The sequence below is a fragment of the Ostrea edulis genome, chromosome 4, assembly GCF_947568905.1.
Source record: "Ostrea edulis chromosome 4, xbOstEdul1.1, whole genome shotgun sequence".
Lineage (NCBI taxonomy): Eukaryota > Metazoa > Mollusca > Bivalvia > Ostreida > Ostreidae > Ostrea > Ostrea edulis.
The window spans coordinates 78,302,565-78,374,653 of record NC_079167.1 but is presented as its reverse complement, the minus strand read 5'-3'; the positions used below and the strand labels follow the sequence as shown (position 1 = coordinate 78,374,653).

The window sequence follows — 72,089 nt, the reverse complement described above, 5'->3', positions numbered from 1 at the left end:
TTGAAGTTATAATAACTACAACTTGCATTGATATCTGGACATCGTGCCAATTGAACGATTTATACATTCACGATACGATTTTATCTTGATATTTGATCACGTGATACACAGCTGATGTAGAGAATGTCAGTCGGGTGAAAAATGTATGGGAGGTCTATGTGTACTTAATGACATATAAATATTGTTTTCGTATCAACGAGTTGTGTTTACAGAATTTGTCAAAAATTGATCTGTTTATTAATGCTTTTTTTCCTGACATATTTCGATGGCCCTACTTAACACAACTGCGGAGTCTTTATTGTGCAAAAGCCTGTCGCGATATGGGATCTCCGTTTTTAAGGTCATATCCGGAAGATTATGATTCTAACTTCTAAATGTCGAGTGTTTAGTAAAAGAGCAACCATCACCTACATGTGTGGTTACATTGTAGGTTTGAGGTGATCATGGCATGAGAGGGAATCGAACTCATGACCTCCCGTATACAAGGCGAATACTCCATCACTGAGCTACCGCAACCTCGGAAGTGGTGTGGAAACCATATCTAGAGTAATGTGTGCGGCATAAATGACCACAGACAATGCATCTCCTTGTGATTAGACAACTCATTCTCCAGAAATGTTGACGATTCACATACATATTGCATCTGGCTCTCTGACCTTATCCTTCTGTCACATATAAAAAAGAATCCAAACAATGGCATTTTTGTGTACACTGTGCGATAATATCGCTATTTAGAGCATACTTGGTTGAAAGGAAATGTAAACAGGGTGTTTTAATTAATTTCATATTGTTTTACGTTCCATTCGAGAATTTTTCACTCAAATAGATACGCCACCATTGTTGGCGAAGGGGTGCAAAATATAGGCCTATGCTAAAGAGTTTATGTACGATAGCCGGTTAGGTTCATTTTCAAAAGGTGAAAAAAGCCCATCTAAATCGATTTAGTATATCGTTATAACGAGTTAATTATCTCGTTATAAGGAGTTAGTATCTTGTTATAACGAGTTAGTATCTCGTTATAATGAATTAATTATTTCGTTATAATCAGTTAGTATCTCGTTATAATGAGTTAGTTATCTCGTTATAACAAATTCATTATCTCGTATATTACATAAATATTGCATGTAGTTGAGGGTAACATTGAAAATTTTCACCCCGAGAAAACCATTATCAACCGAGGCGTAGCCGAGGTTGACAATGGTTTCTCTAGGGGTGAAAATTTCAATGTTACCGTCAACTACATGCAATATTTGTTTTCTTATACTGAATGTTATGTAAACTGGAAAGCAGAAAAACTTACGTCTGTTGACATTTGATCAATCACTGTCATGCGATATTTCGTATTTCGATGCGGGTACTGGCGTTTATTACAAACGCTCAAACGACGTCGTCTAGCAATCTACGGCGAACCGTACGCGCATAAATTTGACGCATGTGATAATTTTTTATAATATCACCCGTTGTCAAGTACTGTTACCCGTTGCTAGATACTATCACCCTGGGGCGCGTGTTTTTTGTTCTCAGAGGGTTGTTTTTTCAAATGCTTCTCGACCAATCAGGTTCGAGTATTTTACATGAAAGTATAATAAAACGAGTTAGTATATCGTTATAACGAGTTAATATATCGTTATAACGAGTTAGTTATCTCGTTATCACGAATTAGCTATTTCGTTATAACGAGATAATTGTCTCCTTATTCTGAATGGTATGGTGTTTTTGAATGAAGGGATTTGTCAAACCTCTCAATATTTTTTTCTTTAAAAATAGGTTTTATGAAAAGTATCGGCTTCATGGCATTATGAAATATGACATGCTATGTACAGTTTATGAGCTGTGTTATGGAAGTTTATTTTGATTTTATTCAAAGTACATGTTATTCATCAAGTATTATCAAAGAAAACTAGATATGGTATCCATGGAAATATTTCCCTTGTGCTATTTTTGCCAGGATGCATTGAAAAACGATTTTGCTCCGGTTTTTATTTGCACAATACTGATTATTGGTAGTCTAAAGTAATACGTAAATTCACGTAACATTGGATTGACCCTTTTAGGGTATTAGCGAAAATAAATCAGTTGCGAAATATACCTACCTAACGTAGTCAATTTCAATGTTTTGAGATAAATTATCTTAGCGATCATCACCATAATGTTTAGGCTTTATTTTGTACCTATTTATCTTAAATTCAGAATCTTTTTTAAGTTTATTTGCATTATTTTACTAATATCTGTCAGTATGTATGTTCTATGCTGGCCCATATTGAAAACTAGTGTTATCGCTAAATATATAATCCTGGATAAATAAAGGCCTTATTATTATTATTATTAATATTATCAGCATTGTCTATTTCTCTTCTTTTAGTTTGCAATGCTACGTTTTATGGAGAAAATTGTTCTGTGCGATGTAATGAGAACTGTGTCAACCAGTCATGTGACCATATCACAGGCAGCTGTACATACGGATGTAAACCGGGATGGAGGACTCCCAACTGCACACAGAGTAATTCTTAATACGGTGTTTCTTGTTAATATTCTTTGCATCATATAGTTTTAAAAATATCCCCCAAAAAATCCTTTTCAGCCTTGGTATTTCATATGATAGCCAATTAGTACAAAAAATGATCAATAAAGTGCAAACATATATTTCCAAAAAGCTTTTGTATGATACTGTCAACTTTTAGAATACAAATATATGTGCGCTTTAACTATATATGACATACATGTATATTGAATGCTGTCTGACATATTTCATACCAACTGCTAGGCCGTTCTTTATATAATAACAATGTTAACGGATCGTGTGCGTGTTCCTCTGGGTGGTCAGGGTCCCCTAACTGTAGTGAAAGTAAGTGTCTAACTTATATGTTGCCAACAAATATTCTATTTTTGAAAATGTTCTATCTCTGAGCTTTTCTGATCCCCGTTGTCCGTCGTCTGTTCGTCCGTCTGTCTATCACAAAATCTTGTGAACGCTTCTCCTCCTATATCGCGCTTATCGGATAGACTTCAAACTTTGTACAATGCTTAATTACCATTTGTAGATGTGCACATTGGTGGGACAGGAGGATCCAATTATTTTTCTAAAAGTTATAGTGGATCTAAGAGGGGTGGAGGATGCATAATGGCTTGTGAACAATTCTCCTATATGGGTTATCTGATATATTTCAAAATTTGTACAAAGCTTCATTGCTATTTGTAAATATGCATATTGTCGGGACAGGAGGATCCAATTATTTTTCTAAAAGTTATAGCAGATCTAAGAGGGGTGGATAATGTTAAAATAGGTTGTGATCACTTCTCCTATATTGCTTATCCGATTAACTTCAAATTTTGTACAATTATCGGAACAGGAGGATCCAATTGTTATCCTTGAAGGTATAGTGGATCTGAGGGGTGGAGGTGTAAACTAGTTTGTGAACACTTCTCCTATGTGGCTTATTGGAGTTCATAATGTTTATGTTCCTGCTCATGCTTACTCCTCCATACCATGCAGTACATTAAGGGGATGAGGTTTCGTTTGGAGCACTTTCAATTTAGGGAGCTGGGGAGAAATTTGTTTTTCATAAAAACTATCTCTAGTTAAATATTATGTTTGTAAGTCATGGTCCCAAAGTAAGTCATTCCTTGGTTTCATGAGCTGCAACGCATGAGAGCTACGACTTACTGGGTCAAGCCTCAAGATCTTTATCATCACACGTTCTACATTACATTTCAAATATGTCCCATGTCTTAGATTTTCTCCTCACGTACTAAGAATCACAATGTGGCTATCGATCGAAGTAGAATCGTCTTATATATCTACATAAGTTATATATTTACAATCACTTCGTCAAGTTACATGTTCCACTTGAATTTGTAGACGTAAGATAGTGTGTACAATTACTTCATGCAATCGGTTTTTACCAAATTTTCAAGATTGTATTCATTAAAGTATATCAAACTTGATAGTTCCATAAGGTAATTAAATCATTCCAAATTCTGTGAAAGGTGAAGATAACGAACAGTGATCAATCTCATAACTCCTATATGTAATACAAAATAGATAGTTGGGCAAACACGGACCCCTGGATATACCAGAGGTGGGATCTTGTGTCTAGGAGGAGTAAGCATCCCCTGTCGACCGACCATACCTGCCATAAGTCCTATATCTTGATCAAGTAAACTGAGTTATCTGTAGTCAAAATCAGTGAGCTAAGAACGGTTCTCAATCGAATTCAAAATTGTATCGTGTAATGTGCATTAATGAATAAATTATGATAAATGTTAGCATTAACTTTAAAATTGCTAGATTTGATTTGTCATGGAAAGTCCAAAAATATATAAGATTTGATATTAGTACATCAGACGAAATATCCTCATATTCGATTCAAATTCGTTTCTGTGTTATAGATTTTGTAGAACTTGGATTGTAAATCACTAGTTATGCTAAATATACCAAGTATATACAAAAAAAAAACGTACGATAATATTTTGTAATTGTCCATATGCAAAAATTTATATTTTTTCACCGCTGAACGTTTGAAAAGGGGAAGAAACTCCGTTTGGAGTTATCTTACATTATCCTTCTTTAATATACCTAATGTTAAGCCCGGGCTCCGTTCTCGGTCCCAGCGTGTCGTCAAACCATAGACATTTTCATAGATAGTGCGTGATCCTTCGCCAAGAGTCATAACACTACCTGCTGTGCCCGTGAGCACCATGCATAACTCAAAATATTAACACTTCATCTAAAGTTGTATACGTCTCGACAGGAGTGAAAAATGAACAAATCGGACGAGTATTTGGACCCGTCCAGGTTAAGGATGAAATTCAAATAAATCCACCATGCCAGATTATAGTAATGGGTCAATAGTTCAACACCTATCAAAGGAATGTATTCTATACCAAACAGTATATTTTTCGATGTGTTTTGTTTGTAAGGCCGTGAACGCCGAAAATATGTCTAAGTTTGAAGCCCTTCATCGGTATTGGTGACGACTCCATATGTGTGAAAATTCTCGAAAGGGACGTTAAAACAAGATACAATCAATCTATAGTCAAAGTCAGAGTCTGAATAACGGCCTAAGAATTGATACGAAACACGTTAGACAGGATTAAACCTCATGACAGACTGTATTAGCAAACTAGATTGTTATAACTACCATAACATTTGCGAAATGCCGACTTTAAACAAGACTGTTGAAACACTTAGAACATAAACTTGTTTGTTATTAGCCTACCTCGTGTTAAAACTATCCATAAGCAGAACAAGCTCACGTGTACCAAATCAATTGAAAGACATAAACAACATACGCAGGTGATAATGAAGTATTGCTACATAGATATTGGAAGATAAGATGAAATCATCCCGTTTGTCATTAAGATGAGTTGTTGGTTTGCCGTTTACATCCATATTCAATGAAGTATTCAAGTACGAAGCAAATATGGAAGATTCTCTGTGATATCTTTTATTTCGAGTTAACTGGATATCGAATCGACATAGGTTGAAAGAAAATGGTGCTTTTTCAAAGTTTTCTCTTGTCTTAAACAGATAGGCAATCAAACAAAAACGTTCTATGTTAATTCTTCTCCGTTATCATACGTTTGAGAGAATATTTTCATTATCAGAATATTTGGGGTCCGGAGTTTCTGCAGCACAGTCCGATACGACAGATTCTGACACATTAACAAAAGTCGTGGGAGGGACGGTGGGAGCCGTGGGTCTTATTGGTATACTCATCACAGGGATACTGTATATACGGTATTTGTACTTCATCTATACGGTATATTTTATTGTTAATCTATTGACAAATGAATCACATAATGTATTTTTAACCATTTTCCTTTGTGAAATTTATACAGAAGAATGAATCAATTTTAAGGGATATGTTAAAATAAAATCGTTAAGACATTAACAATGAAATATAGACAAACCTTCCTCTCAAAACTAAAACTTCTTTCTGTAGATGGAGAAGAAAGAACACATGAAGACACGGAGACGGTAGCGTTTTCTTCTGTCCCAGAAACGTTAACAATAGGTAATTCTGCTGCTGTAAAGGATACCTTATTGTTAATAATATCAAGTACGGCATATCATATCAGCAATATTCATTATTAAGGTAACTATGTTAGAAATTTATATGTTTTAATCACTGATTTAGGGGGGGGGGGGTTGGGTTGAGCACAGGGAAAAGTAATTATTGTCGTGTTGCTTATTTTTCCTGTTGGCTTACATTAGCATTACATGTCGTAATTCAATTTCATGCAACATGTATAATATTTTACAGGTGCTAAAAGACATGAAGATATGGAAATGAGTGGAATCGGAAATCCTGGCTTATAATTAAAAACTAACGGGGAAATGCTAATGACGAATACTATAATAGACATATCTGTCTCAGATTTTGATACAGCAATATTCGTCTTGTCTGAAAATCAGAATGTCAAGTTCAAAGAAGAATACATGATATGCAACTTTTGATTAATAAAATTATGTAACAGATGACTCGTACATATGAATAGTTCAATTGAAATTAAGTGGATATTGTGCATGATTGTCTGTAATTTCTTGATATATGAAAATGATTTAGCAAAACGTTTTAGTATTATTTCTTTGGAGGCTTTAAACTGGTGGGGGTTTTGTTTGTTTGTTTTGAAAATATAACATATCTTAGTTTGTTCATTGTAGAGGTAAGTGTGGAATCAAGTCATCCAAGATACTGTAAACGTATTATATTTGGCGTGTACGATATTTGGCGGAAATCGTTTTTTCAACAAGTTAGCGTAGATTTGATTTAGCGCATTCCTGAATTACTTTAAAAATCTAGATTTACGGATGGCATTTAGCGATGTACTTGATTTAGTGGAAGCTGCGTTCCACCAAAGGCGCTGAATAGAATACACAGCCAAATGTAATATATTTACAGTATCTGAAGAAGACTTGTAATAAAGATTAAGAATCAGTCCTCACTATTCTGTACAGAAATAAGATATTAAATGTATTCTGTTAATGTTGCATATAGACTTTTATTGTATTAACATTATTTCTCTACATACACAATTTTATCGTTTCATTCACTGGTGTGTGTAGACAATTCCTAGAGGAGAACTACACCCATGTAATGAAGGAAAGAAACAGGAAAATGTTGCCACGATTTTCCCGTGTAAGTGTCTCAATGTGACGATCTTTGAACTAGTAATAAGTATTGTGATAAATATCAACAGTGTACATTTTGTTTTGAGTAGATGACCATTCACGTGTTGTTCTGGAAACATCACCAAAAGAGTCAGACTACATTAACGCGAATTATATTGAGGTCAGTGATTTGAATCCATTTTTATAGTGGTTAATGTTAATGAAGTACACAAATAAAACTCTGTATCGCCAAAGAAATAAAATCTACATATATAATGCAAATGAGTAGCCATCATTTAGTTTTTATACAAGAAATGCAGATTGAAATTGTTGAAAAATCAATGAGTTTATTCATAATATTAATCTTCAATTTCGTCATGGACACAGGATGTGCAAGGAAAGAAATTGTATATTCCTTCAGGATGTAGAAAATACATTAATATGAAATGTGAAAATAATGAACAGTGATCAATCTCATAACTCCTATAAGCAATACAAAATAGATAGTTGGCCAAACAAGAACCCCTGGTCGCACCAGAGGTGGGATCAGGTGATTAGGAGGAGTAAGCATCCCCTGTCTACCAGTGACACCCTCCGTGAGTCCTATATCTTGATCAGGTAAACGGAGTTAACCGTAGTCAAAATAAGTGTGTCAAGAACTGTCTAACAATCCGTATGAATCAGGTCAGACATCATTTGACCCAATGATAGGTTGTAATGACAAACTAAATCGTTATAACGACAATAGAATTTGCGAAATTCGGACTTTAAACGAGAATGTTGAAACTCCTGTACCATCAACCTGTTCAGTAATACATTTATATCCTATAATCACTGTACGTTGTCTTCACTTTCACACAGACACACACACACACACACACATACGTGTAACGCGTGTCAAATGAACACCTTAACTTCCCACCTGCAACTGAACACTTCTACAGTTATTGGTATTTTAGTACGAAAATTTACTATTTGGTACTAAAAACAACATAGAAGACATTGCTGCGGTCGAAATTTGTGAAATATCGTTTTATTCACTCCTTGAATTTTTGCTTATCAAGTGAACACTTTCCTTTACACACGGTCAATTGAACACTTTCCTTTACACACAGGCAATTGAACACTTTCCTTTACACACGGGCAATTGAACACTTTCCTTTACACACGGGCAATTGAACACTTTCCTTTACACACGGGCAATTGAACACTTTCCTTTACACACAGGCAATTGAACACATTCCTTTACACACGGTCAATTGAACACTTTCCTTTACACACAGGCAATTGAACACTCTAGCACACACGGGCAAATGAACACTCTGACACACACGTGTAATTGAACACTCTGACGCACATGGCCAATTAAATACTCTGATACACTCAGCCAGCTAAACACTCTGATACACACGGGCAATCAAACACTCTGAAACATCCAAACAATAATTCTCACCACGCTAAATAAATAAGGCCAAATCTCTAAAGCTTACAAAAAAGCGTGAAACGATGACATAAATCGAAATTGGGATGGGATAGACAGGGAATCCACACATTTCGTTGAAATTATCGCCGCAAGAAAATAGAAACTAAAGGGGGGGGGGTAGTATTGATTGGATGATTGATTATATATTTTACGTCCCGTCGAGAATATCTTATTCATATTGAGACGTAACCAGCTTTAAGCGGAGTACCACGAATTTAGACCTATCCAATGTATCCATAGGGTTCAGGGTCGTAGCAGTGAGGGTTCTTTGAAATATCGTGCCAACACCTACTACATGTACGACAAGGGATATACGTTTATAAGGTCACATCCAAAAGATCCGTGATTCTCACTTCTAAATGTCGAGCGTTTGGCGAAGGAGCAATTAACACTACCAATTTTAACGTCTTAGGTTTGACGCATGAACGATGCTTGAACTCACGACCTCCCGGTTACGAAGCGAACGCTCTACTATTGAGCTACCGCGACCGGTCGGGGGGAGGGGTAGTAGTGTCCATAATGATGACTTTTAATGTAATAATAACTTATGATAATCATCATTATTATATATATATATATATATACTTCTATGATTATAGACTCCCTCGTTTGCCAATGCATGCTGTACGGGCCAGACTCTGTAGTAATTCGACCAAAAAGTATGATAAATAAAATCAAAATTCTGTAATACAGTGCCTAAAGGATCTAAAACAAGTATTCATAATTATATAAATTTTTTTGTATCACTTTAAGTTTTTTGTTGACTTTTGACATGAATAAAAATTAGATATCTTTGTAAAGAAATGTTACGCGATATCTTAATTCCACTCTAAAAGGGAAAAATTTCATGAACATTCTGTTTATATATGTAACTACATAGATGTGACCTTACAGAAAACTTTAATCAAACGTTGCAAAAACCGTAAATTCTTTGAAAATCCGGTTTATAACACCAGTTTATATAACATAACTTCAGAATCAGGATTTGTTCCCGGTTCCTTTATATACTGTTACAAAAATATCTACATGTTTATGATATGTACATGCACATTATGTCAATTTTGACTATCATCTCACCTTGAAATATGAGGACAAAATTGTAATAGAGAACCCCCAAAAATCACGATTTTGCTTCATCTTAGATATTTTTGTTTAGAGATTTCGTGCCTTTGGCACTCAATACGCCCTTCCCTAAACGTGTTACGTGTTGGACACCCCCCCCCCCCCTCATTAACCACGTCTGAAACACACCGACAATTGAACCTGGTACACTGCGCATAAATTGAACTATTATAACGAAAGGTAAAATTCAAGTTACATATTTGTAAGTTTTATTGATGAACTTAGTTCAGTCTCGAAGGGCAAGTAGAGATTTAAAACATTCCCTGAACATTGGCAATTCGCGCCTTCGAATGAGAAATAATCTCCCTCATAAAAGTGATTTGGACCCCCACTCCTTTCCCTACCGATCTGAGGACAGAGATGACCAATTGCAAATTCAAGGGAATATATTACCTTTTGTTTTTGTTCAAAAACTGGACGTGTCCTCTCATGACCTTTATAATACAAATTCACCAGGTTGATTTTTAAAATCTTATTAATGTTTTACATAAGCTCAAATTGAAGTCCAATAATATACGCGCATCAAATCAATTATCGTTCTCATTAATTCAATTGATGCGCACATCCATGTGGTGGAAATATTGCTCGCAAAAATTAATTTAGAGCTCTGTATGAATGATTTGATTATCTCTTTTAATTCAATGGAAGATCTTTTTAATTATATATACAAGGCTATTTCATAAGCATTTAATGCACGCATCATTTTTTTTTTTTAAAGAGCAACAATTCAATTAAAGAAATCATTCAATTGTGGATATCTTGAATTGAAGATTATATCTCAATTAGATAATCTCTCTAAAATAATTATTCCACGCATCAATTTAATTAATGATATCATTAATTCAATAGAAGAGAGCAATAATTAAATTATTGTGCACATTAAGTGATGTTAGCATTAATGAATTATTGCTCTCTTCAATTGAATTGTAGCATGCATTAATTCTATTGTTGGTATCATTAAATTATAATTCATTTGAGGAGAGCAACAATTAAATTATTGCGTGCATCAATTCAGCAGAATAAATAATGATATCAATAATTCAATTCATGCTCGCAATATATATAATGCAGAATTGAAAATATTAATTATTTGAAGAGATCTTTGATTGCGTGCATGAAATGAATTGATAATATCTTCAAATAATTAAAGATATCTTCAAATATTTGAGTTTGTTAATTTGGCGCTCCATAGATCTAAAACTATTCCTAGTGGATTCTGGTGCTTTCTGACTCGAGACATCATAACAGCTCTTGCCACAAATGAATCTCACCATACAAGTGATAAAAACACACTTGAATATGTTTCAGAAAAATAAAGATCAGGTGGGTCGCATATACCTATAGCCACCTCTCTTTTAATTTCTTCATAGGATTCATATACTTAAAGGGATTTTTCTCCTTGAAAAGGTGATATTTAAAAATATGTCACTTTTTAAGGAATTTTATAATCCCCCAATAGTATGTACCGGGGTAATTTCTAAACTGTTTGGTGAAAATGTTGACAATTAAGAATCAGCCACTGGTTATCCATGTGGAATTTAGCTATCTCATATGAATAAACTCTTGATTATTTTACTACAATGTACCATATTAACCAATTTCGGAAATAATTCCTTATTTGTCTTAAATTTTGATTTGATATAAAGAGCAAACTGAAATGATAAACCAAAGTTCACATTGAACACCAGTGAGGCAATTGTATACAAATATCAAATTCATATATTACAGAATTCATTAAGATATTTGAATTATTCTAATCTTTTAATGTTCCATGGTAGCAATGAAAACAGCAGGTCTTTTATTCTCAGTCATATACTTATATTACAGGAGATGTTATATGTACAATTAGTGTATATATATATATACATTATATATGTAATTGCATGTGCCAAAAAAATGTATACATACATGAGTAATTCAACCACAGACATATCAATAAATTTGCATTTAATACATTGAATGTAGTCCTTTGATTAAATAATCAACACAGATGGATCCATATGATAATACATGTATTTGTAAAAGGCGACCCAGTGGATTGATCCTATCCAATCCTCTAAACTCTAGGTCTCGTTTTAGGATCTCATCCCATGTCAGCTTTGGTCTACCTGTGAAGTTCTTTTCTGTTGATCATGATGCATAACATTCTGACAAATCTGCAAAAATATTTAGAGAAGTGATTAGTAAAAGGTCTTCGTAAAAGGTAGCAAGAAATGTACAATTAGATAAAAATCATAATTTCTGTTTCTACAAAGTAAGTGTTTATCAAATGATCAGCTATAAATATTAATTCACATATCAATTATCATTTTTAAAGATTCAAAGTGATACAGATATCATAAACATTTTATGACAAATATATCATAACTTCAGATTGTTTTTATGAAAAACAAATGTATCCCCAGCTCCCCAAATTGGAAGTGCTCCAAATGAAACCTCCAACCCCTTAATGTACTGCATGGTATGGAAGATAAAGCATGAGCAGGAACATAGACATTATGAACTCCAATAATTAAGCCACATAGGAGAAGGGTTCACAAACTATTTTACACCCTCCACCCCTACAATCCACTATATTAGGGACAACATTTGGATCTTTGATCTGTCCCTGCAATATGCACATCGCAAATGGCATTGAAGTATTCTACAAAATGTCAAGTCTATCGGATAAGCCGTATAGGAGAAGTATTCACAAGCTATTTTAACATCCTCCACACCTCTCAGATCTACTATTAACTTTTAGAAAAATAATTGGACCCTCCTGTCCCGACAATATGCACATCTACAAATGGCAATGAAGCATTGTACAAAGTTTCAAATCTATCCAATAAGCCATATAGGAGGAGAAGTGTTGACAAGGTATTTTACATCCTCCACCCCTCTTAGATCTACTATTAACTTTTAGGAAAATAATTGGATCCTTCCGTCCCACCAATATACACATCTACAAATGGCAATGAAGCATTGTACAAAGTTTCAAGTCTATCCGATAAGCCATATAGGAGAAGTGTTCACAAGATTTTGTGGCAGACGGACAGAAAGTACAAAAACAACATATCTCCCCTGAAAGAGGGGAGACATAATTACAGTACTGCAGCAATATTTTCACTGTATTTCAGTTGGAGGCTGTCAAAATACAAATTATCAATATACTCTTAAGGTGCAAATCAAAACTTGTATATATATACCTTTTCTCAATACATTTTAATGAGTTTTATTTCATCTCTAGTGGACTCTCTTTAGGACTGGCTCATTTTGCTGGGAATATGGGCATCTAGCTATCCTGGTACCATGCTCTTTTTAATGAATATTGTATTTTCTAGGTTATGTCAAAGCCACTTTTTCTCTTTGATGCAAAATTATGTTTGACTGAAATTAAAGTGAAGGTTATTTAACAAGAAATCTAGTAGACACATTCAAGCAATACCTGTTCCCTACCACTACTAACTATATATTTATTCAACATATGTTCAAATTCAATGGAACCACTGAACTTCATATACTATTTTGTCAAAATGCACAGTATTAATGAAGAGGATGTTACAACTTACATATACCAGACGTATCATCAATGTTCTACCTAATATATTAATATCTGCTCTAGAACCTGATTTTCATGCACCCATGTTATGATGGACTGTATTATGGTATTTATCAAGCTCTTTCATCTGTCTGTTAGCTTTTTTAAAAATTCAAAATCTTAGTTTATCAATCCTTATACCCACTCAGGTGATCTAATCAGTAATTTAAAAAACTGATTAATCTTTTTGAACATCATATCTAGCAAAGATACTTACGTACATATGTAACTTTAAAATGATACTTATGCCAAACAGCGGTTTTAATGCATATTTTGAATTAACATTTTCAAACTTTAATGCGCATCAAATATACTTCGTAGAATAGATATAGGCCCCTGCATAATGACAAATTTGGGTCACATGCATCATACCCCTGGTTAGCTATAGATTTATATTTATGCTAATTTTGATTGAAAAACTAATTTTAAAAAACTTAATTGATCGCTAAAAATAGTGAACATTAAGTCATTAGAAAATGCCAGATGTAGATCTGTGCTCTGCAGAGACATACTGGGTCATATATGCATAAAGAAGAAAAAAAAACTATAAAACAATTCTCTTTGATCCACTGTAAATTGTAGGAAAATATTCGATCCCTGGGTCAGAAGAACGTGAACAACATTAAATGATAATGAAGTATTGTACACAATGGCCTTCATTTTTGCAGTTACTGCCATTACACCGGAAGTAGGGGGCGTGCTTACTGATGGGGTCCCCCCCCAAATGTGGCCCCATCCTACCCCCGGGGGCCATGATTTGAATAAACTTGAATATGCACTATGTCAGAAAGTTTTCATGTAAAAATAAGTTTTTCTGGCTCAGTGGTTCTTGAGAAGAAGATGTTTAAAGCTTTTTCATATATATTTGTATGTAAAACTTTGATCCCCTATTGTGGCCCCATCCAACCCCCGGGGCCCATGATTCGAACAAACTTGAATCTGCATTATGTCAGGAAGCTTTCATGTAAATGTCAGGCCATCATTAAAAATATTTTTGTTTGATGTACTCTGACTTACATTTTTCAAGGTGGGTCGGTAGGCAGGGTTTTTTTTGTTGTTGTTTTTTTTTAACGTCATGGAAATTTGTAATATTTTCTTTTAGAATAAGGAGAATTTTCTATTTTTCAAGGGACCCCCCCCCCCCCCAAAGTTTTAAATTGCTGGAAAAAATGGTCGGGTAGGAGCAAATTTGATTGGTCGGTCGGAGTACATCAAACAAATCAATTTTTATTTTTGGCCTCAGCTTTTCTGGCTTAGTGGTTCTTGAGAAGAAGATTTTTAAAGTTTTCCCCTATATATTTGTATGTAAAACTTTGATCCCCCCTTGTGGCCCCATCCTACCCCCGGGGGCCATGATTTGAACAAACTTGGATCTGCAATATGTCAGGAAGCTTTCAGGTAAATTTCAGCTCTTCTGGCCCAGTGGTTCTTGAGAAGAAGATTTTTAAATGACCCCACCCTATTTTTGTGATTATCTCCCCTTTGAAAGGGACATGACCCTTCATTTGAACAAACTTGAAAGCCCTTCACCCAAGGATGCTTTTGGCCAAGTTTGGTTGAAATTGGCCCAGTGGTTCTGGAGAAGAAGTCGAAAATGTGAAAAGTTTACAGACGGACAGACAGACAGACGGACTGACGACAGACAAAATGTGATCAGAAAAGCTCACTTGAACCTTTGGTTCAGGTGAGCTAAAAATCAATTAAAATATGCAAATTCATTTTTGGGTTGAATGGATTAATTGTTACACAAATTTACTGCATGTATATGTATCTATAGTTTACAAATCATTACATTTTGCTAAATGATATAATTATTCTACATATATCATCTAAGATTTTAATTATACAAAATAAGATCATATAAAATCTGTAAATAAATTATGGATCAACAAAATTATTAAATACTAAGATCTGCTTTCATATTTACTGTACTTAAGGCCACATAGAATTTCATATTTACAGATTATCATCCACGCCCACCCCTCTCAAAATTATCCACCCCATTGTTCTTTATTCTACCTTTTTTTTTTTTTAAAAGAAATTGAGAACAAATATTTGGCTTGTATATCAAACATTTAGAGCATTTCAATGACTGACCCTAACATTTTGGCATGTTGTGGTTATATTTGACATGTTTCTATTATAAGGGTACCCAAAGATGTGGTAGTTGTGAAGGACTGTTGCAGTGTGATATGCATTTGGTCAAGTGACTGCACATGTATGCCTTGTTAAAATTGATTAATAGAGATGCTATTGAATGTGAAAGTATGCGATACCATGCCATTTCCCAAGTCTGTGTTTGGAACTTTTATTATTGAGTGTGCGTGTCTTAGACTAGAAGAAGATGATGGCAAACTGAATTGAATAATGTTAAGCAAAAGAACTACAGTACAGTGACTGTTGCTTTGTGGTACAATGATGGTAATTATGACTCATTAATTAGCGGATACGGCAATGGCATATCATGATCCTGCATAAACTGCATATTCAAACAAGAGGCCCATGGGCCACATCGCTCACCTGATTCACCTTGGCCCATATTTAAAGATTTGTTCTACATATTCGCTTCTAAAACTTTGATCCCCATTTAAGTATTGTGGCCCAACCTACTCACGGGGCCATGATTTCTCCTACCTAAAATCTAACTCCAAAAAACCCCACACAAACATAGCTTGTAAAGGGGATAGGAGGACGTGCCTGGTGTTTAATAATTCAATGTGTACAGGCATTAGAAAAATGTGTATATGCAAAAACATACTTTAAATTGTATGCAAAATGATACCCATGTCTAGTCCTATTATAACATTGGAAGGAAAATTTGATCTGACCACCATTGCTACACGACATTTTAAGTTACGAAAAATAAAAAAATTACATATGAACACCTAGGTTGTGTCAAGCTGAGTGAGCAAGTTTGTGCAGAACGAACAAAAATTACACCAAACACAGCGACACCTTTTCGAAATTTTATTTTTACAAACTTGAATCTGCACTACAGAGCTGTATGTCAGGAAGTTTTCATGTAAATTATGTAAACTGCTCTGGCCTAATGGTTCTTGAGAAGAAGATTTTTATGGCCCCATTCTACCCCAGAGGGTCATGATTTTAACAAACCTGAATCTGCACTATGTCAGGAAGTTTTTATGTAAATTTGTACTTTCCTAGCCCAGTGTTTCTTGAGAAGATGATTTTTAAAGATTTTCCCTTTATATTTGTATGTAAAATATTTGATCCCCTATTGTGGCCCTATCCTACCTATGGGGGTCATGATTTGAACAAACTTCAATCTACACTATGTCAGGAAGCTTTCATGTAAATTTCAGCTCTTCTGGCCCAGTGGTTCCTTAGGAGAAAATTTTTAAATGACCCAACCCTATTTTTGCAATTTTGTAATTATATCTTCCCTTTGAAAGGGTGTGTGGCCCTTTATTTGAAGAAACTTGAAAGCCCTTCACAAAGGAGCTTTTTGTCAAGTTTGGTTGAAATTGGCCCAGTGGTTCTTGAGAAGAAGTCAGAAATGTGAAAGTTTACAGACAGACGGACAACAGGGGATTGGAAAAGCTCATTTAAACTTTCAGCTCAGGTGAGCTAAAATTACTATTATTCAAAAAAGCGCAAAAGAATGTTCAACTTCAGTGTTACATGAAAATGTACTTCAAAATCACTTAAAAACAATTATAATATTGCTGTATGGAAATTTTCTGTCCAAAGAAAACAATGTAAAAAAAATATGAAGTAATCTACACTCTACAGTAACATGCGAGTACAATGAACGGGAAATATATATTCTGAAAAATAAAAAATACACCATCTGCCCCATTTTTTTCCAAGCAAGGATGGAAATCTAAAAAATGATTTTATGACTATGTGGCCTAAAATATTTTGTATACTTACTAATTTCAAAACTCGAAAAGGAAATGTTATCCATGTGAAGCACTCTGTTCATCCTCTGGGGAAGACAATCTTTGATTTGCAGTTTGTGTCATGACTACACCATGATATCTTCTAATCTCGTCATACTATCAGAAAGTAGTTTTGGCAGTTGGCAAGTGTATCAATGGTGTAACTTCTTCATAATCAGATCTTCTATACTGTGTCATATTCAGCATAAAGTAACAAGGGCTATCATCTAGTTCTGAGGTACTGAGGAAGGGCTGTTTTTCTCAACACAGCCTTTCTTCTGGTATTCTTAGGGATACTTTATTCATCTTTTAATTACATTTCCTTCTTGGAGATTAAAAGTTGAAGACCACTGAAAGAAAAAGAAGTGATTTAATGAGTTCCATGTACAACTGTAGTTTATCGAATGTGCTGACCAGAATATTATCTAACTGTAGCCCCCCTCCCCGATCAAGCATGCAATGTCATACATGTATCTGAAATCAATACTTATAAAAATTAATTAAAATTAAAATGTTCAAATCTACAATCTTGTTACACATCTCCTATATTTTTTACTTATCATAACTTTGAATTTTTAATAAGTGTCCTTTTGTCCACAAACTTTAACAACCCCTCATAAACAATTTACAAATATGATATCAGAAATAATAATCTAAAAACATTATCCTGTTGTTCATAGATGCCATCAACACTAAGAGTATAACAAATAACAAAAGCTCTCCTGACATTGTCCCATTCTGAAAGAAATGATGTGCTTATATCCCCAAAGGCAGGGGGTTACCCAGAATTGTGTCTAGAGAGAGAGGAATATTATTTATGGAATTAACCAAAAATTAGTTATAAATTTTAAAAATTTTTAGCTATGAATTCATGTTAAAAAATTGGTAGCTCAGTGGTAACAGAGCATTTGCTTCATGATGAAGAAATCATGGTTTCGAGCCATGCTAATGTACTTTATTTAGGGTGTAAATGTAGGTAGTGAGGTGAATGCTCCATTGTCATATTTAGCATTCAAAAGAGAAAGTTGCTGATCTTTCAGATGAGACCTTTAAACACCACATGCATGCGTCTAAATGTGTCGCACTTCATATTACTGAAATATTCTCTACAGGTATTATACTAAAATCAAACAAACACATATAATCATATACATGTTAAAAATCTTAATTTTAGAAATTTCTTCTTCTGACAAAATGATGCGCAAGCATGTATATGGAAGCTATGCCACTATATGTCATGACACTGTACAGCTTGATCAGTTTATACATCACATAAACAATCACAGATGTAAACAATCAAGAAAAACTCAGTACACAACATCATCCCTTAATTTGGTATTGTAGCTGAAGATCATTCTTCCAAGATCGAAATGCAGCTTGGAAATGATTAGCGAGGGTTGAATTATTCTTAAAAAGTAGATTGAAAGCAAAAGGTAACTGACAAAGTTACCAGGAGACAATAATCCATACATCGTTCGAATTTCCTCCACTGCCACCTAAAGTGCACGTGTAAACCACGCGTGTGACACCACAGCCCGACAGGCTACATTGTAAACAAGTAAAACGCATTCAGAGTAATAGTTTTACATATCATATTCTCTTTGGTTTATAGTCTTAGTAGTTACATACCTATGCGGTACGCCTGTACCATGTACATTTGCATCCTCAGGGATTTCAACCCGGACAAAGTGGAACATGCCAATCCGAATACACATCTTTCTTTTTTATTTTTGCATTTTTATTTATTTATCTATTTATTATTTATGTCATGGCGTTAGAAAAAACTTCAAAGTAGGGAGACAGATGTAAAGGGGTATACGTTCCAATCATCCAAAAAATGTGCCGTGTGGGGGGGGGGGATGGGGTGGGGTAGGGGGGTTGATTCCTAAGGACCTGGCGCAAATCTTTTTGTGAAATTCTATCCAATATCAATATGAATTGTTAGTATACAGAGTACATTAACTGCAAAGATTATATTTCAAAAAGAAAGAAAAAAAACCAAACAGTTCACGCAGATTTATCACTTTTATCATCGAAATTTTCAGTAACTCGGGTACTCTGTCGCTTGCACATAACACGATCGGTATGAAACACCATTTAATCAGTCTATGTAATAAAAAACCCATTGATAATATGCAAAAAAATTCTTTCAACCGTGTTTACTTACCTCAGATGGGCCAACTTCTTTCCCTGGAAAACTCCATTATGATGATATCACAAATGACGTCATTCAAAACAGAGCATGCGCACTTCGAAAGTGTGTTAGCCATGCTCGCAAGGAAAAAAGATGGACGAGTGCTAAATCTTTATACACCTTTACACACATCTCATAAATCCTGTTAAGTAAACACTTCAGGATTTTGATGGTAGATGACCTATTTAATGATTTTATGCTGATTTTTATAAAAATCCAACTGAACACCACCATTTCCGTGTTCCTTTGGCCGACTCCGTGTTGATTTACACGTGTGCCTTCTTATTCACTGGTTCAATTGACAGGGCTTACACACACACACACACACACACACACACACACACACACACACACACACATACACACACACTTTTCCAACCGATGATTCATTTATGGCGACCACTTCCTCGGAATGTTTTAATGGGTACATTTTACGAGTTCCTTGTCCATATTATAGATATGCCTTACTTTTGATACTATTGTACATTATAACTTTTCACAATATAGCTTTAATTATACTACATATCATGAATACGATTTTATTACCATTATATTTAATGATACTGAAAACCACAATTACAAGAAATATACTTTCCTGAAGAACTCATTAAGATCAGATAATGTTTTGTTTAGTTGTATATATGAAACATGATGAAGTTTTGCTACACCAGTTTTATGAAGTGCTATCACCTTTCCCTTCATATACTTTCAAAAACAATCTTTCAAGAATATGAGTTATCGCGTAAGTTTTGAAATAATGGTTATTATTGTCCAATGGTATTTGTTCAGTTTGTAATGATGGCTGGTATGGAAAAAACTGCTCAACACGATGTAATGAGAACTGCGTCAATCAGTCATGTGACCATATCACAGGCAGCTGTACATACGGATGTAAACCGGGATGGAGGACTCCCAACTGCAAACAGGGTAATTTTAAATTTGACGTTTATTGCTTTTCTGTTGTGTATTTGTTTTTATGCTCGGCATCTCTTCAAATCTTAGTTCTTTTAAATAATAGTGTGTGCATAGTGTGAGTTTTTAAATGTGATAAATAAAGAAGTAAAATATATAAATAAATATATATTTCTTAAATCTGGTATAGGTTATTCCAATGCTTATTGAACTACTTCATACATTGCATTAATACAATAAGGATTAATTCTTTACTAATTATTTACAAAATTCGAATTAATCATATGATTGGAATTTTGTATCTTTATAATTTCTGTGAAGAATTGGATACATTTTACCAAGTTACATACATACATTGTACATGTATAGCCAATGGAAGACAATATATAAACATTTTATTTTACTTGCAATTTGTAAACAATTAACAATATAGTGTGGGAAAATACTTTTCCATGAAACTGTCACATTTTTAAAATACAAGTACAGATGTCTTTATCTACGTCTTACCTTAATGTTTATTGTCATGTAGGAAAAGCTGGAGGGAGAAATAATTAATTTGATATTGTTTCACCTTGATGCTATTCTAGAATGCTCCATGGGATCCTACGGCAAAGATTGTGGAAATCACTGCAGCAGTCATTGTAGAAATATGACATGTAATCACATCACCGGATCTTGTCCGGAGGGCTGTACATCCGGTTACTTAGAGAGTTTCTGCAACAAGGGTATGTAGTCGTCTAAGAATAGTAATTTTACACTTATTATGGGCGTCAAGTTATATGCAACTTTTGGAATGTAGCTTCACACATATATAGACTTCGAATTCTATTTCATCCTGCTCACAAGCACTAAGGACCTTCCATCCATAATCGACTGAGTTATGAAACTGGCTAAATACAAAACAATGCATTTTGAAATAGGTCCAAGTAAACGTGATTGTCCTTTACCTGAAAAATTTCAATTCAATTGATTGATTCACCAAACATGTTCGCATACAATCAATCATGCTACACAATGAAAGGTGGAGATAACGAACAGTGATCAATGCAAGGTGAATATAACAAACAGTGATCAATCTCATAACTCCTACAACAATACAAAATAGATAGTTGGGCAAACACGGACCCCTGGACACACCAGAGTTGGGATCAGGTGCCTAGGAGGAGTAAGCATTCCCTGTTGACCGGTCACACCCGCCGTGAGCCCCATATCCTGATCAGGTAAACGGAGTTATCCGCAGTCAAAATCAGTGTGCCAAGAACGGCTTAACAATCGGTATGAAACACGTCAGACAGCATTTGACCCAATGCGAGGTTGTATTGACGAACTAGATCGTTATAACGACCATAGAATTTGCGAAATGCTGACTTCAATTGAGACTGTTGAAATCCCTGTACCATCAACTTGTTTGTCAGTAGCTTACCTCGATTTAAAAACTGACTATACCCAGAACAAGTTCTTGCATATCGAATCAGTTGAGATATATAAACACCTTATGCAGGTGATAATGGAATATTGCTACATAAATGTGGGAAGTTGGAATCTCATAACTCCAATAAGTAATGCAGAATAGCGAGTAGTTGACCAAACACGGACCCCTGGACACACCATAGGTGGAATCAGGTGCCTAGGAGGAGTAAACATCCCATGTCGATCGGTCACATCCGCCGTGAGCCCTATATCTTAATAAGAAAACGGAGATCATAATATGGGATATATAATGCTGATAAACTAAATACTTTCAGTGTGTATATATATATATATATATATATATATATATATATATATATATATATACAGTGTGTGTGTGGGGGGGGGGGGCAGTTAAATCTCCGATATAAACTTCTAGAGTGCTCGACGTGGCCTCACGGAGGTACATAACATAATGACCAGATCAATTTCAACCACATAATATGTATCAATTATTTCTCTACAGGCTGTTTCGTAAGAGGATAACTCCCCCTCACTCGTCAGGAGAAAACTGACATCTACATGACTGAGTACATGTTACACAGAAACATACTGAATAGTTGCTAAGCATGATTACACACAGGATTGAGTAAATAGAAATTTACGGGAATGACGGCAAGTACTGGCAAGTTCTGAATGCTTATTCAATGAAGATTTTTCTGGATGACATATTATAAAGAATTTCTCTAGAATACATAGGTTGCACCTTTTGCAATATTTGAGTATGATGATGTTTTCAATGTCCATATGGACATTGAAAGATAAAAATATTGACTACAAAATAACGTGGGAAATTTTAGGAAAAACATCAATATACGTAGTTCTTCAAGTAGTTGTAAAATATGCTTTCATTAATGTCTATTGATGAAAGATTTAGTTTATTTCGTAATCTTTTTATTTGTCCCTGCCAATTTCCCTGTGTGCCAGTATCATAAAGGCTATCAATTTCCAATTTTGCAGCCATAAGTATTGGATTTCTACTGCTATATTCATCATCATAGATTTTAGTACCACTTATGAGACATAATGATATATATTAGAATACTAATGTCTATGCTCAGAATAGTGCATGGATCCATAATCATATTCATGTATAACAATGTATCATTTACGTTGTTGACTCAGTGGTAAGGATTTTCGCCTTGGGACAGACACATTGTCGGTTCGAGCCCCGCTTCTGCCTTTGTTATGTCAAACGTAGAAATAAGTATTGAATGTCCCTTCGCCAAACATTCGGCATTTAGAAATATAAGCCGTAGGTCTATCCGATGAAAACTTAAACATGGAGGTTCCGTGTTGCAGCAGTCGTCGGCACGTTAAAGAACCCAGCTTGGGACGCCTGACTTTGAGTCAAGAATTCTCGAAGGGACATGATAAAAACAGACAAAACAAATCAAAAAACCGAAATAACGTTCGTAATGCACAGTACGTGTTTTCAATGTTTTCATTTATATATTGTTCAAAAGCACCTACTCTATCAAAGAAAGTTCTAGATCTTAGTTTAAACATTAAAAATATGTATCAAACTGTTTCATACATTGGTGTTTTTTTCCAAAACATGGTGGGCAAATCAGGTACTGCATAAGTTTGAAAACCCAGTGTAGAAATGCTAACATAAGACTATCTGTATTTTATGTATTTAAGCATGTGACCAAGGAACATATGGAATAAACTGCTCCAAGAGTTGTTCTCAGAACTGCTACGGTGAATGTGACAATGTTGACGGATCCTGCACATGGACGTCTGGATGTACGAAGTCCCCTGACTGTAGTAAAAGTAAGTGTCTAACTCATATCTATAAACAATTTTTCCATCTACTTACAGAAAAGTCAAATATTAAGCTTGTTTTAAAGCTCTTGTAAAGCCCTGTTTCGGAGATACAAATATGGTATGTAAAGTTCAGATTTCACTCGACGTGTTTTCTTTGGAAGGTTTGTACACTGTAGTGACGGTTTTACTCGACTATTTAAACTGTTACTTTAGTTTTATACCAAAGTTATCATCGTTTATACTTTTTCAGATCACTGTTCGTTATCTTTACCTTTCATCTTTCGAACCAGTACTGTTTTACAGCTGTGTAACCAGTGAATTTATCTGCTGATCTGTTGAATCTTTAAGAGCTATTGTGGGTCATCATCAGTTAGTTGCCTCATAGTTGTACAAAATATAATATTAAACATTTTCAAATACCAACCCCCATCCACAATCTGAAATTTTAAGAAATTGTAATCTTCCATACGTTCTTGCGATCGGAAGTAATTATGAATTTAAAATTTGAATATTGTTTTCTTTTGTCAGTAATGACGAGTATAGAACTCCGGAAGCATACATCGCAGCCTTGTCTATCTCACTGGTTATCAACTTTAGCCTGCTCGTTGTCATTGTTATATTATTGAGGTAAAATATGTGGGTTACGAATATTCTGCGTGAGTCCATAAAGCCTTTGTAATTTATATCAATTATATTATATTTAGGCTACTCTATAATAGAAAACAAGAGAAGCGTTCCTCGGATTATATAGCTAGTGCTGAAATATCACCGCCATCACAAGTCAACAATAACGATATACACCAGTATCAGGAACTCAACATGTCCAATGATAGTTCATACCAAAATCTGTCATTAAGAGATCGTTTATAAAATGTATATTAAATCAAACTGATTCTTCTCGTTTTCATTATGATGATTTTTATTGATGAAACGTGAATATAACGAACAGTGATCAATTTCACAACTCATATAAGCAATACAAAATAGGTATATGGGCAAACACGAACCTCTGGACACACCAAAGGTGGGATCGGGTGCCTAGGAGGAATAAGAATCCTCTAAAGACCATTCATGAACACTATCTCTTGATCAGGCGAACTGAGTTCTTCGCAGTCAAAATCAATGTGCCAAGAACGGTCTAGAAATTGGTATAAAACAATCCAGACAGCATTTCACCCACTCATAGGTTGTATTGGAAAACTAGATCGTTATAACGATCATAGAATTTGCGAAATGCTGACTTTAAACGAGACTGTTGAGACCCCTGTACCATCAACTTGTTTGTTAGTAGCTTGCCTCGATTTAAAAACTTACTATACGCAGAACAAGCTATTGCGTGTCAAATCAGTTGAGAGATATAAACACCATATGCAGGTGATAATGGAATATTGCTACATAAATATGGGAGGTTAACGATGGAGAAGCTGAAATCATCCCGTTTTTCATACAGTTGAGTTGTCAGTTTGCCGTTAATGTCTACTTTCAATAAAATATATAAGTATTAAGAAGTGGACGACTCTATTTCGAACTCACAGGGCTATATCGAATCGACATATGAATGAAAGTTAGTATTGATAATAGACAAAACATCGTTGATATATCTAAATGTGCAATTGAAGGCCACAGTAAGAGATTTTTTCTTCTCGCGTATAAGTTTTTGAATAAATTCTGCTTCATATGAATATACAAAGAGGTCAGCTAACCAATTTTAGTCCGCTCTTGGCACATTGATTCTGACTACGAATTACTCTGTTTACCTTGTAAAGATATAGGGCTCACGTTGAGTGTGACTGATTGACAGCTGATGCTTTCTCTCCTAGGCACCTGATCCCACCTCTGGTATATTCAGAAACCTGTGTTTGCCCAACTCTCTATTTTGTATTCCTTATATAATTTATGAGATTGATCACTGTTTGTTATCTTCATCTTTTCATTTGGCGTGACAATAATAATCACCAAATGTTACCTCAGTACTAAACTAGGTTTAGGGTTTATTTAAACTTGCTTTGTTTATTCTTTTTATAAAGTTAGCACAATATTAGCTTCTCTGTTTTTGAATATTAGGATGATAAAAGAGTAAAATGGGTATCTCGAAACAACCAGCTAATGACAGGTTGTGTTTGCAAATTATAACATGAGAAGGATGATAAAATTTGCGAAATGTATACTTTAAACGAGACTGTTGAAATCCTGTAACATCAACTAATATCAAGAAATATTGAACCATTATTGATGTATACTCTGTTATAAAATCTGCACAATTGTGCTCGAAACTGAAGATCCATCTTTCTCAAAGTCTATCGCGGGTTCAATTATTTACTCTCTGCTAGGATTTGCATATTCGCGCTATTGTGTCGTAAACCATTTAGTTATAGGATATTGTGCTTTATATTTACTGCACCTGTTATTATACATGTATACTATACTAGCAATAATACATATATGTGTGAGGATTCGTCGGATTTACCTGCAACGTTTTCGGGTTTATAAAAGGAAGAAACTAATTATTCTTCTCAAATAATGAACTGTTAGTTTACTTGTTATTGAAATATATTTTGGAAACCTTGATATAAAAGGACAACTCCTATTAAAAGTATTCTTTATTAACAGGTATGTAGATATCACGTGCTATCTTCACCTCTCATTTAACCATCGAACATGTATCTCTGATGATTAACAATTTGTCCACGAGGATACTTGACGTTCGATACATGTTCTTTCATAAATATAAACAATAACGAGACAATACTGGCTGATGGGTCGCCGGGTATAGAAAAGTGTCACTCTGTGAAGTTTATATTGGATACAGGCTCTAACAGAATTGTAGAGTGTTCCTCGGATTATCCTTCGAAATATGAAAGTTTTGTCGTATATACAGTCATCAGATTGTCAGCTTTGGTACATAAACGAAAATTCATATACCCTAATTAAAGACTGTCATGTTCCTTTAAGAGGTATTTTTGAAGATTCCTTTTCGGATGTCATGTGCTCGATCTTAAAATGTTCTGTAAAAAATTGTAAAACTTATGATATTATGATCACTAGAAATTCAATTAGTAATAATTTCACCAGACATAGTTTGTCTATCAAAATTTTTAACACGTAAATCTTTTAATACTGAGTGTAATATATGTGGCTTAATTAATCTATGTGGAAGAAACTAAAGGTTCACTTAATAAAAGAATATAGGGGCACATATTTCAAATAAATAATGATGGTAACCAACTTCTTTACAAGTATTTTAATTCTCCAAACCACTCCATCTTGTCGATGAAGGTTAGGATTCTATAAAACATTTATTATGATACAAACAATCTAACATTAAGTACCCCTTTTCGTAGATAATGAAAAGATCACTGGACCAGGACTCTGGGTACTGCATTTCCATATGGATGCAATGATTATGTACATGATGTAGGAAATCTGACTAGTCCACAAGGAAATAACATGTATTTGATGGGACTCTTTTCCAATTCGCAAGATGGTAACGCAGTCCTGAATGATATACAAAAGACCAAGCATAATAATGTCACCCTTGATTCACCTTAACCTTACGTCAACAGACAATTAGGTCCACATTGTATCCACACAAAACTTTACTCTGTTCCATTGAGAGTATCACATACTTTAAGTGAAGAACCCATGGCTTGTCTGTACTTGGATTTTTCAACACCTGAATATAAACTGAATTATAAGATCATGGATGTTGCCAATCTCCTTAAACTCAAATTTACAAACAACGTAATAGATGCCGTGAACATAAGCAACATTCTTGGTCATAAACGAGTTCAGTCTTGTATTCCAACACATTTCAAGTTCATGTCTACACTCTATATTTTCTACAAATATACTTCCACTATTGCATCTTAACTTTTTAATTATGAACAAACTTTGCAGTACCTAGATATAGACCATCTGATACGAAATCCACTTACGCGAAATGACTCGTGTGAGTTAAATCGCAAATACTTTGTTGATCAAGTGTTTTTGCATGTGTTTTAGCAATATAAAAATAGAAGGGAGAATGTTTTTTTCTCGAGTGATATTTCTCGCGATATTATGCGATAAGAAATTCCATGCATATATTTAGGAATTTATAGTATGTCAAAAATTTTGCCAGAAAAACTTTATACCTTCTCAGAATTGATTAAAAGCAGGAGAAATATCAAAATCCTGCATTTTGTACAATGCCATACATAGGTAACAATTTGTGATACTTAATTTAAAACTGGTGACGTCTCCACAGATTGAAAAATTCCCTAATGGAACGGAAAACAATGACATTGAACCACATACAATGGGGAATTAGCAGGAATATTATTATATATATATATATTATATTGTCTGACTTGCAACTAGCTAAGAACGGAATATGACAAAATAACAATATGTGATCTTATCTCAGCAGCGCCCATTGTCAGTCATGTGCATTCTCCAGAAGGAAATGTTGGAAACCACTAACTCATAACTAATACCTTTACAATTATAAATATGACAACTCTTGGTCCCCTTATTTTCTTCAGTTTAAAATAACACTTCCTTGTTGTTTTAAGAATTCTAACATGCAGACGCTTGTCTTTTTGATATTATTGAGACTAACTTTGTCCTCTGGATACCGTAAGTAAACAATTTTCATACCATCAATGTCTATCTTACTAGTAACTCTCTCATTTGTGAAGTGAGCTAGTGAATATTAATCACAATATACACTGCGCTAACAATCAATCGAAACAAGGAGCGTTTCTACGAATGCTATCTCTTACTCAGCTTTCTTTATGAATATTAACGAAACTCATTTATGTTTAGTATACCAAAGCATAGTTTCCATCTTGTAAATATCTTGCTGGTCTTTGGGTAACAAAATACATTTCAATTTGTTTTCATTGTGTTCAAAATAGAAATTGATACTAAAATCAGAAATACTCCACATAATTTTACACTTATGCTTCATACTTAGATATTTTATTCAAAGTAGACATTAACGACAAACTGACAACTCAACTGTGCGACAAATGGGATGATTTCAGCTTCTCCATCGTCAACTTCCCATATTTATGTAGCAATATTCCATTATCACCTGTATATTGTGTTTATATATCTCAACTGATTCGATAGAGCAAGAGTTTGTTCTGCGTATAGTCAGTTTTTAAATCGAGGTAAGCTACTGACAAACAAGTTGATGGTACAGGGGTTTCAACAGTGTCGATTGAAGTCAGCATTTCGCAAAATCTATGGTCGTTATAACGATCTAGTTCGTCAATACAACCTATCATTGGGTCAAATGCTGTCTGACATGTTTCATACCGATTGTTAAACCATTCTTGGCACGCTGATTTTGACTACGGATAAGAACTCCGTTTACATGAACAGGATATAGGGCTCACGGCGGCTGTGACCAGTCGACAGGGGATGCTTACTCCTCATAGGCACCTGATCCCACCTCTGGTGTGTCCAGGGGTCCGTACGTGCCCAACTATCTATTTTGTATTGCTTGTAGGAGTTATGAGATTGATCACTGTTCGTTATCTTCACCTTTCACATGTATATTACAGTTTTAATTAATCTAATATTTTCTCCAGCAAAAAACAATGTCAATATTTTGAATAATGAATTAATGATTAATTTCATGACAAATGTCAGTCATGTTCATAAGTCGTACAGAACAGATACTGCCCCATACGGTAATCCAAAGCGAGAAGTTACAAACGAGTCACGGATTACTGTAAATTCCTAAATATACGCGAAGAATTTATTATTGCGTAGATTGGCGAGAAACATCACTCGCGAAATAAAATAACTCGCTTTTAATTTTATATACCCAAAATACATGCAACAACTCTTGATCAACAGAGCACTCGCGAATTTATGTTCTCACGTTTTGACGTCCATGGTTCATTTCGCGATAATAATTAGTACTCCCGTAAAGTAAGGAATGTAAAGTTTATCATGACGAACCATGAATGGCACTGCCTCCACGTGAATTCATTAGCAAGACTGTTCATTACTTTTTGATCAAGTATGCCTACTCTACCGAGAAAGACGAGCTCAAATCCATCCATTATAGCGATCGGGATACGAGGTGGCGGTCATACCTACATGTAACAGACTCCCTGCAATCTGTGGCAAGCTGGTATTGATCCTAAAGTATCCATCCTAAGCCATAAGATGGTATACATAGTGGGCAATCTCATAACTCTTTTAAGGAATACAAAATAGAGAGTTGGGAAAACACGGACCCCTGGATATATCAGAGATGGGATCAGGTGCCTAGGAAGAGTAAGCATCCAGTCATTCTGAAAAGACTGATTGAATATTGTTTAACGTCCCTCTCGAGAATATTTCACTCATATGGAGACGGCACCACTGCCGGTGAAGGGCTGCAAAATTTAGGCCTAAGCTCGGCGCTTATGGCCTTTGAGCAGGGAGAGATCTTTATCGTGCCACACCTGCTGTGATACGGGACCTCCGTTTTTGCGGTCTTATCCGAAGAACCACTCCCATTTTGTCACCTCTTACGACAAGCAAGGGGTACTGAGTGTGGCTGTATTCCATATATCCCATTTACTCACCTTATACGACAAGCTAGGGATACTGAGGACCTATTCTAATCCGAGTATTGATTCAAATAGCATTACTCTAAAACCAGAGTAAAACTAGGATATTTCTTTGAAAGTAGTACAAGAGAGGCCAAAAATAGGATGGGTCATTTAATATTCCCCTCAAGAACCCCTGAACCAAACAAAGTTAACTTTACATGAAAACGTCCTGACATAGTGTAGATTCACTCTCACCCGCTTTTGAGCCTCAAGGTTTTGTATTTTCTACATTTCAATAATTCAACAACTGCAGGGGCATAATTGGTCATATTAATTATGATGCCCAGACGTAGTTTGGTTCCACAGTTTTACTTAGTAATATATGAGGAAATATCCTGAAAACCTTCCACTCCTCACAAGGGTCATGGGTAGTCATCAATGTATAACGATCCTATTATACCTCAGTATGAGAATTCTATGCAACGTGTAATCTGATTGGTCTAGACAGTCACGTGCCAGGTTTAATAAAACTTCATATCTCCCTTTCAAACATCATATCTCCCCATCATATTTCACCCCTTCGGCAGCCTCTTGCATTTCCCATAAATTTTAAATCAAGGCAGTTTATTGTGACGTTATAATAAGTCCAAGTCATTGTACTTTCATAGTTCGTAAGGCACAAATACTGGTTATCATGTCACTGTATTTCGTTGTTTGTACCTTCTAATACGTTGATGGCGTGGTGTTACCGTTAGGGCGATCTCAGTTACATGCAATGAGCGGACTGCAAAATGCATTTTTGTAGTCTTGCTTTGTTTCGGTATAATAAACAATTTATTGCATGAATGTTCGGGAGATATGAAGATTTAATCACCCAAGAAAAATCGTTGCCCTCGAGGAATATACTCTTTCTTGGGTGAATAAATCTTTATATCTCCCTCACTACATTATCATGCAATAAATGTATAATATTTCATATCTGGTAAATGGGACTTTGTAATCATAGTATCATTTTCAAGAGTTTATTGAACAAAAGTATTCGTAGGAAATTCCGAAATTTTGATTACCGCTTGATTCATTTCACCTAAAATTTTACATTTCAGTCTATGGAAAGAGCATGTTTAATTAAAATATCTTTTAAAAAAATATTTATTTCTTGGTAAAAGGTTACATAAACTTTCAATTTATGAAAATATGAAATAAAATTAATCATTTACCGCACAAACTTTAAAAAAAGAATGAGATTTTCATTTTTACCAAGGGCGGAGAACTTTTCCAAGAAAGATCGGGTTCTAATCATTTACCAGTCATGGAAATTTAATCTACATTTCACTTTCATCATTATTAAAATAAATGTTCATTAAAAATTGTTCAATATATTTTGTTATACATTAAATACCTTCAGGTAGTTAAAATGCAAGTTTGCTGAATTCATCAGTCCCAGAGATAAAGTGGGGTCACATCAGGAGATCAAAGTTTTAAATGCGAATATTTACAAAATCCATTAAAACATTTTTTTCAACACTAGAAAGGTCACACTGAATCATATCAAATTTGCAAACATTCTCGAGTTGTGTGGATTCAAGTTTTCTTTTTCATGCCCCCGCAACTATACTCGGTGACATATTGTTTTGTCTGCCCATTTGTCCGAAACTTTAACCTTACTCATAACTTTTGAATGATGAGTGATCTGGTTCTCATATTTCACGTGTGCATTTCTTGTTACAAGAACATTCTGTTGATACCAATTTTTTAACCTTGTTATATTTAACCTGAGCTAAAAACTCGACTGAGCTTTTCTGATCACCTGTTGTCTGTCGTCTATCTGTAAACTTTTTTTTTTTTTTTTTTTTTATAATTTTCGCCTACTGCACCAATTTCAATGAAACTTGGCATACATCATTCCTGTGTTCAGGGGTTTCACGTTTATGCAAATATGGGACCATGCTGTTTTCAGATTGGAGGTAATCAAGAAAGTGTGTCAGAACTCATACTTGAGCGATTTATATACAATGCTAGATAAAAACTGCATGTAGCCAAATTTAATTGTAAAATGTTGCCTAATATCTACTTGAACGACAGCTATTTACTGCATTTCTGACAATATACTGCACTCCCATTAATCAATATTGGACCATAACCACTACATGCAAGGTGAAGATAACGAAGTGATCAATCTCATAACTCCTACAAGCAATACAAAATAGATAGTTGGGCAAACACGGACCCCTGGACACACCAGAGGTGGGATCAGGTGCCTAGGAGGAGTAAGCATCCCCTGTTATTTCCCGTTTTTACAATCGAACTGCGGAAAAATACGAACATTACAACTATAAAATTGCAATGTCATTCATGACTGAATATTCTGTCCAACTTGCTGGAAACTTTAAAGATGGATTCTTCTCATATTAATTGGAGACATTGAGATACTATATTTTGTCTGCAACAACTATAGAATGGATGAAATCTTTTGAGACACGCAAATGTGCGTGTTAAGGTTATTTTTTGTTAACGTGTAATTTCAAAGTAACACTATTTTCGTACGAAAGGATCTTGAAAGTCCATTAGTGTAAATATAAATGATAAATTCTTGTATTTTCCCTTAATCTGCTGCATAACTACTACGTATAAACAAATTATATATGAAGAGCTTTAAACATACTCAATATGATAATTGTAGATTTTGCTCATGAATCCTTATTCCTGTCATACTTCTAGTACTTAATTTATTTTATTTTTATTTTATATTGTTTGACGTCCCACCTGATAATATTTCACTCATATGGAGACGTTACCATTGCCGATGAAGGGGTGAAAAAATTAGGTCTAGATCCTCGTCGCTTACGGTCTTTGCTCAGGGAGGGATCTTTATCGTGCCATACCTGCTGTGACACGGGACCTAGGATTTTGCGGTCTCATCCGAAGAACCGCTCCCATTTAGTCGCCTCTTAAGACAAGCAAGGGATACTGAGTGTCACGGTATTCCATATATTGTGTACTGACATTAAGAACTGCTCCCTTATCTTATTTCATATGCATGTTACAATTACTAATCTCCTGGTTATGTAGTTACGTGTTCAATAAACTAGAAGCTATGCTTGCGTTCCTTTGTTCACATGGAGTCAGTTAAATGGAAGACTTGTACGATATAAAACACTGAAAACCTATACTAACCTGGATCCCCAAGGGATACTGATTTGTTTTTGGAAGTTGTTATATAATAATACTGGGGTGTGATAAGATACACAATGACATTAATAAATCATGTCTGATTATATAAGAAAGAAAATGCTTTTCTCAGTATTTTACTGAAGGAAATATTAGGAGTAGGGCATTTAAAATGTCCTTCTCCCGGAACATCATACAAATGATTTATAAATTTAACAAGATATCATATCAATGCCCTGTTTCTTTTGTCAGTTACGATTAATTACTCTAGTTACGAATGTCTGTTCTTGTTTCGATTTTGTTCAACTGCAGACAAAATTCAGTACTGTTAATTTTGTTCAAATGGAGGAATAAATTGATATTTTTTGAGTAACATTGTTACTGCCCAAAATAACTAACAATGTGTTTAAGGATTCACACCCCGCCACGATGTGAGGTTTATACTGCCATGAAAATTCATCCATCACTTGAAATGACCGACATACGTATAAGGGACATCACTAAATTTCAATATGCTGACCTGATATGAACTACTTTATTACGGTATATTTGGTGATGTCGGTTTGATATCATTTAACTCGCAAATATCGGAATAGTTTGATATCGGCTATTTTACCATTATTTGCTGAGATTCATTTATTGAATATCTGAAACCTTTATGATTGCAAAGAGAGTGCAATTTTGAAACTCCTTAATCTGGATGACAGCTTCCCTTGCTCCTCTGCCTTGGCGTTTCACTCCATCCTCCTTGCAAAATTTCGCTTTGCCCCATCCTCGTCCTAAATGGCCGCTCTCGCATTTTACCATTTTCGTCCTAAAAGTGATAGATTTTGTTCAAACTTCATTATGTATTACAAAACAGAATATGCTACTCATCTCAACAGAATATCACAGTTGTTTAAGAAATGGACCTTGTTGTCCTTAAAATGTCAGCAAATATGCATCCATGTGTATACCAATTAATTTAGAAATCATGATGAAGATATGTCCTGATCATCAATCGGCAGACATATCCAAGATCGCTTGAAATATTACACAACGTCATTCGATACTACATGTATGTCAATATGTATATAATTGTAAGACCCCACATTATTGAAAGACTCTGATTACCAAAAAATCAAACAAATCGCGGGTTATCATGCAACTACACCTACAATTTTGACTCAATTTTTTTTAAAATCATTGTTTCATATTGTCCCTTCACCGCAGAGTAGTAATTTGTACGAACCTCATTGAGTATTTGCTGTTGATCATTATCCAAACCCCCTGTTCAGTCTACGTAAGTATAACTGTATCAAAACAAATCCGCATATCTAAACAATTTTTCGTCTTCCACAAATTTGTATAAATGTATAAAAAGACAATCATTTCCAATCATTTATTTTAATTCTGCAGAGAGCTAATGTTGGAATACTTTAAACTTCATCATGGTCAATAAATGTCTTAAATATTAGAAATATGACAACTGTTGATCGCCTTATATTTTTTTAAAATTCAAAAACAAAGCTTCATTGTTTTAAAATGTTGAATATGCAGATACTTGTCGTTTTGATATCAATGATACTGTTCTATGCATATGGATATATATATATAATTTATATTTATTGTACTATTAACTTTCCCGTTCGTAGTATGGTCTAGTAAAGTGTTGTTACTATATATTAATATTAATACACCGTACTAACAATCAAACCGAAACAAGGTATGACCCCATTTTGTACAGTTCATTGCACCGCTTATTTCAAATTAGTTTTCCTCACACAATGTAATGAAACGAAATCAAGTTTAACTAATATTCATTTGCCATCGTACATTAACATGTACTTTACATTGTATAAATTTGCAACATGATTATTATGTTTTATTCGACTTGGAAATATAAATCCATTTCACGTCGTTTTATTCATGAAACGCAGAAATAACCCTATAAATTGTACATATAGATTTAAATTTTGATTTATTTTGACGATGCGGCTACCAATACAATTATTTGTTCTTTGTAGAGTTTATACATGTATGTGAACTTTATTTGAAAAGGGGCGATTTTTTCATATTAATTTAGCAATAGACTGAGCATTCTTTCATTTAAAGAAACCATCTCTCATAATATGGAGACCGAGCAGGCTAGGAAACGAAAGAACTGTCCAGGAGATGCATCATGTCATTTCTACCAATCCAGTAATGCAGTAGATGGAGATATTAACACGTGTACTAGGCCAAGACCTATTGGAACTAATACTCCAGATAAACGGACATGGTGGTATGTTGACCTTGAGAAAGAACTCAGCATCTACAGCATCATACTACAGTTCAAAGGCTATGGAGAAGATAGTGGTAATGGTTGTTATAGTTTAATTAATTGATGGATTTCATTTGTATACAGTTAACTCAAACAACCTATTCCTTCTTTAATTGTCACAAACAATATCTTAACGAGTCCTCTGATATTCAACAAATATAAATTCCTCGATTCTTAGCGGCTTGCTAAAATCAGTCCAAGATTATACGCAGAAATATTCATCAATTTTTTTCTTTTATTCAAAACATGTAGATTTGTCTCCAATAGTTCATGCTGCATGCAAGGTATCACATTACAGTAACTACTCTACTAAAACGTAGTTACTGTAAGATTACATAAATGAAAAGGTTTCATTATATTTTAAACATTAATGAAGTTGAAGAAATGTATTGCTTGTGTATTTTGTAGATTATTACAGCGAAAGCGTTGATTTAACATGATATTCTATTTTTTTATTTCGTAATCTGAAATTTTCTTTAAGAACGTAAGAATATGGCAATTAAAATTATTAAGAAATTCTGCTTCAATTACATGTAAATGGCAGTAAATGATATGACATAATAATGAAATGATATTGTTTGATAAATCCATTGCTTATGTATGAAAAATGATGATAACGAACATTAATCATTTTCATAAATCCAAGAAAGAATACAAAATTAGCAGTAAGGCAAACATATCTCCTGGACACACAGAGGTGGGATCGGGTGTCTAGGAAGAGTAAGCATCCCTGTTGTTTGATCACACCCGCCGTGAACCCTCTATCCTGATGAATTTAACTTAGTAATTCGTAGTCAAAACCAGTATGCAAAGAAAAGTATTACAAGTCAAACAACATTCGAACTAACGACAGGATGTACTTACAAATACGATCAAATTAACGACTCTTGAAGTTGCGAAATTCTAACTTCAAACAAGACTTTGAAAACCTTCTAACATTAACTTTATGATAGAAAGTTGGCACAAAGTGTCACATCCCATCTCTGCTATATCGAAGAAAGGCGTTTTGCCTTTCGTTTCAACTTGTATATCTCTCTAATGAAAAGTGAAGAGAACGAACAGTGATCAATCTCATAACTCCTATATCTTAAACTGTTTATTTCAGTCATGAGACAAAGGGGACGCTTTGCTGGGTTTTCGCTCTATGTTTCAAATACGACTATAAAGGAGGATGAGTATTTATGTTATAAGAACGGACCAGAGTTACCGACCTTGGATTTCAGTACAACTTGTGTCAAACACGGACGTTACGTTATATTTTACAATGAAAGACTTGATTTAACTACTTACCCTGCCGGATATGAAATTATGTCAGTTTACACTGAATTGTGTGAAGTAACCGTGACAGGTAATATTGTGTTATATCATGCAGTTGCAAATCTGTTCGATTTATGTAAAATGGAGAGCTATATCTTCCTTATATTATACCATTAGGTTGTAAAGAATCCGGTGTGTATGGATATAACTGTGATCTACCCTGCCCAAACAACTGTCAAGAATTGAGATGTGACATTATCAAAGGAACGTGTTTGGATTGTACTGCGGGATGGGTGGGAGAGTTTTGTAACAAATGTAAGATTATGTTTAATATAATTGGCACTCTAATGTATACGAGCTTAAATAATTGAAAAATGAGACATGGAACAGAAAAAAAACGTCAATGTATTTAAATGTTTTGTAGCATGCCCAGCTGGATATTACGGTCTACAGTGTAGATCTACGTGTACTGGACACTGCAGAGACAACCTGTCCTCTAATCACACCACTGGACAATGTGACTATGGATGTGGCAATGGATGGACAGGAACACATTGCAACACAGGTAATTCATGTGTCTTTATCTTAAAAGTTTCGAATAGAAATGTAAAGTATCTACGCTAACTAACCGTTGTGAAATATTTAATGCTTGAATATTTAAGAATACATTTATATCTAGATTGATTGCTACAATGGATATGAAACGAAAATGTGTATCCTTTTTTAAAGTTATAATTTTTTTGATGAAATCATATTTTACCAGAGTGTCCTGTAGAATCATACGGTCCGGATTGTATGTATAACTGTAGTGGACAGTGTCTGAGTTACCTCCCCTGTAACAAAACAACAGGAAGATGTAACGGAGGTTGTAATCCGGGATATACCGGGAAACTCTGCGATAACGGTGAGATGTTGCAAAATTGTGGTTTAGAAGCATTCTTGTACATTCTGATCATTCATGTAAATGTTTTGTTTCTCTACTGGGTTCTTTTCTATTATAACATTAAATAGTTTCCTAATTAGGTATGTAGCTGCTATTGAAATACCTGGAACATCACTTATTTCATAGGCAGGGTAATTCTTTAAAATCGTTATCATTAAATGATTTTGTATTTACATATGACAACACTTTGTAATCTGTGAAGAGCTTTTTTGATATTACGAAATTATAAATAATCACGTTTTACATTGACAGTATGTTCAGTTGGCCGGTACGGATTGAATTGTTCAGTGAACTGCAGTTCCCATTGCCAATCTGAAAGTAATCATTGTAACCATAGAGACGGACATTGTGAACATGGATGTGACGATGGATTCCAAGGAAGTAAATGCAAAGAAAGTAGGTATCTAGCTCTTGATGAACAAAGTAATTTGACAGTCTTTAATGAATTTCATATAAAAAAATTTTTTTTACCCCAAAATAGTATTCATATTCTATTTCAAAGGACAGGAGACATAGTTCTGGTGGGTATCGTATATTTAGAATTTACATTACTTCAAAACTCGAATGGTTAGGTTAATTTCAGTAAATTGTCAAGGTCTAGGAGATGTTGCAAAACGTAGAGATGTTTTTAATTATTTTCCATCTTTGAATTTCAATATTTATTGCTTACAGGACACACATTTTTCAAACGAAATTGAAAATGATATCAGAAATCTATGGGGATTCCAATGCTTCTTCAGTTCTTATGCTTCAAACTCGAGGGGTGTTGCTGTCCTTATGAATAATAATTTTGATTTCAAGGTTCTAACCGAAAAAGGAGATGTAGATGGAAACTACTTGCTACTTAAAATGTTAATAGAGGATCATGAAGTATTGCTATGTAACATATATGGTCCAAACAATGACACCCCTCGGTTTTTTGAAACGGTACAGACACATATTGATGATATGAACTGTAACAATATAATATGGTGTGGAGATTTTAATTTAGTTTTGAACCCAGCTCTAGATTCTTATAATTATAAACATATAAATAATCAATTGGCTAGAAACAAAATATTAGAAATGATAGAGTCGCATGGTTATGTAGACCCCTTTAGAGAGAAACATGGAAATCTTCGTAGATATTCATGGCGGAAAAGATCCCCACTTAAACAAAGTAGATTAGATTTTTTTTACTATCTGGATCTTTACTGTACATGTCAAGCTTAAATACTTGCAATATTGAATCTAGTTACAGATCAGACCACTCTGCAATATCTTTGTCATTAACTTTCAATGAATTCAAAAAAGGAAGGGGGCTATGGAAATTCAACAACTCCCTACTTTATGATGATGTTTATTTAGAAAGCATTAGGAATAAAATTGCACAGGTTAAAAAACAATATGAAGTCCCGGTTTACAACATGGATAATTTACACAGACTTCCAGATAAAGACATTTTCTTCACTATCAATGATCAGTCATTCCTTGAAACCATGCTATTTGAAATAAGAGGTAAAATTATTTCTTATATCAAAAAGAAAAAAAACACAAAGAAGAGCAGGAGTTAATGAAAGAAATAAAAAGTATTGAGGAAAATATTTCTGAAGGCAATATAGATGAGTAATATAATAAAACAGAAGAGCTTGAAAAAATTAGAAAGCATAAATTACAAGGAAATTATATCAGAAGTAGAGCTAAATGGGTAGAAGAAGGGGAAAAACCATCAAGCTATTTTTGTCAACTTGAATCAAGAAATTTTACAAGTAAGATCATTCCGAAGTTGGAAATGGATAATGGTGATATGATCCAAGATCAGTCAAAAATTCTGATTGAAACAAAATCTTTTTATGAAAATTTATATAAAAACAATCTAGATAATACAGATTTAGATAAAAATATTGAGCTAGCATATGACAATATTCCTAAACTTCAGAAGGGGAGTCTAAAAGCCTAGAGGGAGAAATCACTTTACCTGAGGCATCAAAGACACTCTTCAATATGAAATAAAATAAATAGCCAGGATCTGATGATTTTTCTACAGTTTTTCAAAGGTTTTTGGAAATATATCCTCCTAGGCACCTGATCCCACCACTGGTGTGTCCAGGGATCCTTGTTTGCCCAACTATCTATTTTGTATTGCTTATAGGAGTTATGAGATTGATCACTGTTCGTTATCTTCACCTTTATTTACAGCTTTTAGATATTGATAACATAGAATGGAAAATTTTCAATATACTACCTTTTAAAATAACTAAAAACGGCAAACTCCAATGGTTTCAATACAGAATAAATAACAGAATTTTAGCAACAAATTCGTTTCTATTCAAAATTTTAAAAAGTAAATTGTAAAATGTGTACACTTTGTCACAGAAAGGAAGACACAATAGAACATATACTGTGGGAATGAGTTACAACTTTACATAGAAGATAAAACAAATTTTCATATACTATATAATATAGTAGTTTTTACCAAAAACTATTTTATTTTAGGTACTCCTGGTAAAAAGTTTTGTATGCAAAATACTCTTATCCTTTGGTTGAAATACTATATTTATACAGTAAGATGTACTGAGAATTCATTGAACATTCGTTTTACAATATCCTACTTAAAACTTTTATGAAACACAAAAATTCCTATTTTACAAAAATGGTGATAGCGAAACATTTGATACCCAGTGGAACAGATGGAACCTGATCTTTCCTTAACTTTCTCTCTCTCTCTCTCTCTCTCTCTCTCTCTCTCTCTCTTTCTCTCTCTCTCTCTCTCTCTCTCTCTCTCTCTCTCTCTCTCTGTATGTCTCTCACATATAAAAAAAAACTTGTCTGTATTCCTACATGATCCTTGGTATACATGTATTGAACATATATTATGATATATATGCAGATTTTTTACAAAAATAAAATAAAAATAGTATTCATATACATTTGTCTATTTTCTATCTTCGATGGGTTGTTTCATGTACAGTTACAACACATTTTGCAAGCATAACGACGCTAGTCAGTATTCAATTATCAGTTGAATATATACATATGCCTGTTTTGGTGCCCGTACCTTGTATTTTGTGGTATTACAGGTAATATGTACATATCGCTTTCTAAACGTGAAATTGACACGTGCCTATTTGATCTGTGTTTTGTCCGTTCGTCAGCTGTAATTGTTAAATTTCTTGTGAAGCACAATACATCACAACTAGTACATAACTGTTATGTTTACATGTTGTGTTTGTTTGGTCTCTCTGCGTGGCGTCAGTTGAATTTACGTTCCCGCCAGTAGTCATGTATTGTAGGTCTATATCCTGAGTTTGTTTCCTGTTTTGGTCATGAGGTATCGGTGTGGCGCCAAAATGGTCATTCATTAAATTTGTTAACACTTAAACATTTTTAACTTCTTGATAACTACCATTCTAATCCTGTTCATTTATGGTATGAAGCATCTTTGGGACAAGGGACATAAATTGTAAATTTCAGGACTTCTGCATTCCTGGGGCTTTAGGGGTGGGACAAACTTAACCAGTTTTTAAAACATCTTCTCTATAACCACAAATCTGTAAGAAAATAAGTCGGTGGTGAAATACTGTAGAAAGAGTTTCGTCGTTTTGAAATAATTATCATTTAGTCCAATTTAGTGCATTTTTATAGTTTGTGATGATGGCTGGTATGAAGAAAACTGCTCTGCACGATGTAACGAGAACTGTGTCAATCAGTCATGTGACCATATCACGGGTAGCTGTACATACGGATGTAAACCGGGATGGAGGACTCTCAACTGCAAACAGAGTAATTCTAAATGCGGCTTTCCTATTATTGCGTTGTATAATTGAATGTTAGTTTTAATATTCTTAATGTTCTTTGTAGTTTATAGCTTTGAAATATCAAATAATAATACATCTAATAAATGCATAACAAGTTACTTTTAGGCTTATCAGTATAATTCCTATTGATCTCTATTTACAAAATGGAAAGCAATATATGCAATTTGGATTATTACAATACAGATTAACAGAGAAAAACAGACATGCGAGTACACATATGATTTTTGTGCAGCAATTGGTATATTTAACATTTTTCATTCATACATTACATGTATATCAAAAAGTAACTACATAGTACAGAAAGAACAAGCTAGAGCAGAAATACTTTTCCATAAAAACTGTCAAGTTGTAGAACACAAATACATTATTTTGCAGGAATATAGCTATAAATAAATCATTTGATAAAGCTTCCCTCTAATCATCTTCTAGAATGCTCCGTGGGAACGTACGGCAAAGATTGTGGAAATCACTGCAGCGGTCATTGCAGAAACATGACATGTAATCCAATCAATGGATCGTGTCAGGGGGGCTGTACATCGGGATACTTGGGAAGTTTATGCAACAAATGTATGTACTTTTTTAAGAATAGTAACACTAATCTAATTGTTCATTTCCCTTTTCAATTGCGAATAATATGTGCATTGTGTATGTATTTAAGCATGTGACGAAGGAACATATGGACTCAACTGCTCCCAGAATTGTTCTCAGAAATGCCTTGGAAAATGTGATAATGTTGACGGATCCTGCACGTGTTTCTTTGAGTTGAGAGGGTCCCCTGACTGTAGTGAAAGTAAGTGCCTAAATTGTAAATATTTAAACGATTTTTTTATTACAAAAATCAACTGAACCAAATATTATGTTTGTACGTTATGGTTGCACAATCCTTGATTCTTTATCTTCGTGAGATGCAAGTCATAAGAGAATATACTGCTTGGGTCAAGCTTTTCGAATTATAGAGGTCCTCGTCACACGTTCTTCAATTCAAACTTGAGGCATTGTTCTCCTTCATGTATGCAACGATCGATCTATTGAATGGTTGATTGATTGTTTGTTTTACGTCTCGTCAAAAAGCTTTCACATATTAAGACGTTACCAGCTGTAGGTGAAGTACCACAAATGTAGCACTCAGGGCCGTAGCTGTCAAGGTTCATTAACGTGCCAAAGCCTGCCGAGACATGGGACCTCCGTTTTTAAGGTCATACCCAAAAAGACCCGTGATTCTCACATCTAAATACCAAATGTTTGGCGAAGGAGCAATCACTGCCTATATCAACGTCTTAGCTTTGACGCGGCCATGGCACAAGCGACTCTCATGACCTTCCGAAGCGGTTACGAAGCGAACAGTCAGCCACTAAGCTACTGCGACCGTTTGTATCCATCGAAGCAGAATCATTCTATATATGAATTTAGGTTACATGTAAAACTTCATAGTTATTTCGGATTTCAAACATTTCGGTTGAGCATCACTGAAGAGACATTATTTGTCGAAATGCGCATCTGGTGTATCAAAAGTGGTACCGTATAAGTTTTACATTATGACCCCTGGGTCGAGGCCTCTGCTGGTGGACTGTTAGTCCCCGAGGGTCTCTACAGCCCAGTAGCTAAGTACTTCGTTACTAGCTTGAAAATACGGATGCATATTTAATTGCTGTTATAAAATTTAGAAATTCATTTCAAAATTAAGGATTATATCCGTCATGCATAGCTCTTATTCTTAGACGAATTTGGCTCCAATTTTTTGGCACGCTGTTTTTGGCTATATTTAGCTCTAAAACTTCATAGTTATTTCGGATTTCAAACATTTCGGTTGAGCATCACTGAAGAGACATTATTTGTCGAAATGCGCATCTGGTGCATCAAAATTGGTACCGTATAAGTTTTACATGTATATATTTACAATAACTTCGTCTAGTTACGTCTTGAAATCCTAGAAGTAACATATTGTGCTCAATTACTTCCTACACTCAGTTTTCCCAAATTATCAAGATTTACATGTTAAAAACTTTGAATTCAACCCAATAAAACATGTCATTATAGATTTTTTGGCCAGTTTGATATCGAAGAGGTGATTACAAAATCTCTTAATCGAATTATGGACATTATCTCAAACTTTAAAGAACAAGCACAAGAATCGATACCTTTGAATGTGAAATATTTCCATAACTTTAGCTGCAGGTTTCGTACATGTAAGAAGAATCCCCCCTAGATTCATTGGTCTGGAAAAAAAAAGAAATAAAAATAAGGTTTTTGCCTTTAAAAAATTCTCAGCGTCCGTGTTCTCCCTGTTCTCGATGTTATATTATTTATTGAATTTATAAGATCACTGTACTTTATTTTCACTTTTTAAATGTATATGTGCCGTATTAAACCTTGTTTTGTTCGATGTTAAAAAACAGTACAAAATTTTGTCAGTATCATAAACTATAAAAAAAAATAAAACGATTTGACATTTTCGATAAGTTATATACATGTATTAGTGGAGTGCTAGTCTACTCAATCTAAAAAGGTGGTTTTCTAATGCATATTTATGAAGGTATGACGTTTATGGTGGTTGTGCACAAGCGAGCGAAAAAAAAATTAAAAGCACCAGTGCATGCCATGGGAGATGTGGATTTACATTATGTAGTCTTACTGAATGGTGATGGCATGTTAAAACATGTAATTTGACTCCTCTTCATTGCTCAAAGCGGTTCTTTTTATCCTGTTTCCGTCTTACTGTCTTTTATCGCTGAATGTGTCCCGCCAACAGCATGCAGACCGTTCAAGCTTTCATGACTCCATGTATTTGTTGACTTTAGAAATTCCGCGTGCAACGGCACGTGATTATGAATATTTCAAAATGGGGCGTTCACCATCCAACTCAGAGAATACATCATCAAATAGGAAATTACCTTGATTACTTTTTAATCGAATTGAGTCAAATTGTATGATTTGCATAATTTATAACATAAAACACATGTTTTTAATCATACGATAACTTTAAAAAAAAAACTATGGCATATATTGTTCTTAATGTAAATACCTTTTTCAGATATATACATTTTCCAAATTTTCTCTTGAACTACAGATAGGCGATGCAACCAAAGTGTTCTACTGTATTTGTTCTCCCGTTATCATACGTTTGAGAGAATATTTTCATTATCAGAATCTTCGCGATCAGGGGGTTCTGGAGCACAGTCCGATACGACAGACTCTGGCGCAGTAACAGGAGCCGTGGGAGGGGCTGTGGGTGCAGTGGGTCTTATTGCTGTACTCATCACAGGGATACTGTTTATAAGGTATTAGTACTTCATCTATTGACGGATGTTAACAAATTACATAATGTTCGTTTTAACTATTTTCCTTTGTAAACATTAAGCATGTAGTCGAATGATTCCATCTTAATGGATAGGTTAAAATGAATTTGTTAAGACACTAAGACTTAGATATAAACAAAACGTACATTCAAAACTGTATCTTGTATTTATGTAGATGGAGAAGAAAGAAGGAGAGAAAGCATGAAGATACGGAGACGGTAACATTTTCTTCTGTCCCAGAAACGTTACCAATAGGTAATTCTGCTGCTGTAAACGATACCTACATGTTAATGATATCAAGTTAGAACTGGGCGCCACCAGATAACTGAAAAAGTTTTGAGTGTGGCGGAAAACATCAATCAATCAATCAGAGACAAATAATCAATATTAACGTAATTATGTTGTAAATCTTTGTGTTTTGTAAATCCATGATTTTGAGAAGAAATTTTGAGTACAGGCAAAATTAAATCTTGTTGAATAATTTTTTTGTTGACTTATATCACCATCACGTGTCGAAATTCAATTGTTATGATATTTTACAGGTGATAAAAGACATGAAACGAGTGAAATCGGAAACCCAGGCTTAGAATTAGAAACTGAGGGGGGAATGCTAACGACGAATACTAAAATAGACATATCCGTCGCGGATTTTGATAAAGCAATAGTTATTTTGTCTGAAAATCAGAATGCCAAGTTTAAAGAAGAATACATGGTAAGTGTCTGTTAATTGATAAAATTATGTAACGGGTAAACCGTGTATATGAATGATTCAATTGAAATTAAGTGAATATTGCGCTTGGTTGTCTATAATTTCTGACTTTTCAACACTATACACGACCATTCCTCACGATAAATTAAAGACTAGACTTTTTGACATCATAGACAGTTGCTTCTTCAACAAAAACGGAAAACGGAAATATTCATATCTAGTGATCAGTCATTCAAAAACTTACTTTGTTAAACACCACTCTGATTCCACGCACAAGTACTCTGAAGTTGAAATAAAAAATATACTAGAGTTCCTCATTGACAATATCTCCGTGGTCTTTGGTGATCAAGTCTTCCAACAGTCTGTTGGAATTCCCATGGGCACGATTTGTGCTCCTTTGTTAGCTGACCTGTTTTTATATTCATATGAAGTAGAATTTATTCAAAAACTTCTACGTGAGAAGAAAAAATCTCTCGCTGTGACCTTCAATTCGACTTTTAGATATATCGATGACGTTTTGTCTATTAACAATGATAGCTTTCATTCATATGTCGATTTGATATATCCCTGTGAGCTCGAAATAAAGGACACCACAGAGTCGTCCACTTCTGCTTCATACATAGATATTTTATTGAAAGTAGACATTACCGGCAAACTAACAACTCAACTGTATGACAAACGGGATGATTTCAGCTTCTCCATCGTCAACTTCCCACATTTATGTAGCAATATATCATTATCACCTGCATATGATGTTTATATATCTCAACTGATTCGATATGCAAGAGCTTGTTCTGGGTATAGTCAGTTTTTAAATCGAGGTAAGCTACTGACAAACAAGTTGATGGTACAGGGATTTCAACAGTCTCGATTGAAGTCAGCATTTCGCAAATTCTATGGTCGTTATAACGATCTAGTTCGTCAATACAACCTCGCATTGAGTCAAATCTGTCTGACATGTTTCATACCGATTGTTACGCCGTTCTTGACACACTGATTTTGACTGCGGATAACTCCGTTTACTTGATCAGGATATGGGGCTCAAGGCGGGTGTGACCGGTCAACAGGGGATGCTTACTCCTCCTAGGCACCTGATCCCACCTCTGGTGTGTCCAGAGGTCCGTGTTTGCCCAACTATCTATTTTGTATTGCTTGTAGGAGTTAAGACATTGATCACTGTTCGTTATCTTCACCTTGCATCTGAATGTGGTGTAGTAAACATTTTAGAGTTATTTATTTTCAGGCTGTAGATTGGTGGTGAATTTGTTTGTTTTAAAAATATAACTCCTGTCTTGGGTTTGTAAGTGTGGAATCAAGTCTTTCAAAATATCTGACGAGGGCTTATAATAAAAATTAAGAATCAGTTTTCACAATTCTGTGAAATACAATATTAAATATTTTCTGTTAATGTTGCAAATAGACTTTTATTGTATTAACATTATTTCTCTACATATACAATTTTGTCGTTTCATCCACTGGTGTGTGTAGACAATTCCTAGAGGAGAACTACACCCATGTAATGAAGGAAAGAAACAGGAAAATGTTGCCAAAAATCGATACACCACGATATTCCCGTGTAAGTGTTTCAATTTGACGTTCTTTCAACTAGTAATAAGTGTTGTGATAAATAAATACTGTATACTTTGTTTTGAGTAGATGACCATTCACGTGTTGTTCTGAGATCATCACCAAAAGAGTCGGACTACATTAACGCGAATTATATTGAGGTCAGTGATTTGAATCCATATTTATAGCGGTTAGTGTTAATGAAATGGCATGCGTATTGTCCACCAGTGGCGGATTTAGAGGGGGTGCAGCCGGCGCCCCCCCCCCCCCCTAAAATTTTCAAATTTAATGTAAATCGCGGTATCTTGTTTCGGAAAATGTACTAAACGATAAAAAAGTAATAATTTCTTCCACTCCCGGAGAAATAAATGACAAAATCTTTTGATTTCCTTAATTACTTTATTGGGAGAAGTTAATTTTTTCCAAAAAAGACCCTTATAATATGGGTCATTTTATTAATTTCACCGTATTAAAATGATTGAAAATAGTACAAATGACTAAATAGGAGAAATATTTCAAGCTCCATACAATCTGTAAAATCCAGGAGCTTCTGGGGGCTTCGCCCTCTGGACCCCCACCAGGGCTTCGTCCTGGACCCACTGCCTCATCAAGTGGCGCCCCCGTAACCGCAATTCCTGGATCCGCCCCTGTCCACAAGTACACACATAAAACAGCTTGAAATTGTTGAAAAATTAATGAGTAAAGTTATTCCTGATATTAATCTTCAATTTCGTCATGGTCACAGGATGTGCAAGGAAAGAAATCGTATATTGCAACACAAGGTAAATATACAATGTATATCTTCATATATTGATTTTCAAGTGTGCGTTATTATTCCAACATATTTTGTGAATTTGTAAAATTGAAAAAGAAGACTGGACATGTCATGTTTTGATGATTTGTTAACTCTGAATCCTGGGTGTGTTACAATATGCCTGTTTATATTTATCAGGACCAAAATCTAAGACAACTGTTGATTTCTGGAAAATGGTGTGGCAAGAAGACATTAGTGTAATTGTTTGTCTGACGAACCTCAAAGAGGGAAATAAGGTTAGAAAGAGACTTGATATTATGATTCAAAATCAATGATTAATAGCATGTATACAAGGGATACATTTTGTACATATGCAATAAGGTGATGATAAACTGATCACATGGCTCTACATGTACGTAACGTGATCTTACTCGCAGTAAAGTTGTATTATGATAATAACCTTACTTGGACCCTATCTTTATCAGAACAAATGTGCCCAATACTGGCCAAATCCCAGTGACAAGATAAAGGCAACATCAGCATACGAAACCAGAAAGAAAACGTATACGCAGACTACGTCATCAGACACTTCCGCTTGCAAAACAGCGCCGTGAGTCTCGCAAATTTACGTCATTAAATAGTCTACGTCAGCTGAGAAAATGGGTCATGCTATGACCAAAATTATATTAAAGTATGTGAAGCAGAATTATCTGTAATATAAGATTAAAATTGTCAAGCAGAAAATGTGCACCTATATCATTGACGAAAAGTGGATTATGAAGACAAATAGATGAAAGGTTATGTGCTTATAATAAAATGACAAACCATACTTTAATTTACAATATCTATCTATGTATATTGAGTCTGAACATGACAGGAATCAAATTGAGGATATCCTGATATCTAGTGAATTGCACCGCATACCGGAATGTACATAGTATGCTTTACAAATAATGTATAATTCACAGTTTGTTGCCTAAGTATGTGTCTGGATAGTTCAAGATTTTGGATTGTACAACATACGATGAAGATAAATTGCACTACATTGCTAAGGTTAATTTGGTAAAGCTTAGATTGTTCCCATTTCCACCTTTCCCACTCTAACTGTTACATTAAAAAGTAACAATTATCAATTTCTACCTTTATCGCAAATGCATACATAAAAACGTTACTAACTTCCAAACAAAAATGTTTTATGTAGAACGTTTTGTATTTACGTGCTTCAGTTGTAATGTTGGAAATTTAGAAGATGCATGGACTATAACTTTCATTTCATGTAATGACTACAGACAAATCATTGAAAACATATTAACATCATGCCTACCCGTCATAATTGTAGTGCAATATAATGAGATTAACTCATGATAAAATATGCAGGCCATTATGTGATGAATTAACATACGAAGAATATGATGCATGTGCCAGAATCCAGAATTTTAAATGTCGTATTCTGATTATGAAACATCAGTATACAATTTGTTCAATTTATATGAATTATAATATTTTGGTACGTATCTTTTCGTCCCCTTTTTCTGCAACAGATATATCCGATATTTCCAACTCTCCATATAGGTGATCATTAACTGTTTAATTACAGGATAAAGTTGATCGTGACGTGTGTATGTTCCACTACACGCAGTGGCCAGACCACGGTGTCCCAGAACCGCTGGCTCTCGTGGTATTCCATCGACACGTTCTGAAAACTTCTATCGAACATCCAGGGAAGTACACTCTTGTCCACTGCAGGCGCGTATTACTATTTATTCTTTCATATTTTTCAATAGTAACATAGTATAATTCATCCACTGAATATTTTCACACTGTTGAAGTCATAACAGTGATATTTTCAGTGTGAAAATAACATTACTTCATGACACCAATGAGAAAGTGTTGGGAATGTACAAGCTTAGACACAAAATATAGTCAAAATTCTGAAATTGGATTGTAAAGATTTAACATACCAGACAGGATTTAGTGAACTTTGATTACCTTCAATATAATTTACCATGCTGATGATGTCACTGTTGTTGAAGGGTTTCCCCCCAAAATAATCCTATTTATCAAATAATTTTACTATACATGACTAATTGAGATCCATGTCTAATATACTAGAATGTTAACCATTGATAATATCAACTACTTCTATTTTAACCGTTGATTATATTAATGAATTTCATTTTAACCGTTGATTATATTGATGACTTCTATTTCAACCGTTGATTATATTGAAGACTTCTAATGACCTCTATTTAACAATACAGCGCAGGGATTGGTTATACTAATGACCTCTATTTAATATTACAGCGCTGGGATTGGTAGGACAGGGACGTACATAGCATTGGACGCGCTTAATAAGGGAGGGGAGATAACCGGGAAAGTTAATATCCGGCAGTATGTAGAAACGATGAGAAACAGCCGTACTAACATGATCCAGGGCGACGTAAGTTTTTGTTATACTCTCTTTCATTCCTAGTGGATAGTTTTACGGGATATCTTGATCAGGTAAACGGAGTTATCCGTAGTCAAAATAAGTGTACTAAGAACGGTCTAACATTTGATATGAAACACGTCAGACAGCATTTGGCCCAATGATAGGTTATAGATGATAAATTTCAATTGAAATGGTAATTGTTACGTCTGTGTTCTCGTTTATCGGTGTTCAGGTGTTTTCAAACAAATCTCATTCAGACGGAACTTTGAAATCAAAGTCCTAGATCTGGTTAGTAGCATTCAATTTTCTGTAAAGAATTGTTGGTAGATGTGCTTTATCATGCCTGTATTCCTTGATATGTTACATATCATATTCCCATGGGCACGAATTGTGTTCCTTGGTTAGGTGACATGTTTCTATATTCACAATAAGCAGAATTTATTCAAAAACTTCTACGCGAGAAGAAAAAATATCTTCCTGTGGCCTTCAGTTCGACATTTAGATATATTGACGACGTTTTATCTATTAACAATAATAACTTTCATTTATATGTCGATTCGATATATCCCTGTGAGTTCAAAATAAAAAATACTACAGAGTCGTCCACTTCTGCCTCATACTTACATATTTTATTGAAATTAGACATTAACGGCAAACTCAACTGTATGACAAACGGGATGATTTCAGCTTCTCCATCGTAAACTTCCCATATTTATGTAGCAATATTCCATTATCACCAACATATGGTGTTTATTTTTCTCAACTGATTCGGTATGCAAGAGCTTGTTCTGCATATAGTCAGTTTTTAAATCGAGGGAAGCTACTGACAAACAAGTTGATGGCAAAGGGATTTCAACAGTCTCGATTGAAGTAAGCATTTCGCAAATTATATGGTCTTTATAACGATCTAGTTCATCAATGGAACCTGTCATTGCGTCAGGTGCTTTCTGACGCGTTTCATACAGATAGTTAGATCGTTCCTGACACACTGATTTTGACTACGGATGCATCCGTTTGCCTGAACAGGATATGGGCTCACGTCGGGTGTGACCGTTCACCAGGAAATGCTTACTCCTCCTTGGCGCCTGGTCTCACTTCTGGTGTGTCCGGGGATCCGTGTTTGCCCAGCTATCTATTTTGTATTGCTTGTGGGAGTTATGAGATTGATCACTGTTCGTTGTCTTCACTTTTCATATAGATATATGTATTGGGTTAGTTTAGAATGTTAGATCATTAAAAATAATATAAAGAGAGAAAATCAGCTTTTTTTAAATACCCGTTTATAATACAATTCATATTTAAGGATCAATACAGAGTTGCTTACTTGGCATTACTTGAATCATTCCGAGGAAAAAGAAGGTCTGTATCAACCAGAACATTTCTACGAGAATTCCAGGATCATTCCTGTTATATCAATCTCGGAGAAGTAGCCAATAAATCACCCCTTTCTGCTGAATTTCAGGTGATTCTATATATGAATCTCTAATAAAATATCGGCATATCTTAGCCTGAATGATTTGAACAGTTTGTCGAATATTCTAGAATGATATTTGTGATTTTGTATAGTAACATGTGACATGAGAATGACCTTCAGTTCTTGTTTCTAGGACCTGTTGTTCGGAAGACGAGAATACACAGAAGAAGACTACAAAACAGGGCGGCAAAACGTATCAGCCAATTACACACCCAGTGTTCTGCCTGGTAAACCAGTTTGTATAATACATGAACACCTTGGTGCTACAAAACGCAGTTCAGCCATCTTGCAATAGTGATAGAATATTACCGATTAATGATTAATCCCCATCACAGTTGAATATTTACATTTCACTAATGGTACCACACTTTTAATAAAGATAGTTTACAATGCACTTTCACTTTAACATAGTAACATATACATGTAGATACATTGTTACTGATGTCTGCCGACAAGAGCTCTCCAGGTGGCTCGATCCTAGGCCTCCTGCATACCATTTTGATATAATTGCACATTAGCTCTCCACCCTTTAAGTTTGACTGAATCAACTGCCATTATATATATAGAGTACTTAGAGACATACAACCCGTCTGACTGATGAATTGTATATATTTTTTCTTGAAACCATTTCAGTTGAAAGTTACATGTGTCCATTGTCAAACACTAAAGGGAAGAACACCTACTACAACACAGTTTCTTTACAGGTTTGTCTGCTGTGTAATATGTACAATTGTTAATAGAACATGAGGGCGATATGTTTATCAGACCGCCATTTTTTTCTAGCAAGGGGTTTCTCATATACCTCTGTCCTCACAAAGTAGAGTAAACCCATTCGCTGGTGAAAATGGTCAGACCGAAAACAATCAAAAGTACAAAATCTACTCCTAGGAGCTGAACTTTTTCAAAGATTCCATGATAATTATCAATTTCTGTATAGATTAAAAGAATTATGTCATTGTTGTTCTTTATTTTACAGACCTTATCAATTGATAACGTTCATACGCTTAATTTTTTATGGATCTCCTTACGGGAACAGTTTATGATTTTTATGTATCCTTAATGACTTTTATTCTTATATATATAGGTATACAGCATTTCAGTATGAAAACTACAAGATTATTTTAAATAACCATAATTTACTACTACAAACGTATAAATCATTTACATTGAATGCAACTATTAGATACAACAATACGTACAGTGTACGTGATGGATACGTTCTACATGCTGTCTTTCATTTCCTTTTTTTATTTTCAGTCTTTCACAAGAAATGACCATTTCATCAGTGCTCAATATCCTCTCCCAGATTACACAGAGGACTTCCTGAGACTTGTGAAGGCTTATTATGCACCTACAATTGTATCCCTGAGCCCATTGGTGGAAATCGAATCGGTATGGTCGAGAACAAATCCTGTAAATTTGTATAATGAGCAGTCTTGTATCTTTTCATTTACCAATCATTTGTCAGGTTACTGCGCATGATTTTGATGTCACAATGACGTCATGTGTAATATTTGTAGTTATACGATGTTGGACATAAGCATCAAAATTTGATATTGAGAGATTAAAACTAATGTGCAGTTTTAAATCATAGAACATTTATATAATTATTTGATTTTAATCTTCATGACAAATGGGATGACTTCAGCTTCTTCATCGTTAACTTCCCATATTTATGTATCAATATTCCTTTATCACCTGTATATGATGATTCAAGATGCGAGAACGTATTCTGCCTATGAACAATTTTTAGATCGAGACAATCTTTTGACATATATGTTGCTGTTCGTGAGTTTCAACAGTCTGATTTAAAATTAACATTTTGTAAATTCTATGGTCATGATAATGATCTAATTTGTAAATAGTGCACAACCCGTCATTAGGTGGAAAGTTGTCTAGAGTCGTTCTTTACATACTGATTTTGACTACGGATTACTCCGTTTACCTGATCAAAATGGCGGATGTGACCGGTCAAAAGGAAATGCTTCCTTGGCATCCGATATCACCTCTGACCAGTGTGTCCAGGTGAACGTGTTTGTCTTCTTCTTAAAGGTTGTATTCTTTATAGGATTTATTACAGTGGTAACTCTTCGTTATTTTCACTTTTTCATTAGTCTATTTACTGAATTCAAACAAGAAAGAAATTGGCCTTGTAAATTGTACCAAAGATGTTTCAATAGCAACATCATTTAACATAAATATTAATTATCTAGAAAAAATTAATGTCTATCAGAAAGTTGTACAGTGATGTTGTAGGTGAGGACATTTTGGGTAGAGTGACCCCAATCGCTAAATTAGAGTAAAAAAAGGAAAGTGGTATCATTGTATGCATACCAATTTAACGAATCTCGATATTTAAACTGTTGAAACTTCTATGATATGTGATTTATTAAACTTTTATTGATATGATGACAATGCTCATATATCAGTCTACTGATAGGCATGAAATAGAAAGGCTTGGTGGAGTTCGTAGTATCGAGTGAGTACATTTTCTAGGTCTACAAACTATCCTGTCTATGTAAAACTTATACGGTACCAATTTTGATGCACCAGATGCGCATTTCGACAAATAATGTCTCTTCAGTGATGCTCAACCGAAATGTTTGAAATCATAAAATAACTATGAAGTTTTAGAGCTAAATATAGCCAAAAACAGCGTGCCAAAAAAGTGGAGCCAAATTCGTCCAAGGATAAGAGCTATACATGAGGGAGATAATCCTAAATTTTGAAATGAATTTTTAAATTTTATAACAGCAATTAAATATACATCCGTATTTTCAAGCTAGTAACGAAGTACTTAGCGACTGGGCTGTAATTTATAATTTGGATGAGTGAATACATTTTTTAGGTCTACAAAATATCCTTTCTATGTAGTGTGAATGAGCGAATACATTTTTAGGTTTACAAACTATCCTTTCTATATTATAGATTGAATGAGTTTCTCAGAATTACAACAGAGATAATCATCATGGTTTTTAAAGAAAATTTTGAAATTGTACTTTGTTTGTGTTTTATACATTTGTATTGATTTCGGTTGTAAACCTCACAGTAAACTTTCAAAACTGCCCCGGATGTCCTTTTAGCGTAATTGTTTTAAAAATAACGGTTTAAATCTCACACTCAGAGGTTACGTTCGGTAACATAAGTATTGTGTGTAACTTTGTAAATGTACATGTAATAAATTTATACTGTTTCATTGTACTTTATTTCTGGATTAAAATCCCGATCTTTCAACCCGAGATAAACACATTTAATTACAAAATGCAAGCAGTCTAAACGAAAATACCATACCAACCAGTCATTACAATTATGTACATGCTTCAAGACGGTTTACGATAGGTATGAGCTTCACATTTTGCAAAGTAGACCCCTTTCGTTATTGTAGCGATGCCCAAAGTTTGTGTTTTCTTTTTCAGTCTTCACTTTGGCTTCCTGCTAAAAATGAAAGCAAAACGGTTGGAGCATTCACGACTAAAATGACAGATTGTACACAAACAACCACAGTCACCAAGACTAGCATTACTCTGCACCAAAAGGTGTCCATTTACAAAGTTTTCTGATGAATTTTGTTTTTACATTTCATGAAGTACTGTTTGGTATTTATAATCCAAGATTTGTTTCGTCTCAAACACATAATTGTAGGGAGCTAGTGGTATAAGCGTTTGCGTACTGGAATGTAGAAGATGGAAAGGAGAAAGCGACTCCTCAAACCGGAGAGTTTTACTTGATCTTGTCAATGAAGCGAGGGTGGAGGAAAGGACCCACCCCGAGGGAAGGATTCTAGTTCTGTCGAGGTTTGATTTTGATCTTTTTTTTTTTGCAAACATATGTAATATCTTAAGAATTATTTGAAGATCCAGACCTGGGGACTGAAGAAAGGCTAATTTGGTCAAGGGTTAAGCCAGCTACTCTCTTGTTCTAGAAATAACACAAATATACCCGGTATAACACTTGTGGAAATTATATATCGCTTCTAATAAAAAACAAATTCCAGAAAATAGTCATTTTGTCGTATAGCAAATTAATTCAATTTATAAATTCTAATATCATCAGAGTAATGAGATTAAATTGCATATTACTTAGTGATGGGGCCAATCGATGTGGACAATTCTTGGTTGTATTCAATGCTCTGGAACAACTTACCATAGATACAGAGGTGGACATATTTACAGTCACAAGACAACTCCAAAACCGACGGCCAGAGTTCATATCTTCTTTGGTATGATTGAAATACTTCCATTTTCCACTCAATTTTTAAATACGATTTCTTTTCCTTTGCACATCAAATGTACAGAAAACTCCATGTTTTTCTAATTTTAGGAAGAATATCAGTTTTGTTACGAGGCCATTGCTGATCATCTCCAAAATGACACAGTGTATGCGAATTGCTGAGGACCAGTCAAAGAGACTGTGACACCAACCAGCCTTCCTCCTAATAACAATGGAAACACATTGAAGAATTGTTTCATTCACTGGAGACCAGTATTATATATGTACTGGTATTATTGACACACCCACACTTCACTTATTGTATTTGCTTGTTTCTTATTAACTATTCTTCCGCTTTTTGTTCTTCTGTCTTCAAATGTCCGCAGCCGTTGTCCGTAACCAATAGATGAAAGTATTAAAAACTGAAGGATGTGGCAAGGCAGTATATCTAGTTGTGTAGAAATGTTTTTGTTTTCAGATTAAATGGGGTTAAGTTATATGTGGGTCCAACATAGCACTATGTGTGGAAAAGTTAGTTCCAAAATTCAAGAGATATAACTTCTTGTTTTTCAGTTTTAACAACATTTATTCAGGTATATAGTCAGGCTTTTACACAACCCTTACAACCCAACCTGACCAGGAGGTACAGGGTTTTAAGAATTCCAACTATTTCGCTTACACATTCACACGGACAGACATGCATACTAAACGATGGCTAGAAGTAAAGAAGTAGAAAAAATGACAATGTACTCTGGCTGAGTTCATAAATATCATACTATAATAATTAACAATCAGATATATGATGCAATACCAAGGTTGTTATTTAATAAAATACTACTTTAAACACACTATTGTTTGAATATACATTCACCTCATCTCTTACGAAGAAAAAGAAAACATATAACAAATGTATATAATACTAAAAAAAAGCATGTTAGGATATTTTTGTTTTAATATAGTTTACGTTATACTTGAGCTAATATTTCCATTTCTTTTCAAACTGATCTGTACAATTATATTTACTTGCAATTTGTTTTTCCACTCTGTATACATTAGTCCAAGTGGCTTTAAATTTACCCAATGACAAACAATCTCCTGTACATTTGGTTAAGTATATATAATGTTTCAAATGGTAATTTACAAAGTTTACCATTTTAATCTTCGAACATCCAAGAATAAAAGTTTTCTTATCAGTTATAATATTGAATGAAAATGTTTCAGTAAACCAACATTGCACATTTCTTTAGAAAATAATACTGACTTTTCCACAATCATACATAATGTGTTCCAATGATTCTCTCTCCTCTAAACAAAAAAGTACATAAATCGTTGTCTGATTTCCCAATCATTTTCAAAAAAGTGTTTGTAGTTAAAATTATATTATTTACTCGATATTGTAGCCATTATAATTTACTATCTTCTGTGTTCATAAAAACATCCTTATGAATTTCTCTTCATTTTTCACTAGATATTTCAAATTGTTTATCCCATTTTCTTTGTCCAGTTGGATTTTCTTTGCTGGAATTCAATATTTTGTAAATTTTTCTATTGTTGTTTTTATCATCTAGTAAAGGTAAAATGTGTGAGGGAATAGTTGGTTCTTGTTCTTTAATCAGATGATCAATATTAAAAATTTTCATCGTTTTCTTTACTGCTTGTGTTACTCCAAAAAATTAGTTTTAACATCAAATATTGTTTTGAATTGAGGATAAGTCATTATATTCCCTTTCTCATCCAGTAACAAATTTCTTAAGTAAATATTGTTTTTACTTCATTCCTTCAAAGACATTACTTTTTTATCTACTTTAAGTTTTTCATTGTACCAGAGAACAGTTTTACCCATTTTTTCTGGTGTCAATTCATTTTCAATACAATGCTCCAGTTTTTTGGAAGAATTATAAACATCTTGCCAAATTTTATTTTTTGATTTTGACAATATTCTTTAATGCATATGTTGTGACATATTCAATGACCTGACTAATATTGATATCTTCGCCTATGACAAACTGCCATTTTGCTGAACTCTCCAGCAATTTTTTAACCCAAGATATGTTCATACTTGCAATAAAATTTTCTATATTTATCATGTTTAAACCACCCTTTTCATATTGCTGGGTAACTATAGAGATTTTTACTTTATGAACAGGACTTTTCCATAGCAATTCAAAAAATAGACAGTTTAACTGGTCAATAGTATCTTTTCATGGATTTGGTAAGGAAATAAACAAATGTACAATTTTTGAGATTGCCAGAGATTTTATAACAGTTATGCGGCCAACTGAAGTCAGATTTCTTCTTTTCCATTGTTTTAATAAATTCTTAATAGAAGAAGAGATATAACTTGAAAACTATGATAGCGTCCTGGGGTCTTCGGAAATGAGAAGAATATGCCAAGGCATAGAAACTAGTATCAAAGTCAAAGGACTCCAGTGACCTTGACCTCTGAACATGAATATCAACACTGGTATAACTTTGAAACAGATATTGATAGAGACATGGGAATTTCTCAGATATGATAAGACTAATAAGCAACAAACTAGCATCAAGGTCAAACTACTCCTATGACCTTCACCTTGTTCATAAAACGCATTGTATTATGAGACCAAGGAAGATATGGAATCGATAAAGATTTGATACTGAAATGGAGCTGAGTTGAATCACACTGTTCCCATGACACAACCAGTATTCAACGTCTCCTCCAATACAATGCAGCATACATCCAATCACCGCTTGCTCTCTTCCTTTATATCTAATTCAGCTTTTTAAAACCATTGCACCTTTAATTCAGCGTCTAATCCATTTAATTCCGCGCTGTAACTCTACATAACCTGAACGCACTCCGTCAGCCATTTTTTTTTCCATTCTTACTTTCATGTATTCCTACGCGCTATTTCATAAAAGTTAATTAAAGCTTGTTGATGAGAGAAACTCCTTGTTTTACTATTTAAAAAACACATATTTAAATGATAAGAAAATGAAATTTATAGCGCATTGATGAACAAGTTGTCCGTCCAATTTTTCCTTTGATACCTGCATCAAGAAAAGAATTATAAGTTTCATTTCTGAAATTGATTATGTTTCATTTCTTAAAGTCAAGGTCTTTTTTGGAAAAATAGTAATACTCGGAGAAAACCCACTTTTAAAAAGCCAATACTTCCTTTGGGATAATTTTTTAACGGCAGGTTATAAAAAACCTATTTTGTCTTGTCTTGATCTTAAAGTACATTGTTGCAACCCTTAGTACTGTTTACATTTGGTCTTGTTTAGTTCCAAGTGTGCATGTGCGTGCAAGAGAGAGAGAGAGAGAGAGAGAGAGAGAGAGAGAGAGAGAGAGAGAGAGAGAGAGACGATCAATCAGGGTAATGAGTGATATCTAAGCTGCTGTTTGTTACACCTCTTGGTTCCTTGCATACGGAGTCATCCGTAGTCAAAATCAGTGTGCCAAGATAGGCCTAACAATCAGTATGATACGCAAGAGCTTGTTCTGCGTATGGTCAGTTTTTAGATATAGGCAATCTACTGACGACAAGTTGATGGTGTAGGGGTTTCAACAACCTCGTTTAAAGTCAGTATTTTGCTAATTCTATGGTCGTTATAACGATCTAGTTTACCAATGCAACCTATCATTGGATCAAATGCTGTCTGCCGTGTTTCATACCGATTGTTAGGCCGTTCTTGGCACACTGATTTTGACTACGGATACCTCGGTTTACCTGATCAAGATATAGGGCCACCGGTGGTTGTGACTGGTCGGCAGGGGATGCTTACTCCTCCTAGGCACCTAATCCCACCTCTGGTGTGTCCAGGGGTCTGTGTTTGCCCAACTCACTATTTTGTATTGCTTGTCGGATTTATGAGATTGATCACTATTATCTTCACCTTTCATGAAACACGTCGTATAGCATTTGACCGAATGATAGGTTGTATTGGTAAATTGGATTGTTATAACGACTATAAAATTTGCGAAATGCCGACTTTAAATGAGACTGTTAAAACCCCTGTACCATCAACTTGTTTGTCAGTCGTTTGTCTCGATTTTAAAACTGATCATACGCAGGACAATCTCTTGTCTATCGGATCAGTTGAGATATATACACACACCATATGTAGGTGATAATGGAATATTGCTACATAAATGTGGGAAGTTGACGATGGAGAAGTTGAAATCATCCCGTTTGTCATAAAGTTGAGTTGTTATTTTGCCGTCGTTCTCTATTTTCAATAAAAAAAGCCAAGTTGCGCATATGAAGTCGAATGAGGATAGCTTGTTTGTAGAGTGAAACAAATATATGTTAAAAAGTGTGCAATGCACCCTGAGTTTGAGATCAAATGTACATATACATTGATATGTGGTGAAGTATGAAACGCTTAATGAAGACTTTCGTACCAATGGTATTTGAGTATTGAGACGCCTTAATTAAGGAGACCCGATATTATCACCGAATGTTCGGCAGTAAACTAATGTCTGGTAAATGTACATTCACTGTGTGTTTTCTCCTTAATTTCTATTGATGTCCATCGCATTTTACAACGATGAAGACACAGTTGTTTCAATTCAGTTAGATCCAGCTTTTCATTGATGTATGTCCGCGTATGAATACATGTATATTCATTCAACGAGCTAATTTTTCAACTACTGAAAAATAAACCAAGGTGGTAAGGCGGTGTGCATTGATATGTAGATCAACTTGCAAATCAATAAAGAAAAATAGATAACATACTTGTTATGGACTAGTTTTATTTGTCATCGCTTGAATGTGGATATCATTACCAAATATGGAAACAAGTCAAAGTCAGGTGATTTAACCGTTGCTTTTAAATAACTTACAGGTCAATAATATTTATACTTTACTAACTTGAAAGTATATCTATATTTCAAAAAAAAGATGCAGAAATGTGTTTGGTTTGTTAAAAGGGAGACGGAGATCCCAAACATTATAGAGATAATTTGCATAACCCATTAACAAATCACAGAAATAGCATTCAAATGTTGCTCAAGTATATATGATAATAAAATGAAACACCAAACTAAAGAGAGGATACACTGTATCTATGTTGGTTTTCGAGAGACACAAAACCTGTAGAATTTAGATTTTGCAGAGTAGAAGATAAAAGAAATGTAAAAGTCTTCGGTATATTTCGAACCTTCTTAAACAAGAGTCTCTGTCATTATGAAATTCTGGTTGGTAACACCTCTTGACTACCAATGCGTAAACCGATTTGAAAAGAAACGTGAATCAGGCTGAGATCACTCAAAATGCTAAACAGTCGTCTGGATTTCCAGTTAACAGTGTATCATGTCACCTTCAGGATTTTGATGTGAAGATTTGTCCCAGGTCCACGCTCTAACTTCTAAACAAACAAAAAATCGAATGTACACCATAGGATAATGCTTGTAGATTATTTTTAAAAAAAACATGCAAAGAATTGTTCTTGGAAAGCGTTATCACTACATGTGTCATCCTTAAAATGTTGAACCCGGATATGACACATCCTGCCCAAGATGGTATGGATTGAATATATATAATACTACAGACCAAAGGGATGGGGAAATATGCTTTGAACACAACTGAACCTGCACTACATGGGCAATCTTGGATATTAATTTTACAAAGTGCTATAATGGCATTGAGACAGGAATTTTTCAAAATCCACTACATGTTACACAGCCGTTGATAATTCTGTACTCTACTGAAAACCCACAACTTGTGCCTAGATTACTACAATGGTACTAGTTCATCACTTTATAAAGATACAAATGGTGTCTCCTTACTTTTAATAACAGCACTTATAACAGTATATGGGCTCTAAATTGTTCCCCTAAGAAATACATTCCCTATTCGTGTTTGAGGTAAATTCAAACATTCCGTCCGCCTACAGACGTACAAGTGACTGACTGAGTTGGTTTATTGAGCTGAAATTTTTTTGTTAAATTAATTCTAGTTTAACAACAGGTCTAAAATTCTAAACTTACTAGGGAAGAAAACCATTAACAAACAGGTTTCAAAAAAGCATTTATGAATTAAGATTCATCTACACGTATTTTCAGAAATCTAAAACAAAGCATACATATCATTAAGTTTTAGACCTTTAGATCATTCAAAACAAAACTGGTCTGTTTCAACAGATCAATTCAAGTTCTAGTCAATGACTGTATAAATAGCTCAAATTTTGTTGCTAAAGTAAAAACTTAATTGTAACTGATAATCTATTTAAGAATTTTTTTTACGATTGACAAACTGGGATTGTACGTGAACCTACACAGACGTGTAACGTTAATCTTCACCTTACGTTAAACGCATAATTAATTCAGGAAAACCCTATTTTACACTAAAAATCTAAGCTACATATTTTAGAAATGGCTATTACTATATTTAAGAGTTTATGATTATTCCCAGCATAATGCTTCTGCCAAAAGAGTTTAGGCAATAATAAACCAAAACCGATTTTTATTAAACCACATTAATCTATACCAGTCACATTCCTTATGATTTCCTTTAGATGGCAGTTAGGATGATGTTTCTTTGTTGCATTTTACTCGATATTTTTCATGTAACGTTTTCAAGTCCAAGAAATGCTTCATTGTCAGATTTCAGCATTTCACAAATTTTATGGTCATTATAACGATTTAGTTTGCCAATACAACCTGTCAAATGCTTCTGACTTCTTACCCAACTTTCTATTTTGTGTTGCTTACAGGAGGTATGAGATTGATCACTGTTCGTTATCTTCAGGTGTCAAGTTTCATATCAATGGTTAGGCCATTTTTTGTACTCTGATTTTGATTACGGATTATTGTGTTTACCTGATCAAGATATAGGGCTCAGAGTGGGTGACCGGTCGATAGGGATCCTTATTCCTCCCAGATCGTTGATCCCACCTCTGGTATATCCAAGGGTCTGCGTTTTCCCAACTCTTTATTTTTTTTTATTCCTAATACGAGTTACTGTTCGTTATCTTCCCATTTTTATGTCACGTTGGACATTGACACTGTTTTCTGTATTTTAGACACTTCGAGATACCTAGATTGTGATTTTCCTGGTTGTATAGGTATTGGGTAAATGAGCAAAGAGTTTTCGAAAGAATTACCTCGTTCATTTAGTATTACCAGTGCTAATATTTCATCTTTTTTATTCAACACATTGATTCAATTCCTTTAGTCAGAATTTTTACAAGTGCCCCTACATTCCAACCTAAGTAGCGGGTATGGGAACTCATTGCTATTTACACAACCACTCACTTTCACACTTATGATAAACTTTTATAAAGAAGATAACGAGAGAGAGAGAGAGAGAGAGAGAGAGAGAGAGAGAGAGATAGAGAGAGAGAGAGAGAGAGAGAGAGAGAGAGAGAGAGAGAAATTATTCTAACTGATAAACAAAAACATAAAGATTAGGGGGAAATGCCAACATAGGCTACGTTGTTTTGTTCACTCTGTGCACAATCTAAAAGTCTTAAGATTTTGGTCACAAAATCAGTACAAATATGTATTCATGTAAAATTACATTGGTATTGTAGCATGAAAGGTGAACATAACGAACAGTGATCAATCTCATAACTCCCACAAGCAATACAAAATAGATAGTTGGGCAAACACAGACCCCTGGACACACCAGAGGTAGGATCAGTTGCCTAGGAGGAGTAATCATCCCCTGACGACCGGTCACACCCGCCATGAGCCCTATATCCTGATCAGGTAAACGGAGTTATCCGTAGTTCAAATCAGTGTGCCAAGAACGGCCTAACAATCAGTATGAAACACGTCAGACAGCATTTGACCCAATGATAGGTTTTATTGACGAATTGATTCGTTATAACGACCATAGAATTTGCGAAATGCTGATTTCAATCGAGACTGTTGAAACCCCTGTACCATCAACTTGTTTGGCAGTAGCTTGTCTCGATTTAAAAACTGAATATACGCAGAACGTGCTCATGTGTATCAAATCAGTTGAGATATAAAAATACCATATGCAGGTTATAATGGAATATTGCTACATGAATATAGGAAGTTGACGATGGAGAAGCTGAAATCATCCCGTTTGTCATACAGTTGAGTTGTCAATTTGCCGTTAATGTCTACTTTCAATAACATATCTAAGTATGAAGCAGAAGTGGACGACTCTGTGGTGTCCTTTATTTCGAGCTCACAGGGATATATCAAATCGACATATGTATCCCTATAATCTTCTTATACATTAATGAAAGGCGAAGATAACGAACAATGATCAATCTCAACTCCTATACGCAATACAAAAAAGAGCTGGAAAAACACGAACCCCTGGATATACTAGAAGAGGGATCAGGTACCTAGGAATTAGCATCCCTGTTGACGGGTCACACCCGCCCTGAGACCTATATCTTGATCAGGTAAACCAAGTTATCCTTAGTCAAAACCAGTGTGCCAAGAACGGTCTAACATATCAATATGAAACACGTCAGACAGCAGACAATGTGATATAAAATGATGCATTCAGATTTTGTAATCAATGTCCTCAACTTCCTCTTTGCAGTTATTTCTAAAAGCTTTGCAAGGTGAAGATAACGAACAGTTCTCAATCTCAGCACTCCTATAAGCACTACAAAATAGATAGTTTGGCAAACAAGGACCCCTGGGCACACCAGAGGTGGGATCAGGTGCCTAGGATGAGATAGCATCCCCTGTCGACCGGTCAATTCCGCTAAGAGCCCTATATTCTATTCAGGTAAACGGAGTTATTCGTAGCCAAAATCTATGTACCACGAACGACCTAACAATCGGTATGAAACACATGAGACAGCAGTTTACCCACTGATAGGTTGTATTGACGAACTAAATCGTTATAACGACAATAGAATTTGCGAATAGCTGACTTCAATCGAGACTGTAGAAACCCCTGTACCATATGTCTTTTAATGAAAGGTGTAGATAACAAACAGTGATTAATCTCACAACTCATACAAGCAATACAAAATAGATAGTTGGGCGAACACGGACCAATGGACACACAAGAGGTGGGATCAGGTGCCTAGGAGAAGTAACTATCGCCTGTCGACCGGTCACACCCGCCGTGAGCCCTATATCCTGATCAGGTAAACGGAGTTATCCGTAGTCAAAATCAGTGTGCCAGGAACGGCTTAACAATCGGTATGAAACAAGACAGAGAGCATTCGACCCAATGATAGGTTGTATTGACGAACTAGGTCGTTATAACAACCACAGAATTTACGAAATGCTGACTTCAATCGAGACTGTTGAAACCCCTGTAGCATCAACTTGTTTGTCAGTAGCTTGCGCGATATACATTTATTCAGATATTCTTAAATCTTACTAGAAATAGTGGATTTTCTTTACATGGAGAAGAATATATATAATGTTTCAAATAAAAAATTAGGATATTAATCAATTCATTCTCTGAACAACCAAGTAAAAATGCTTTCTTATCTATGACTATTTTACATGTAAAAGATTCATAAAACGATGTACAAGTCATACGTAAAAAATTCTGCACTTTTTCACACTCATATAAAATATGCTCTAGTTTTTCTTTTTCTCTAACACAGAAACTGCACATGTCATGATTGATTATTTTAAGTTTTTTCAAAAACGTATTTGTAGTTAATATTCTTTGGTTCATTCTATATTGTAACCACTGTATTTTTCTATCATTTGTAAATTTAAAAACATTTTCCCCCATTGTGTGTCTGTAATTGAAAATTTTTCGTTCCCTTTCCTTTGATCTGTTCGTGTTTCACCAATATGATTCAGAATATTCTATATTTTCTTATTTCCAGCATTAGTAGCAAAGGAAAGTGGTAAGATATATGATGGCGTGAAAAGCGAAGACAACAAACAGCGATTAATCTCATAACTCCCATAAGCAATAAAAAACAGATAGTTGGGCAAACACGAACCCAATACTAGGTTCATCCATTTTGCTCAAATAATTCAGAGCAACACGTCTAAAAAGTTTGTATGCACCGCAACATAAATATTCGTATATTGATTATCTGATAAAAATTACCCATCCTCATTTATCAGCGAGTTTACCAAAAACTGTCAATTTCGTACCATGCTTTTAAAAAAACCATGTTTATTTTTTACTCGTATATTCATAATATACAATATTACACTTTTACATATTTCTTCATTAGCATTGTTTTGAACAAAACATATGCTGTTTTTACCAGGATTTAAAGACATCCATCAAGAAATGAATGTTGTAGGTTTTCATACTTTTAATGCAAAGCTTGGTCCTATATTAATTATTTTGTAAATATCTATGTTTGCTCCCAATATCTTCTGCCACTTTGGTGCACTTGTAGTTTATAGCAATTTTTTGACCTATATTTCAAACACTTCGACATACATAGATCGTTATTTTCCTGGTTGTTTGGGTATTGAGTGAATGAGCAAAGAATTTTCGAGAGAATTACGTCGTTCAATTAGTATTGTCCCCGAGGATACTTGTCGCTCGATATATGTTCCTTCATGAATATACACAATATTATATGTAGCAATATTCCATTATCACCTGCATATGGTGTTTATATATCTCAACTGATTCGATATGCAAGAGCTTGTTCTGGGTATAGTCAGTTTTTAAATCGAGGTAAGCTACTGACAAACAAGTTGATGGTACAGGGATTTCAACAGTCTCGATTGAAGTCAGCATTTCGCAAATTCTATGGTCGTTATAACGATCTAGTTCGTCAATACAACCTATCATTGGGTCAAATGCTGTCTGACGTGTTTCCTACCGATTGTTAAGCCGTTCTTGGCACACTGATTTTGACTGCGGATAACTCCGTTTACCTGATCAGGATATGGGGCTCACGGCGGGTGTGACCGGTCAACAGGGGATGCTTACTCATCCTAGGCACCTGATCCCACCTCTGGTGTGTCCAGGGGTCTGTGTTTGCCCAACTATCTAATTTGTATTGCTTGTAGGAGTTATGAGATTGATCACTGTTCGTTATCTTCACCTTGCAGTAGTAATATCTTTTTTTGATAAACATGTCATCTAATGTGACTTCAGAAAATTGTTTTGTTGTTGACTCAGTTCCTTGATATACTCATATTTCTTGCAAACCGCAGCGGTGGCCTAGAGGTTAGAGAATTTGTCCCGCAAGCGGGGGGTCTGGTGTTTGAATCCCAGCCGTGACAGACCTTAGTCGTTAAAACAGATAGTGGTAGTTCCATGGCAAACGCTCGGCATCAAGTGTGAATGCCACGGGTCCTCGGAGATGTTCTTAAAAAAAGGATGCCCCGTGTTGCAGTAGGTGTGGTATGTTAAAGTATCATCATCCACGAAATCGTGCAAAGCGTCATAGCGTTGTAGGACAATGTACATTACATATCGTACAACCCTCGTATTGAGTGCAAAAGTAATAACACAGAAAGTCATCATAAGTAAATGATGGGAGGCGTTAACTTAATTAAATCCTTTGAAGGCAGAAGGGCAAAGGATTTCATCAAGGAGCGTGTACCATCACACTTCATAGTCAAGCGAAGATTTTAGAATAGTTATGTATTACTTATATAAGCGTTTGAGATGGACCGGTAATTTTTAAATACGACACGAACCACCCGCCGTACGTTGACAAACAACGCGTTGACCCGAAGGAATAACACAAATGTATACATTGACCTGTGACAGTAATGGGTATGCATAGAAGTGAACTGTCAACCATATCATGAAGTCTGTAAAGTTATCTAAATAAACATTTAATATTCAAACTTCCTGGTTGTCGTCTACAACGATAAACACGACATGCATACACTTGTCTTTCTCATACATGTAGCAGTGGGATTGATTTCGTCATCTGGATACCGTGAGTAAACAGTAAATTTTACATTCATTAGTTTCACGACTTGGTATCACTTATTCTAAAGTAATGGAAACATTAAGTTATGTTTATGAACACGTTCGCTTACTAGTAGGTTCAATTCTGTGGAACTTATAACAGATTTGGATAATGTGTAGGATTTAGCTAATATTTGTTCACATTGCTTAACTCGTGAGATATCCATTAAATTAAAATTGTTTCAAATATTGATAAAGAAGGTAAGATTATTCCTTGCATGTATACATTATCAAAGAAGATACAAATTCTCAGCTGTTGATTAGTGAGATCGATAATTCCATTTGCTTTACAGAAATCATATCTCAGAATAAGGAGACCGATCAGGCTAAGGAGGTACCAAAATGCCAAGAAACTGGAACATGTCAGCAGTATCAATCCAGTCGTGCAGTGGATGGATACATTAACAGGTGTACAAGGACAGCACCTATTGGGACACTAGCCCCAGATAAATGGACATGGTGGTATGTTGACCTTGAGAAAGTACTCAGCATCTACAGCATAGAAATACAATTCAAAGGCTATGGAGAACAAAATGGTAATAGTTATCAATAAAAGGATTATGAATTATATGGTTACACAGAGATTTGTCAGTACCTTTTCCGGAGGCCGATATTCAGCCCCATTTCCACTGAAAGAAGGTTAAACTTTTTATAGTGAACGATATTTTCCAATTAAGTGAATTGTACCTTTGTATGGTCTCTCTCCTAAATAATACGAGGAGCATGGTCCTTATGTCCATAAACTCCTTCTACACAAATTATGTGGCAGAACTATATCAAACACTCTCAAACATCGCCAATTTTCCCGTAAATCCGAGTTTCCTCTATTATTGTTTTAAGGTAACATGTGTTATGATAAAGATTCATCCATGATGTTCACTTACTACGACTTCAGAGTTATTATGTAATAATTACACGTTATTTTATAACGACAAAATGAATATATTTTCAATGCATTTTGAGTGGAAATAATTCTTCGAAACTGTTCACTTAATTTGTAGAGTCGAATCACCAGAAATAGGAATGTTTTATACTTCATTATATAATTGAATAGTAAAATACTCTATTCAAATAAAATTTACTTTCCAATTTTCAATAAATTGAATAAATAAACTTGAATTCATTTAACAAAAAAATTCTGATCTTCGAACCTTTATTTTTTTTTTTTTTTTTTTTTAAGATTTTGGTGAAAACAAATCTATTTTTCTTTCTTTTTGATATATTTATCTTTAGTTTCCTTTACCCTATCTAGTTTGATCACATGTATTGATACACTTTGATGTAGATTTGCTGTCTCAATTGCTGTGAAAGTTAGTTTATATTGTCACAGTTGTTCAATCTGATATACATGTATGTCTAAAAGCAACATACATTTCCCCAATTTTCATCAGATTGTATATTAAAAGTTCTAAGGTCCCCAAAGTTTGCGTTTCCAAATATGGGCTGATAAATCCCTGTGGTAATTGAAAACTTTTCCACCCCTCATCCTGCCCATCATCTTCTCATATATTGATGATTTCAGTCATGAGACAAAGAGGGCGTTTTGCTGGTTTTTCGCTCTATGTGTCAAACACAACTATAAAGGAGGATGGGTATCTATGTTACAAGAACCAATCAGAGTTACCGACCTTGGATTTCAGTACAACTTGTGTCAAACATGGACGTTACGTTATATTCTACAATGAAAGACTTGACGGAACGACTTATCCTACCGGATATCAAACAGACAAAGTTTACACTGAATTATGTGAAGTAACTGTAACAGGTAATATCATGCTGCTTCATTATACAGTTTGAAGTCCGTTTGATGTATGATAAATTAGGTGCTCTATTTTTTCATCCTTAGGTTGTAGAGAATCGGGTGTGTATGGGTATAACTGTGATGTACCTTGTCCAAACAACTGTCAGGAATTGAGATGTGACATTGTCAACGGAACGTGTTTGGGTTGTACTGCAGGATGGGTGGGAGAATTTTGTAATGAATGTAAGATTACGTTTGTTATATTAATCAACTATTATTGATACTTTAAAGTAGATATATTCCATATGAAACCATATATGAAAATGTACAATTTATCAAAAGAAGAACTATTCCGTAGCATGCCCAGCTGGATATTACGGTCTACGGTGTGGATCAACATGTACTGGACACTGCAGTGACAACCTGTCATGTAATCACATCACTGGACAATGTGACTATGGATGTGGTAATGGATGGACAGGAACACATTGTAACACACGTAAGTCATTTGCCATTATCTTAAAGATTTGTAAAGCAAATAGAATACATCTACAAACTTTAGTGGAATATTTGATAGAGAAAAACGGAATATCAAGACATACATTTAGACTCATGAAAACAGCAACAGATTAGTAAAGTAGCCTCGGGTGTGTAAAGGAAAAGTATATGCTAGTTCAAGATATTAAATATTGAGATAAAATCATGTTTTATCAGAGTGTTCTGCAGAGTCATACGGCCCTGATTGTGTGTATAACTGTAGTGGGCAGTGTCTGAGTTACCGCCCCTGTAACAGAACAACAGGAAGATGTGACGGAGGCTGTAATCCAGGATATACCGGGGAACTCTGTGACAAAGGTGAGATGCATAGATTGTGGTTTTGGAAACATACTTGTACGTTTTGTTCATGCATGTTTATATTGGTGCGTTTTTTCTTTGTCTACTGGGAATCTGAATATTACCAATATTTGGTGATGATATTTTGATTTTCCTAGAGTGTCCTCCAGAAACATATGGGCCAAATTGTCTGTATATCTGTGGTGAACGTTGTCTTAGTGACTTACCTTGTAACAGAACAACGGGGATACGTGACGGTTACTGTAATGCAGGATATACCGGGGAACCCACTGGAAGAGGTGTGTTTATTGCACTAACATTAGTTAGGCAATAATTTGTTAAATATAAGTCCTTATTGATTATTCTATCCACCAATACAGCTCTAGAGGTTTTCGAATGAAATCTAAGCGGAACTAGCTTTACAGCTGCATTACCAACTAATTGTATCTCCTGGCCTCTTATAAAAGCACATTTTCATTATCAGTTGTAAAGTACGGCATAGTACTTCAAAATATAAATCAATATTTACACTAACATCTTCACATTTATTCACATGACCGGAAGTAAGAGCGAAAAGAAGCTGTTGCCCTTTACAAGTGAATGAATGACTTGTCTTCTTAACAGAAACTAGGTATTCTGGATTGAAATGAACATGTGTTTTAAAAACAGATTGTTAATTCTTGAATCATGCAATTGTGTCATTAAAAATCATTGTTAGAGCTGTAATGATATACAATTAATTTGTTTGAATGCTATAGAAATTTAGAAAAAATATTGTCAAAATTTATTTCATAGCAAACCCAAAATGCTTGGTAAATGGGCATTGTATGATGATATAATGGACAAGCAGTTTGTTGAAAATCACAATACAATTATATGAAAAGTAAAATAATTACTGTATATGTGTTTATATGTATGTTTATGTATGTATATATTTTTGTGTGTGTATGTATATATAGTATATATACTGTTACAATTCATTGTTATTGTTGATACAGAATGCACACAGAGTAATTGCAAGTGTGAATGAGCGAATGTATATTACAGTTTGTATGTTTGTATGCACAGTTGAAAATACAAAAATAAAACATTAAAAAGTAATGATATACAATGGATATGAAATATTTCTAGCCTTGATTTTAACATCAGGATTAAGAGTTATCCATGTATTTAGTCTGGACCTTCAGATACACAATCTGGTCAAGATAATAACGTTTGAGTTAATTCAATGATACAGATCTGGCAAATATGCTTTAGTCCAATGATTTATATTTGATAACAAAGTACTGATGCTAACAAACTTGAATTCGTTGTAATGGTTCAGTGGAACTCCACTAAGAATGTTCATTCGAAAGATATGAACAGCGATATATTACCTCTTTGTTTGAGCGTTGTTGAGTCGAAAATGTTATCATGTTTGTATAAATGATGAATTCTACTTCATGTTAATCGTTCTTATTAAGAACACGAAATTTTCTTTGACAAACTATATTCAACAATTAATCATTCTCTTGACAATTGTTTATGAAACACTGCCGATTCTGGGAAGCTGACTATGAGTATGGCCACGTGCTACCCTGTTAACGTTAAGCTATGGATAAAGACCGAGTCATCAACCTAACGTTAATAGCAGATGGTGAATCCCGATTCAGATGAACGGACACTTGCACATGCGGAAG

The 72,089-nt window shown here is 34.6% G+C and overlaps 2 protein-coding genes, 1 long non-coding RNA gene and 1 pseudogene across 3 annotated transcripts; all 4 read left to right on the top strand.

The window, feature by feature from the left end:
• The first annotated feature begins 5,613 nt into the window (after nt 1-5,613).
• On the top strand, nt 5,614-6,610 carry LOC130054369 (uncharacterized). The gene is made up of 3 exons (XR_008802679.1): nt 5,614-5,740; nt 5,946-6,017; nt 6,267-6,610. It is a non-coding gene; the product is annotated as an uncharacterized LOC130054369 (long non-coding RNA).
• A 21,494-nt stretch (nt 6,611-28,104) lies between these two features.
• Nucleotides 28,105-57,636, top strand: LOC125669363 (receptor-type tyrosine-protein phosphatase epsilon-like; annotated as a pseudogene).
• LOC130054334 (multiple epidermal growth factor-like domains protein 10) lies at nt 37,244-45,321 on the top strand. The gene is made up of 8 exons (XM_056163867.1): nt 37,244-37,375; nt 37,574-37,714; nt 38,006-38,149; nt 41,378-41,515; nt 41,980-42,117; nt 42,209-42,340; nt 44,696-44,828; nt 45,022-45,321. Exons 2-8 carry the CDS (start codon nt 37,606-37,608, stop codon nt 45,149-45,151), a joined length of 924 nt encoding a protein of 307 aa, XP_056019842.1. The 5' UTR covers nt 37,244-37,375; nt 37,574-37,605; the 3' UTR covers nt 45,152-45,321.
• Nucleotides 57,637-67,717: 10,081 nt separating the features above from the next.
• On the top strand, nt 67,718-70,694 carry LOC130054342 (multiple epidermal growth factor-like domains protein 10). The gene is made up of 6 exons (XM_056163883.1): nt 67,718-67,803; nt 68,129-68,371; nt 69,682-69,819; nt 69,935-70,075; nt 70,337-70,431; nt 70,569-70,694. The coding sequence occupies exons 1-5, from the start codon at nt 67,743-67,745 to the stop codon at nt 70,348-70,350; spliced, it is 597 nt and encodes a 198-aa protein (XP_056019858.1). The 5' UTR covers nt 67,718-67,742; the 3' UTR covers nt 70,351-70,431; nt 70,569-70,694.
• The last annotated feature ends 1,395 nt before the right edge of the window (nt 70,695-72,089 follow it).

Bases quoted from the DNA above. Each gene is read 5' to 3' on its own strand.
- LOC130054342 (XM_056163883.1), top strand. From the start codon at position 67,743: ATGCATACACTTGTCTTTCTCATACATGTAGCAGTGGGATTGATTTCG. The intron at 68,372-69,681 runs GTAATAGTTATC...TTTCATCCTTAG, and splicing joins AGGCTATGGAGAACAAAATG to GTTGTAGAGAATCGGGTGTG. The intron at 69,820-69,934 runs GTAAGATTACGT...ACTATTCCGTAG, and splicing joins GGGAGAATTTTGTAATGAAT to CATGCCCAGCTGGATATTAC.
- LOC130054334 (XM_056163867.1), top strand. From the start codon at position 37,606: ATGTATAACTGTAGTGGACAGTGTCTGAGTTACCTCCCCTGTAACAAA. The intron at 38,150-41,377 runs GTAGGTATCTAG...GCATTTTTATAG, and splicing joins AGGAAGTAAATGCAAAGAAA to TTTGTGATGATGGCTGGTAT. The intron at 41,516-41,979 runs GTAATTCTAAAT...ATCATCTTCTAG, and splicing joins GACTCTCAACTGCAAACAGA to AATGCTCCGTGGGAACGTAC.